The sequence below is a fragment of the Carettochelys insculpta genome, chromosome 1 (assembly GCF_033958435.1).
Source record: "Carettochelys insculpta isolate YL-2023 chromosome 1, ASM3395843v1, whole genome shotgun sequence".
NCBI lineage: Eukaryota > Metazoa > Chordata > Testudines > Carettochelyidae > Carettochelys > Carettochelys insculpta.
This window is the reverse complement of record NC_134137.1, coordinates 165,910,332-165,982,420: the sequence shown is the minus strand read 5'-3', so window position 1 is coordinate 165,982,420 and position 72,089 is coordinate 165,910,332. Positions and strand designations below refer to the sequence as shown.

The following is a 72,089-nucleotide window of genomic DNA, read 5'->3' as shown; positions in this document are numbered from 1 at the left end:
TAGTGATTCAAAAGGAATCATGTTAGTCCAAATCTGCCCTCACAGCTGGTGGAACCACTTTTCTATTCTGCACAGGTATCGTCTCACTATGCACAGCATTAGGTTGTAGCCCAAGATTGCTCTATTGCCCAAAGTCTCATGCTTGTAACACGCTGGCCGTGTCTACACTAGCCCCAAACTTCGAAATGGCCATGCAAATGGCCATTTCAAAGTTTACTAATGAAGCGCTGAAATGCATATTCAGCGCTTCATTAGCATGCGGGCGGCCGCGGCGCTTCAAAATTGATGCGCCTCGCTGCTGTGCGGCTCGTCCCGACAGGGCTCCTTTTCGGAAGGACCCTGCCTACTTCGAAGTCCCCTTATTCCTATGAGCTGATGGGAATAAGGGGACTTCGAAGTAGGTGGGGTCCTTTCGAAAAGGAGCCCCATCGGGACGAGCCGCGCAGCGGTGAGGCGCATCAATTTCAAAGCGCTGCGGCCGCCCGCATGCTAATGAAGCGCTGAATATGCATTTCAGCGCTTCATTAGTAAACTTTGAGATGGCCATTTGTGTGGCCATTTCGAAGTTTGGGGCTAGTGTAGACGTAACCTCTGTCAGCCATCAGTCCAAATGCCGCAGTCGACCCAGTGGGGATGACACTGTGGGGCAGCCAAGGAAGAAAATACAAGGGAGTAACATGCTTGCAGTGGACTTGTGTATGGCTCTACATCCACTCTGAAGATCAGTGAGGAAAGAAGGGGCTGATGCAGCCAAACCTTTTCCCCTATAGCCGTTTTAAATCCCTCCAGGGCAGTGCTTATCCACTCTCTTGGAAGTTGGGGATAATATTCTTCTTAAGAGCCAGTGGTTTGAATGACACTCTACTTCCAGCACTATGAAGTAAGTTTTTGATTTTTTAATAACTTATGGCTAACAAGAACTGTTCTTCTCTGCCTCTTAGTTACATGAGGGTGACTACTGCCCCATGGGAGTTGTACCACAGCTTGCTAATACTACGGATACCTGGCAGAATCCAGCTGCTAAATCCAGCAGAATTTTCAATCTTTGGTCTCAACAGTTAGTTACCTATGCTCGGGCAACGTATTTTGGTACGTAAGGGTTTGGATCAGGATGTGAAAATTTGGTCTAAATCCGTAATTTCCCTCTTCAAAAAAACAATAACAAAAACAAAACAAAAAAACCCCAACAACCCTACTAATAATACTGAAAAGTATCAATATCTCTTAAAAATGTTGTTCTAAATATTAACAAGGAAGTGTTCTGTGGCTTGCTGGGACAAGAGAATCTGAAGCAGCATCTTACTATATTTGGCACTGACAACCATTCCTAGAAATAACATATTTCTTCTCCATCCTTAACAAAGTCATTAGAATTGTTATGTTTCAGAAACAAATATTTTTCAAAAGCCATATAATCAGATATGGCATCTGTTTAAAAGTAGGGTGACCATATTCCCCTAGGCTAAATACAGGCACCCTGGAGACAGGAACTGTCCTAGCTAAAATGGGATAGATGGCCACCAATGGCTGCACCCTTCTTCCCACCCAGACCTCTCACCTCCAGCAGCATTGCAGTGGTGCAGCAAGTGGGAAGCTACATTTTAAAAATGGCGGTGGCTGGAAAATAAGCCTTGCAAGTCTCCAGCCAGCACAGGGAAAGGTCAGCGGGGAGGGCCAAATACGGGACAATTGGTCCCATTTAAAAATTAAGTTGGGATGCCTTTTTGGCTCCCTAAATACGGGACCATCCCGCCTAAATCGGGAAGGATGGTCACCCTATTTATAAGAGAGTTACCGTCACTATTACCACCTTCTTTAACAAAGTGTTTTTCAAAGGAAGCTGCTACTACAGCACAAAACCTACCCATTCCCTAGGGCAAGGGAGTTAAGACATGGTCATGTCAAAATAAACAGTAATGGAATGTTATTTTAACTCTGCTGGTGCCCATCTAAGAAAGAAGATCAAGGACTGAGGATTAGAGGCTGTGTCATGGGTCTTCCTGTAAATAGTTCCTGAAGCTTGGTTTGAGATCCCAAAGCACTTTATGTATTTGGTTACTATTGTATGAGTGAGGAAGGAACTGAGACAACAGACATTCCATGGCTTGCCCAAGGACAGATGGCAAGTCAGCAGCAGAGTGTAGCATGCAACGGAAGCCTCATGAGTGCTAACCTCCTGTTCTAACCACTAGACCATACTGCTCCCATCATGCTCCAAGTCACCATGGCACCTTTCACAAGCACGGCATTCAGCCAAACAATTTCTGCACAAATAAGCAACGAACAACTGGTTTAACTCTCAGTATAGGAATGTCCTTCTTGTGCTCGATCTAGGTCCACCTCAGTACTAACAGATTATGAGATGAGGCCCCCAGGGCAACATGCATTAATTCTTCAGCTAAACAAATGTCCTATAGCCAACTCTCAGCCTCCTGTTTCAATTGGTTTTAAGTCCAGTTTAGAAAAGGTAAAAAGAAATTTTAATAAGACCAAAACGCCTGAAGGAAAGTCTGTTACGATGCAAGCACAGGGCTTTCTTTCCAAGTCATCAGTTGCTCTCTCTCATTCAGTATTGTGCAATGACACTCATCCGCTCTAGCCTTCCTCAAAGCCAGGCATGAAGGGAGGGTGTGGCATGCACAGAAGTTACTGTCTTTGCCTAAGTGGAGGAATTTGCTTATGAATTTATGATATAGAACTCTGTGAAGTTTCTTGAACACTCACTTTCAGTGAATGTACTAATTGCCATTGCATCTGCTGTTATTCTCTGTCAATCCTAGGCTATGTCTACACAGCAGCATTATTCCTGAATAAGCTATTCTGGAAGAAGTGTTTGGAGTAACTTATTCCGAAATTTCCAGAATAGCTTATTCCGAAATAGTGCAGCTACACAAAAAATGTATTCAAAATAGTGCTCAGCTATTTCAAAACAGAGCATCTACACACAAGGGAGTCTATTTCGAAATACAGCCATTGGATGCATTATGGCTTATTTCAAAACAGGTGCTACTCCTAGTACAATGAGTTTGCCAATTTTGAAATAAGCCAACAACTATTTCAAAATTATATCGAAATAGCTGTTGCATTGTCTATATTCTCACATAGTTATTTCCAAATAGCAGATGTTATTTTGAAATAACTTTGCTGTGTTGACATACCCCTAGTGACCTGAGACAGTAACTTTCTTCTTGGTGACAGCTACTTGCAGCCAGCAGTACCAGAGGGAGGAAGGGGAATAAATGAGATGACCTTACTCAAGCAAATGCCATCTGCAGATCAGCACTTGCAGACCGAGAGCTAGTTATGTTGCTCAAGGCAAGATACTTCCATTCTGTTCTCATCCCCTGCCATGGTTCACCCTGCACATGGTTAATTCATCTTAGCTGTCAGGTACAATGAAGTAGCCAGAGCAATGCTTTGTCTTTCAATAATCCACAGCTATGTGCCTAAATAAGCACTTTAGGTGCCTTTAAAAAATAAAGCTGGCAGCTGGTTAAGCTGACATACTGTCACAGCATGCTAATTAATTCCTTGGTGCCAGCTGCTTCTGATGCATTCGTGTTGGTAATGGACACTGTGCTGTAAGAATCTAGGTCCAGCAGAAGTAGGCCCAGGACTTTTGCAGGGCCTGGAAAAGGAAACGTTCTTTTGGCTGCTTTAAAAGTACCATTGCCAATGGCTAATTGACTAGTTTTGAATAAGTAATTTGTTCAGTGATCTTAGTCCAGTCTCTTGTGACCAATTTACTGCATAGTAATACCAAAAAAAATTCAATGTGTACTCACAGGATGGGAGAGAAGGCTGCTGCCAGGGAAATACGTTGATAGATCTGTGTGGAACACCTGTACACTGCTTGCTTGCATGACACCTGGCCATAACTCGATTCATCAAACTTCACTCTTTCAATCTCTTTGCATGCTGAACTGTGCTTGTAACTAGGGGGCATCAGCTCTAAGGGCTCATCTACACTTAGCGCCGGGTCGAGATGCTGGCAGTCGATCTTCCAGGGTTCAATATAGCATACCTAGTAAGTGTCATCCTGCATTGTACACTCTGGGTGCTGCCATCAATCATGGTACATCTTGCAAGGAGTTTCTTCTGTTGACCTCCTGGTGCGGGGACAGCGAAGAACACTGAAGCAAGATATATTGAGTCCAGCTATGCAATCCACGCAGCTGGAGTGGCATATCTTACATCAATTTTGTCCCCTTGTATAGACTTGTCCCTAAATCAGGACTCTCATTTCTTAAAGATACAAATGTATGTGCACGTTGCTGCAGAAACACCTTTGCTGGACACATAGACCATAAGTTGTGATTTTAAAATAAAGCATCTTGGGTCAGCAGCATCAGTACACTTGCCATATGGGAGATGCTCTACAATCAGCTCCAAATATTTCTTTTGTGTGCAGAGTGATACAGGGAGCATACAGTGTGGTGGAGGAAGAGCCCACTACCTCCAGCATGAGCACTTCAGACCACATGGTTTGTATGCTTTTATGCAGCACAAGTGAGAAGTGTAGCAAAAAAGACAAAAGGTTAGTTGACAGTCAGTGGGGCACAATTATCTGCTTCTTTGACCATCAACTGAGACCTACATTTCATACTTACTGAGTAAGGGAGGTGACAGCTGCCACCATTATACTGTCCTCACTAGACAGCCACAATCCGCACTGGACACCTGCCTTCTGCCATAGTCACAGATAAAGTGCAATATTTTAAATAAGTTGTTACACAGGACCCTGCTCAAGGCTTCCCCAGCTGCAAAACCAAGCTAGGTCCATAGCCTGCCTCAGCTTCCCAGCCATCCAGTTATCTGGCAGGGAAAAGGTAGACACCTAAAGCTCACAGGTACAAATCTAAAGCTCACACAGATGCTATTCTCACCTGGTTAGCAGGGCTATCACTTGATTAAAAAATCAACAGTGATTAATTGCAGTTAATGATAAAATGCTATTTAAATATTTTGGGATTTTTCTAAATTTTCAGATGTACTGATTTCAATTATAACACAGAATCCAAAGTTACAGTGCTCACTTTATGTTTGAATACAAATATTTGCACTGTAAAAAATAAAAGACCCTATATACTTGTTCATTACCTGTTCATTTATAAGACGACCCCCCCACCCCTCTAGATGGATAAGTAAAAATGGCAAAAACTGCATGACCCTTTCCTAAGACGACCCTCTAATTCAGGTGTGGCAAACTTTGGCTCCTGACCTCCCAAGGTAAGCCGCTGGCAGGTCAGAATGTTCTGTTTACTCGGAGCGTCTGCAGGCAAGGAGCCTCAGAGGTTCTGGTGGCTGAGTAACACTGTTCCCAGCCAATGGGAATGGTGGGAAGCAACACAGGCTGAGGGACGTTCTGGCCACCGTTTCTGCAGGGCCCATTGGCGAGGAAAGGTGAACCACTTCCGCTGGGAGCTGCAAGGCTCCAGGCCTGCAAACATCCCAGGGAAACGAAATGTCCCAGCCTGACAGTGACTTACTCTGAAAGTTCAGAAGCCAAAGTTTGCTCACCCCAAACTACTATGATAATGTATTAAATATTCAATTCAAAAATTCTAAAGAGGTTAAAATCATCAACTTTTGGTCTAGAGCTGTTGATAACACAACCTCCACTCTTTGATGCTTTGCTTTTTTACAAAAAATATTCCATTTATGAATGTGCATATACAGTAGTATTTTTCAAATCCCCAATACAATTACAGTAATGCAATCTCTTCACCATGAAAGTTGGACTTACCAATGTAGAATTACGTACCAAAAATAAAAAAATGAAAAACTGAATAATCTACAAGTCCACTCAATACAATTTCTTGTTCAGGCAAATGCTAAGACAAACCAGGTTGTTTTATATTTGCAGGACATAATTCTGCCCACTTCTTGTTTCCAATGTCCTCTGAAAGAGAACAGGTGTTTGCATGGCACTGCTGTAGTCAACATTGCAAACAGTTTACATGCCAGATGCAGTAAAAATTCATATATCCCTTCATGCTTCAACTACCATCCCAGAGGACGTGTCCATGATGATGATGGGGTTCTGCTTGATAAAAATCCAAAAGCAGAACTGACTGATGCACGTTCATTCTCATCACCTAAGTCAGATGCAGCCAGAAGAAGACAGATTTTCTTTTTTTGGTGGATTGGATTCTGTAGTTTCTGCATTGGAGCGTTGCTCTTTTAATACTTCTGAAAGCATATTCCACTTCTTGTACCTCTCAGATTTTGGAAGACACTTCAGATTCTTAAACCTTGGGTCAAGTGCTGTGACTATCTTTAGAAATTTCACATGAGCACCTTGTGTTTTCTCAAAACTGCAGCAAAAATTTTCTCAAAATAAACAACATGTGCCACGTTACAATCCCAGGCTACAATAACAGGAAATATATGGCAGAATGTGGGCAAAACAGAGCCAGAGACATACAGTTCTCTCTCAAAGAGTTCAATCACAAGTTTAATTGATTCATTATTTTTTTAACCACCATCATCAACATGGAAGCATGTCCTCTGAAATGACGGCCACAGCGTGAAGGGGTACATGAATATTTTGCACAGGGCTGTTCTTAAGATTTTTGGTGCCCTAGACAGCTGAGGGCCTGCACTCTCCAGCCAGGGGGCAGGGGGCACTCCATGGAGCAGGGCTGTGCTCTGGGCTGTGAGGGCAGGAACTATGCGGGGGTGGGCTGAAGGAGGGCAGGGATGCTATTGGGGGGAGTAGGAAGACTGAGGGGCACCAGCCAGCTGGAGCTGCAGGCTGGCAGGAGGAGTGGGGGGGAGGGAGGGGTTTGAAGAAATGGGGCTGGGAGGTGAAGCAGGGGGCAGGGAGCCAAGGGATTGGGTTTGATGGGGAGGTGAAGCAGAGGGGCGGAGGTGGGGGGGCTGGGAGATTAAGTCCAATGGGGCTGGGAGACAGAGTACAGGTGGGGTCTAGGGGACTGGGGCCACTGGAGCCAGTGCTGTCCATAGCTGGTGGTGGCCCCAGGCACACACTGCACAGGATATTATTAAATTTGGAGCACTGTTGGTACACTGAAATTTCGTGGTGCCCTATGGAGCTGTGTATGCCTAAGGATGGCAATGGTTTAGTGTATTTGGCATCGAAATACTTTGCAAAGCTGCCTGGAAAAATGCCATGTGAATGTCTGTTCGTACTTTCTGGTGACATTGCAAAAAACAAAGTGGGCAGCATTATCTCTCGTAAACGTAAACACACTTGTTTATCGTAGTGACTGGCTGAACAAGAAGCATGACTGAGTGGACTTGTAGGCTCTGAAAGTTTTACATTATTTTGCTTTTTGAGTGCAGTCCTGTAAAACACTACACTGGTGAGTTGCAATTTCACAATAAGGGTGTGTCTGCACAGGAACAAAGCTTCGAAATAGACATGTTAATGGCCATTTGAAAGATTACTAATGAAGCGCTGAATTGACTATTCAATGCCTCATTAGCATTACGACGCTTCTGGCTGCAGCGCTTCGAAAGCACCGCTTTCGAAAGTGCATGGCTCGGTGCAGCTACGTGGGGGTCTTTTTCGAAAGGACCCCGCACCTTTAGAAATCCCCTTGTCCTGCTCACTGAGTGGAATAAGGAGATTTCGAAAGGTGCGGGTCCTTTTGAAAAGGACCTCCATGTAGCCACGTGCTTTCGAAAGCGGCGCTTTTGAAGCACCGCAGAGGGAAGCGTCCTAATGCTAATGAGGTGCTGAATATTCAACTCAGCGTCTCATTAGTAATCTTCGGAATGGCCATTAGCGTGGCTATTTCGAAGATTTGTGCGGTGTGGACACATCCTAATGGAACTGTTGCTTTGGGAGTTTCTGGTATCACATGTACATGTCTGAGGTGAACTGAAAAATACTATTTCTTTGATTTATCTTTTTAAAGTGCAAATATTTGTAAACAAATATAATATTAAGTAAGTACTGTACGCTTTGCATTCTGTATTGCAAATGAAATCAAAATACTTGAATATACAGAAAATCATCCAAAATATTTAATACATGCCATTTGTATTCTATTGTTTAACAGCAAGATTAGGATGGCGATTAATCTCGATTCATTTTTAACCTTTTTTAATTTAATCATGTAAGTTAACTGTGATTAATTGACAGCCCTACTAATTATTAACTGGGCCTTAAGAGAATATCAGCTGGCATGGCACAGACCATGTCATTCTAGTGCCATGGCTGAAGCAATAACCAAGGAAGAAATCCTGCAAGGTGTCTCTGTACATATTTTATTTCTTAAAGTAGTTATTTTTTGTCACCATGGGGAACTTTTGCTCTACCATGAACCATGCCAAGTATTTAAGGGGGAACAATGAGCAAATTTTTTTCTCATATATATAGATCAGTTCCTCTGTCTCCTTGATAAGCTATCTCCTGAACATATCATGAATGCGATCTCCAAGACCGCTTTTTATTACAGCACACCAAATATGCCACAAACAAGTGCTTTAATCCAAAATTTGAGTGGGTGGAGGAGAACTGGGTGCAGTACAAAGTAACAGCTGGCTGAACCCCTCTGGAATATAGCCAGCGAATGAGGTTGTTTCAAATCTGCTGCTCCAGGTGAGGCAAAAGTGAGCCACAGCAGAGAGCAACCTCTGACCTTCCAACTCTCCTTCCCACCAACGAGTAGATGGAACACACACTATACATACTTCTAGCTGCCGTGATCTCCTGTTGCAAGACACATATATACAGCTGAAGAGTCAACTGTGGTGCAGAACCGAGGAAAGCCTGGATCACAGATGCCCTGCTGAATGCAGATCTATGTGTAAACAGCTTGCCTTCAGCCTGGCCCACTTCCTTCTCAACTTCATCTGAATGTCCATCTTTAGGCATCTGCCTCTTCTTGGTGATGCTGACATAAGGTTCTTCAAACCTCCCAGCATGAAAGTAAATGTAAAAGACTTCCACACACCTGGAAGTAAATCAGCAGAGAAAGAGTGATAGAAAAAAAAAGTGACTTCCAACAGCCTTATAACATTCTAAGCCATTTCCACGATTGCTAATACTGACTGCCCTGCTCTCTGACAACTAATTCATCTCCCAACTTCTCTGTGTTATGACAACCACAATTGCGGCCCAGAGACAGCGAATCACACTGACTTTGAAAGTAAAGACACGTGACCAAGATTCATGAGCCCAATGCAGGTCCTGTGGATGAGGCCAGACCTAGTGGCACATGGGAAGAAAAAAAAAAGTCTGGTAGGTATATGTGGCACTAACAGGCAGGATTCATTTGCATGCAGCTGTATTACAGAGTTAGACATAGATCCTCACAGATATTACACCTCCCAGTGGAGTTCCCAAGGAGCTGGCCCTTGGCTGGCTCCTAGGAACTCTGTCTTCTTTTCCATTAAATTTTGAAGTAGCCACTTGCCAAAAGCCCAGCTCATGTTTGTAGCTACAGAGAGTTTTACATTTTTCTTGATGTTCTTGTGCTTGCTTAGCAGTGACATCCACCCAATATGCTGTAACCATGCCAAAGGGACAAAAGAAGGACATCAACATCTTTGCTCTGAAGTGAAATATCTCATTTTATTGCTTGAAACTTCCAGGTGAGGCTCTTACTCTTATTTGTACAGAACTTTGTACTTATTTGTCCAGAACTTTGCATGACATGGCCAAAATCTTAACCAGGGCCTTCAGGGGCTACTGTAGCACAACGTAAGAAATAAAGGCAACAATTCAAATAATTGCCATCTTCCTTCCAGTCTTAAGCCTGGTCTGTGACATCTTTTCAAATGGGAAACCAGAAACTCCCAGTGAAACAATCACTGGATCTTTTAAAATTATTTTTAAAGGTACCTAAATGTCTGAGCTCTATTTCTTTACAAAATGTTTGTTTACATTTATTTTTACAGCTGACAAATGTTAAAATAAAATGTTGGAAAAGTTCATGACTTAATAAATTTGTCAGTCTCTTAGGCTATGTCCACACAGCAGCCTAAACTTGAAACAGGCTATTTTGGAATTTGGCACTGTGCCCCCACATATAAACGAATTGTCCACCCCTGATTTACACAGTAGCTCTACCCTGGCAAATAGCCTAAAGGAGTCTGTTCCCCGCTCTACTGGACAAAACTAGGATTTGAACAAGTGTGGCTGGGGGAAACAAAGCAGAAAAATAGTTTGAACTTATTACTACACTTACCATACTGCTTCCTGATTTTAACAGGTCTCCTCTCACACATATTTTCTCTGTTGAATTAATTATCCAATAGAGAAAGTATCTTTCTTTGAACAAAAAGAGAATGTTGTTTTACTAAGCTTTTATTTTTATTAAGTAGTACAGCATTAATGCTGTTGTTACAAAGGGAATTTCATAAATTAAATGAATATTGTTGTTTCTGTTAATAATAATGAATGAAAATACCGTGGCTCTAGAGAACGTAGAAGTTATCAATCAGCTCGATTTAAATGATAAAACATATCATAAAAGCATGCTGCAAAATTTCTAGGTTGTCTTTAAACTGGTGATCTAGTTCCAAGTGCAACAGTGATGACGTACATGATAAAGAGCAAGCGCCATGGAAATGAAAACATTTCTGTAGGTCCACGCTAATTTCCTGCAGTTTGGTGTTGGCTGACACATCACTGAATACATACCACAAAATATAATACAAGGTCTATGTACTGTAAACAATAATTTCTTAATATGCTATTAAAACATTTAATAATTATTAATAAGAGGTGGAAGAATGATGAATCCTGACCCTTTGAAGTGGATAGCAAAACTGCCACTGACTTCAAAAGGATCAAGATTCCACCTACAGAATTTCTGAAATTTTGATTTACATGTCACTTTTTAAGCTTTTTAAAACAAAAAAGCGGTCAAGTAGCACTTTAAAGACTAACAAAATAATTTGTTAGGTGAGCTTCCGTGGGACAGACCTGCTTCTTCAGACCATAGCCATACCAGAACAGACTCAATATTTAAGGCACACAGAACCAAAAACAGGAATCAAGGTGGAAAAACCAGAAAAAAAAATGATCAAGGTGAGCAAATCAGAGAGTAGAGGGGCAGAAGGGCGGGGGTGGAAGTCAAGAATTACTACTCCTTGACTCTCCCCACCTCTGCCCCTCTACTCTCTGATTTGCTCACCTTGATAATTTTTTTTCTGATTTGTCCACCTTGATTCCTGTTTTTGGTTCTCTGTGCCTTAAATATTGAGTCTGTTCTGGTATGGCTATGGTCTGAAGAAGTGGGTCTGCCCCACGAAAGCTCACCTAATAAATTATTTTGTTAGTCTTTGAAGCTCTACTTGACTGCTTTTTTGTTTTGATAGTATATAGACTAGCACGGCTTTCTCCCTATTACTATTTAAGCTTTTTGTTTTCTTTGTGTATATGTCTTAGTTTCGGGGATGAAAATTGATGAAGTCAGGCTAGTTTTTGTTTATAGCCATTTTCACTTTGATTTCAATGTCAGTTTGTAAAATTGTAGAAATATTACTATCCGTCGTACATTTTTTAAAAAAAATCTACAATAACACAACTTAAATTTTGAGCCAAATTTAAACTGAAAGTATCTCATGAAAATACAAATCAAAATAATAAATAAAAACATCAATCCAATTTACAGAAAAACAAGTTGTTAAATATTTGAGGAAACTTCTACTTCCCATACAGAAATATTATTCCTTTTTCTTTTTTTCATTTTGTTGATTTTTGAAAAATTACGTGCACGTATATGCTTAGGCAGACAAATAACATTGCAAAAAGTCACATAAATAAAAGAAAAACAGCACATATTTTGTTATAGGCTCATATCAAATGACCTAAATATTCTTCTAGATATTAATATTGTTTCAAAGAGCGGTTTCAACTCAATACCTCAAGTGGAATGTTGGGCTCTCCTTTCAAACAAATCAAACACCTTGTGGAAGGAAGTGGAAGCCTGGGAATTATAAATACTACTATATGAATATGGAATCGTTACTATAAATCATTTTAAATTAAGGCACGCAAAGTGTTTTCTTTTGTTCCTGAGAAGTCACTCCAAACTATGTTACCATACAGACATTTTCACTAACATATAACTTACAGTCACCCTAACTACCATCTCCTTATCTCAGTCACAAAGAGTCATGTGACTTTAGAGAAATGGCCCCTGTGGCTGCATCTACACTAGGAGATAAAATCAAATTTAAAGGAGTTAGTGTGACATTAAAACGTCACTGTCTTCACTGTAAATGTCACTAGCTCGATTTAGTCTGCCCTAATATCGATAACAAAATGTCGATATTAATGGACAGGTATAACGTCAATCTCAAGTGTAAAATGTTGAATAAAGGCTAGTGTGGAAGCACCATGTCTTTCATTCGAATTTATTAGCCTCCCCTAGTGTCCCCGTATGTATCCCACAAAGCTACACACACTGCACCTGGCTCTGAGCTCCCCACTACTAGAGGAATCTGGAAAACTGACCAGGGCTCCTGCACTCCTGTGGTGCGGGGCCAGGCACCCTGCAGCTAGGTGGTTCCGGCCACATGGGGCCAGGTATCCCACAGCCAAGCAGCTTGAGCTGCGCCAGGCCAGGCACCCCGTGGCCAGGCAGTTCCAGCCAGTGGGTTCCAGTAGCTCTTCCACCAGAGCTGGTGAGTGTCATGGGTTTGGGTTTTTTGGGGGGGAGAGAGTGTTTTTGGGTGTTTTTTTGGGAGGCTGGTTTTGGGTGGACTTTGGGGTGGGGCTGGGGCTGGGGGAGCCTAAGGGCAGGGGGAGTAAACCCTCACATTTTAACAGACTATCAGAAAGAAGGGACAGCCCTTGCCCCCATTAGTTCATTAAATGGAGAGTTTACTGTACTAGCCAGAGCTGGCAAACTGACAGCGCTGCTGCACCTGGCTCCCGGCTCAGAATGTGGGACTGAGGGAACTGTGGGATAGGTTCCTACAATGCACTGCTGCAACAGTCCATGTTTGGTGATTTCAGTGTGGAAGCAATGTGTCCAATTTGTTGGGAGTCTGTGGGAAGTGAGGATAGTCAAAACTCAATTAAGAAAACAGCTCTATAAAATCGATTTTAATAAACACGAATATGTCTCGTAGTGCAGACGTAGCTGTACGTACCAAACAGAAAAGACCTTTTAGATTCCATCGAAATAAATAGTCTCAATAAGGGTCTCACTGTATAGGAGAGAAAACTGTTTGCTTCTCACCTGGAATTATTTTATTTCCAGCCTGTCTGTGGGGAACCTCACAACCTATTTTCTCCAAGGGCAAGTGTTAAGATTTGTGCCTTCTGAAGGCTGGCAAACACCACGCCCTTTCCCTGTGCTGCCTTCTGCCCAGCAACGCAACTCTTTCCGAGAGACTGACAAAATAACAGCGGCAGCATGTTCCACAGCGCTCGCGTTCCTTTGATCAAGGCACGTGCACAAACCCAATGCTGCCCGCAGACCAACAGGGGGAGTTGATGCCATGGGGCGGTGGGGGGGATCTCTACAAGGAAACACACAACGCGCGCCGCTCTCGCTCGCATGGGCAAACGCGGCTGCATCCCCCAACGCGCACGCCCGCGGGCGGCCAAAACCCCTTATCTACACACCCGCAACGCAACAGGGAGGGAGGGGCAGGGGCTGGCGGGCTTTAGGCCAGGCGGCAGAGCTCTGCGGCTCGCGCCCAGAAAGACGCCGCCGTGCCGCCACCCGTGCGGGTTGCGCGCTCCAGCCCGGCACGTGCGGGTGGTGCACAAAGGCAGGGGAGGGGGGAGCTGCGGCAAGCGAGCCCCGCTCTGCAGAGCCACGGCCGCCGCTCCGCGCTGCGGCTGGCAGGGGGATGCTTGTAACCAAGTAACTAGGCCTAGGGCGGGACTCATTTGTGCCCCCTCCCCGCCGGCCCGCAGCCCGCCCCGCACCTGACGACGGGTCCGAGCTGCAGGATGTGCAGCAGCAGCACCAGCGGTCTGTCCCGGCTCAGGTCGCGGTGGATGAAGACCAGGTTGAGCTGCACCAGCACGCAGGGCAGCAGGGCGAAGAGCAGGGTGAGCGCCTGCCAGATGCGGTCCCCGGCCGAGCGGTAGGTGCTGCCCAGGTACAGGGCGGCGCCCGTCTCGGCCAGGAAGAGGAGCAGGGAGACGAGGACGGAGCCCGGGAATTTCATCGCCGCCCCTGCAGGCAGCCCGCGCGCCGGGCGCGTTATCGGCGCGCCGCATTCGGCTGGGCAGGGCGCCCGCTCCGCCCATCGCCCTCGGCCCGGCCGGGGCTGGGCGGGGCGCGACTCCCGCTAGGGGGAGTCCCCCGGCGGCCGCCTGCCGCAGCTGACCCGCCGCGGGCGGCTGGGGGGCTTGGGGCGTGTCTGCGGCCCGGCCGGGGAGGCACCTGCTGCGCCCTCCGGGGGGAGGGGAGCAGCCGCAGCGGCCTGGCAAAGGGCCTTAGCTCGGCCCCGGCGGGGAGGAGCCCGGCCCGGCCTTTGGGGGGCGGGGAGTAAGGGCCGGCTTCCCGCGGGAAATCCAGGGCCCCTAGCGGGGTGCTGGCTGGAGTGGGGGTGTTGCGAGTCACCGAGCCTAGGACAGCCCCCCTCGGGGTCCTGACCGGTAATGTCAGGGCCACCTCTTCCCACAAGGATCACTGCTCCGCTGCCAGAAGGGGGACGGAAGCCAGAGCTCTGCCCCCCAGAGCTGGAAGGGGCCCAGAGCCTGTGCCCCTCCACCCTTGGGGGAGGGACGCGCTGAAGTCCAAGGGCTTCAGATCCAGGCCAGGAGCTGGTAACTTGTGCCCTTGCCACCCAGAGCTGAAGCCCTTGGGCTCAGGTAGTGGGGTTCAGGCTTCAGCTTAGGCTCTAGCAAGTCTAACATCCACCCTGGTGATCCCATTAAAATGGGATTGTGAGTAACGTTCTTGAGGGCCTGACCCACAGTTTGAGAAACACTGCTGTATGTAATGGAAGCCACTTCGAGCCCGGAGATGGGGGGCTGCGGGGCGATAATGGCAACATTCCCTTAGTTTGAGCTGCTGTACATCTACACAATTGGTGGTTAAAGGGGAGTTAATTTTGGTTGGACCTATTCTTTGATGTTTCATCCCATAACAAAATCTTTAATTCCTAGAGACTCCCGAAGAGGACCAGGCAAAATACAGCCCAGGGGCCAAATTTGGCCCACCAAGCCACCGACTCAGGTGAGGGTGAAGCTTCACCAGGTGCCCTGGCTCCCAGCACAATCTCATTGGCTGGCTTCTGGCCAATGGGAGCTTCCTGTTTGAAGCACTGGCCTTGCAGGAGGCACCCTTCCCCTCCCCTCAGGCTCTTAGCTTTTCAGAGAGACATGGCCCCTGCCTGGGAAACCTGCTGGTCTGCTGGCTGGGGGACATTTAAGTCAAGTCTCCTGCCCTAGACCTGCCTCTGGCACCCCAGGTCCCCACCCCTTGCTACTTACCCTATGTAACCCAGACCCTCTGTCTCCCCACCATCCATGTTCCATGTAATCCAAACTCTCTGTCCCCTCCTCCTGCACATACAGCCTCTCCCAAACCCTGCAACCCAATCCCCTGCCCCAGGTCACAGCTTGTGTTTCCTCTAATTTTTCCATCCAGGGGCAGGATAATTTTTGTAATGTGCACTTAAGCATGCACAGGCATGCACCTCCAGTAGACATACATGCTGCCACCTGTATCAGCTGGGCAGCACCTGAATCTCACCAGGGTGGTCACCCAAGCATTCAGCTCACAGAGAACACTGGTCAAAGCCCACTCTTGCCCCAGGTCCCAACTGCTTCCTGAAACCAAACTCCCTCCCAGCACTCCAGTCTCTTACCTCAGACTCCCTTCTTCACTCAACCTCTGACCCAGACTCCACACCTCCATTAATATAATAGAAGAGTGAAACCCTTGACCACTTTCAAAATTCTTGGAGGGACCTCCCTATCAAAAATTATTCTGCACCCCTGTTCCGGAGGAGTCCTGGAGAGCTGGCAAGGCTATATGAGAATTTCTGAAGTTCAAAGCTGATCTTCATTCTGCATTTTTCAGTGTGCCATTTCCCCGTGTAGTCTGTCAGACTACAAGTAGGTGGCGACATGGACAGGCTTCAGGTGGTGCTTTCTACAGTGCTGTGAGCTTACCATATTGTCTGCAGATTCCCCTGGGGGAAAAGGAAGGTTTTGTTAGCTTTGACCACCCACTTCAGTCCTCACTGACCTGCAGAAGGGCATTGGTCTGAGTTCCAAGAGACAACCCGCAAAGATTGCCTGGGTGAAGTAAAAGCATCAGAAATGTAGCACTTTAAAGAACAACAAAATGATTTATTCAGTGATGAGCTTCCATGGGACAGACCCACTTCATCAGATCAATTTCATTTCCAATACAGACTGACATTTATAAGTACTTTATTTATAAATGTCAGTCTGTATTGGAAATGAAATTGATCTGATGAAGTGGGTCTGTCCCATTTCTGCTGCTTTGTTTTGTTGGAGTACAGACTAACACAGCTACCTCTCTGTTACTATTCAACATGGGTGAAGTAAGTCAGAGATAGCAGGTTGACCCATGGAGACCTGGGCATATGGGTAGAGAAGTGTAGCTCCCCAGTATCAGAGCTTATGTCTCCCCAAATGACTTAACTGTGAAGACTGTGTCTTGTATGTTTGTACAGCACCTAGCACAATGAGTCTCTGATCCTGATTTGGAAATTAATATAATAGTCATCACTGAATGTGTTCTCAGCAGGAATTTGCAAACTGCTGTGGAAAAAACCTCCTCCATTTTCTCAAATCAGACACCAGCTTTCACACGTTATTAGATGAATGTCTCATCACAATCCTCCTCTGCAGAAGTCTCAGCAGGCCCAGCACTTTGTTTGCTTTCCACATGGATAAAAAACTCATCCTGAAAAGACACCACAGAAACATCTCCACCCATCAAAGTGGACTGTCATTAGTTCTCAGTAATTATCATGTGTTGTCTACGCTAGCAAAGACAATCATTAAAAAGGTTCATGCTGAGAAGGAGTTTTGTGACTTTCATTGTGCTCTCTGCCAAACTGATGCCACCCTAATAATGTAAGTTTAATGAACCCATCTAGTAATTACGACATTTCAAAGTCCAAAGTGAAATGCCGCTTTAAAAGTTCAGCCCATTAATCCTAAATTATCCTCCTGTTTGGTGCAAACACCCACTGCTACTGGCTGGTGACCAGTGCTCCCTGTAAGTTGTGTGCTTGTGTGGCCAACCAGTAGATTCAAATGCTGCCCCACTGCTTAGCAGAGCACCACCAGAGAGGATTTTTGTTTCTGCTGATGACACACATTTGCACATGCCTCAGTGCACATTAAATTTTTATTCTGCACATGAAAACAAAAACTCAGCGGGAACGTTGCTGGTGACATAGTTTTAAGTTTATAAAGGCAATGTGGACACATCCGTGTTGATATGATGGCTTTAAAAAGGCTGGCTAACAAACAGCAAGAGTAAGTGGCATTGTCTCAGCTACTGGGCAAACTGGTCCTTCCTAGTCTGTCCAAGCTCGTCACCTCTAGCTGTTGCACCTCCCAGCATCGCCAGCCTTTCAGAGTGGAATCACGGGAGAGTCAGTCACTCTGTCAGACTGGGCCCTAGATTGCAGTCCCCTGTGTGACAACCAGGATTTACCTCAGCAGGTCTGACCTACGGCCACGTCCCACAATTCTTTCCTCTTGAGGGTGACGATGGTGGTAGTAGGTGACCAAAAGGCCTCCTAAAAGCAAAGTATGGCTGATTTAGAGTCCAAGCATTTCAGAGGCCACATATCTAAGAAACAAAATACACTGCACATGTCTGTCTTACTAGGTCTTGCATACCAGGATCCTGGAAGACTAGTTCCCTGTAGACTCTTCCATAGAGCCTTCCTCTCAAAACTCAGGACATGGTCTGGACAGCTCCGGAGACACATTGCCCTTCACGAGGATCAAGACACTTCAGTTGTTCAATGTCCTTTGATCTCTCATCTCCTGCACCAAAACAGTGCCTATAATCTCAAAGGATATCTCTGTCTTTCAACTGGGAGCTTGGGTGCTCTTAAGGGAGAAGCTACTGTATCACCTGCTTGTAAAGAGACACTGAAGTTGAGACTTCTTGGCGATGTCCACACTTACGAAAAACTTCGAAATGGCTATGCTAATGGCCAAATCGGAGAATACTAATGAGGCACTGAAATGAATATTCAGCACCTCATTATCATGCTGCCAGCTGTGGCACATCAAAAGTGCCGTGTTTCGCTTGCTCGTGGCTCGTCTACACGGTGGTCCTTTTCAAAAGGACACTGCAAACATCAGCTGATAGGAATAAGGGGATTTTGATGGTTGCAGGGTCCTTTGGAAAAGGACCCCCATATAGACAAGCCATGGGTGAGCAAGGTGCCGCAGCTGGCAGCAAGCCAATGAGGCGCTGAATGTTCATTTCAGCACCTCATTAGTATTCTTCAATTTGGCCATTAGAGTGGCCATTTTGAAGTTTTTTGTAAGAGTAGACATGGCCTTTAATGTATAAACACTCCAGTAATGCCAGTGGCTTCCACTTAGTGACTGGATCACAGCATTCTTAGAATTATTATAGAGCAGTAGTCATAACATTATGAGGTACTACCAGATTCATCATAAGTTTTTGGAGACAAAGCATTAACTGCCTTTTGTCTGGGAATTTCCACACCTGCATTTGCACTGGCAACTCTGGAGCCCACAATTCACCACTGCTCCATAATTTGTGACTCTACAGCTAGTAGCACAGCAGGAAAGTGTGGTGAAGAGAGGACTCATATTTTTCTTTTGATTTTAACTACTGTGCCATCTAATATTCTTTAGAAGGGAACTGAAGGTGCTCCAGTGATTTGGCTTTTTAAATAAAGGAGTGAAGACATGCATATATATGAAATTTAGGTAGGCTGAAAATATTTGTCTGAATTGGAAACTGACAAACGCACCAAGGCTAGATGTCTCTATTTTTATGAAACTGTCAAGGAATCTCTAATGGCTACATGTAGTCCGGAACTCAGTTATACTTCTCATTTGAAAGACCTCAAATCCAGCACCACAATGCCAACAAGAACAGTAATACTGACATTTTGTCAGTATTGATTTGAAAGGAAAAATGGTACCTACAGCAAGTGTTCTGAAGAATAATTAATCAAGCAATACAAATATCCATTAACATTTAAGATTAGGGTTTTATTGTAAGGCAAAGAATAATCACAGCTTTTATATTAACCACGAGTATACACAGATTTTTCTCTATCACTGCTAAGCCAAAATTATTAACATGTCTTTAAAATGCTATAACTTTAGCTTCTATTACTGTGTGTATAACCTACACTGCAAAACTAATACAATAAACATCTTGAAAGATCACAGTGTTTCCAACATTATAACAGCAGGGCATTTAAAACCAGTAAGCTGCATATCTACAAGGATGAAATCACATCTTCGTTCTAAAGGAACTACCCCATGCTATGGATGTGGGCAGGTGTCAGAGTTAAAAATATTAAAAAAAAAAAAGAAAAAAAGTGATTCTAAGATATAGCACTTGCTCATTACACAAGAAACATACCATATATCATATGCTGGAATATAGCAAATGAACAGTGTACAGCAAATGATCAATAGCTATGAAATAATATCTATGTTGACAGTGCTATCTACCTTCCTTTGTAACTTGCTGGTACTCACATACGTATATTTTTTGATAACTAAGGTCAAAGCACATGTAAAATGCTATCAAACAGGGCCTGATCACTCCAACATGCATGCGCTTAGCTTCTCACGTGAACAGTCTTCTTGACTTCAACAAGACTATGTGAATAAACTCTCATACACACATAAGGGTTTTGCAGGCTTGGGGCCCAGAATGATAGTTTCACATCTACTTCACTCAGATACATTGACATTATCTTTCACCATTGACATCAACAAGAAATGCAGCATGATTTCAATGAGTTGGAGCAGGCCCTAAATAACTACTCAAATTTGAACAAAGAAGAAAATCAGGCCCATTATTAGCGCAAACTCTTTCCCCAACAGACATTTTTAAATGATCAAGATTTGAAGCGCAACGTAATTTTCGTTAATATAGTATTCTTGCCTGATATGAAACATACTTAAGACGACTTCCCTTTCCCCATATATAGTATATAACTGACCCCAGAATTTCTATATAAAATGTATTTTTGGTATGTGTTATGTAACATTGCTTAAGAATACCACTGTATTATAAAATATCTTTTATTGAACTATCACACTGCTATGCAAAATATGTTTTAATTAAAAGTAATTTTCTGTCATTTTCTTTGTATTGCTGTATTTGAACCTAATTGCTTTCTTTTTCTCTTTGAGTTATCAGATGAAAAATGTAAGTGGGTTCTATATGTTATTAAGACACTAGAATATTCATCTTTTATGATAAAGCAGTCTCTTACTGTGTACTCATTTCTCTAAACATGACTGGAAATATTACAAACATGGAATATAGAACTAGTAATGACAACTACTGTCATTGTATTAGATCCAAAAGTTGGTGTACTCTAACCCCTTTTCTGGAATGCTCACATATAATGAACATGTTTTCATAAATCCATTTTTTAAATTGCTCTAAATGAATTGATAGCAGTAGGTACAATTACAGGCAATTCTTATATGGACAGATTTTTTTTCAGTGAATATACCTGTGATGATTTTGCTATAACTGGCATTATTCAAGGCAGCAGAAATCTCCTAAGTACAGTGCATACTTTATAATGTTTTGCAATGAAGCAAACTGTGCTATTCTCTTGAAAAATGCCTATTCAGATCCCTAAACTGCAGTACTGTTTTGTGGGCCCTGAGTTTTTCCGGCTTATGGCTTTGCAGTATGTCATTTCTATAGTAATGTGGTTTTGGACACTCTCTCACTTCTTTTCAATTTAGCCTTAATGCTACTTATTGCTAAGTCCAAAACCAACATTTACATGAAAACTCAAATTTCTTCTCACAGCAGTAATGCAGTTAGACACTGGTTGCTCATCAATGTGGTTCTTTACAGCAAGATTAATCTCTGAAATCTGTACAGCAATTCTCATTTCTGACACTGTGATCTTTGTATAGGAGAGGAACACCCAATGGTATTACGTTAACAGATGCTCAGGACATGTAGGTGGAGTAGGCCATCAGAACTGAAATCTGTTCTATGGATCTGAAAAGCACATTTTGTCCATAAATATTACTGGTGAAACTTTTAAAAATGGGCACCTCAGATGTTCTCTCAATAATACAAGTATTTGTCAAAAAAGAGATAATTGCATGCTTTATGCATGTAGTTATGTTTGCAAATCCTGGAACTACATGTGTAAATAGATCTCTGCTTGAAGAATTATCCTGTTTACATCTGCATTTATAATTTGCACATACCTACAGTGGTCACACTTAAAACTTAACCATGTGACCTTTGAAAATTATCAGTGTTCTCATATTATCCATATATTTTGCATCAGGAATACAAAAAGGACATTATTTATAAAGTTAACTGAAAGGTCTTTAAGGGTAACCAGTGTCTTTGTGGTCATTTGTGCATATTTCCAAGGACAATTTAGGTGTATATTTTGGAACATTAGACCATTTTACCCCACCTCTTATGATTGTCTTAGTAGAAGTGAGTTACAGCTGAACTGGAAATAGTCTCTGCAAATTCATTTATATTATATTCACGGATTTGAAAAGTCAGTGACAAATCAATGTGTAGTCCCATGATTATATCTAGCATTGCAGAAGCGACAGAGCCAACAAGCAGAGGCCAGCTGGGAGTGAGAAAGTAACATAATATAAATATGTAGACCACTGCTTTCTACACTAAAAAAAGACAGTTCTACAATAGCATCCTTTGCTTTCAAAAATAAAGAATTGGGCAGCTAATCCAGCCTTCTGAAGTGACTCAGACTATGGGTGGAAAGGGAAAAAAATACCCATGTAGACAAAGCTGCAACTTAAAACACGGGCATAAAATAAATGTATTCCTGATACTGACAGGATGAGTGCTAGAAAACAACAATAAATATGTTAGAACTCACTTTTCTATTGTTGAAAATTACACATTATACCTGGCTCTATGAATCCTAAAATCACTAAACCACAATATTTCAGATCTAGTATTATATCGCCAACTAAAATAAATTATTCAACAGTAACAATTTACAGATGACTTGCCAACAGTGATAAGTAGTGTAGATGTCAAACTATGGAGCTATATTCTACCACTTTACACAACAACATGTACACACACACACACCCACCATAAATAAGTAACAACATAAACAATGAATGACAAAGTATAACTCCTTTGTTTAAAAAAAATTAGAAATACTATTATATCATGTAAATTCCCATGGCCCATAATTCACCAGACACATTAAAAGACTTTTATGTATAAAAGAGATTCTGCCATTTGAGGCTCTACTTTTAATAAGTGAGTGAGTTTCTCCTAACATATATCACAGCATGGAGGCAGAATCTGCACAGGGTCATTATGTTTCCAGTTGTGAAATTCAGGTTCTGGAGCAGGAAGAAGTAACTGCTCTTGGACATTTTGACTCAGCCTGGAGATGGCACAATTAGCCTCTGAAGGCAAGAAGGAGGGAACATCACTTTGTGGTATCTCATTCACAGAAGGTCTGACATCTGAAGGCAAGTTGTTCAGCTGCTTACCACTTAAAAGCTATAATAAAGATTGCAACAGGATGAGAGGAATTTGCAAGTGGATATGAATTAGGAAGAAGAAAGAGCTAAAAATCCAGTTTTATATTATGGTTGGCATTTTCAGAACTGCCTAACCCTAACAGTGCATCTACAATAGGAACTAACTTCAAAGTTAACTTCAAAGTTAAGCACTACATGGTAGTAGCCAGCAGAGAGTCTACACACGTTTTCCTTTCCTTCCAAGTTAACTAGCAGGGAGCCCAACTTCGAAGTCCTTACTCCATTCCTGGGAATGGAGTAGTGCCCTACTTTGAAGTTTAACTTCGAAGTAGGGTGTGTGTAGACGCTCTACTTTGAAGTAAGCAACTTCAAAGTTACTTTTGTAGTGTAGACGCAGCCTAAGTGAGTTAAGCCCTAAGCACAAGTCCCAGAGGAAATGAGATGTTTAACTCCTTTATACATTTTTGACAATTCCACTCTACATATCTAAGTGTACATTACTGTCATTATATGGATTGTTTGCTGCCAAAACTACAGGCTGAGCTTTTTCAGTCCTTGAGTCAAAGTCAAGTCTAAATTGATACAACTATGCCACAAGCATTTTATTAAGAACAAAATTGAACTATTTTCCAACTCTTTTGACAAAGCACAGGGACTTCACTCTTAAGGCAGCGTACAGCAGTTTTCTTAAAATGTATTGCTGGACTACAAAGATAAATAATTACATTCCAAGAGACCGCAATACATATTTAGTTTTTTATTTACATGTTGTAACAAATCAGAATTCTCATTCTCACCATACTCATACTGAAGTTAACAGAGAAACTTTTGACATCAAGAGAACAGATTTGGCCTGAGGCTGCTGAAACCAAGCATGGCTATATCTGTTCTCTCATAGCACAATGGATATTTAACACAGGGCCCTGTCCTGCAACTCTTACACAAGTAGTTGCTACTCACATTTAGTCCCAGATGATCTTACCCAGATGGCTAAGGATAAAGGAATTAAGAGCAAGTTACAAGAAAGCACAGGAACCATTTTCTCCCCTTTGCTTTTAGAATATACAGCAAATTAGAAGGGATTCCATAGTGAATGAATAATCAGAAAGAATGAACTCTGAAAAAGAACAGAAATGGAAAGCCATCAGAGAGTAGATGATGAATACTTAACAGTTTTAATTTCTGCCATTTATATGGAAAAAGTTGAAAAGATCAATTAGGATCATACTTATTGGAAATTAAACATAATAAAATAGCAAAGTAAGAGTTATTCAATCCATTGCCTTTACAGATTACTTTTACTTTTTCCCCAAGTATTTAAAACATTATGTCACTGTGTTCCTGTTTGAAAACATACAGTCTTGTATGTAACAATATCAACATTTTTTGTCTAGGATCTGAATTTTTGTATTTATTCACATAAGAGAGATTTGTTTGGGGTCTTGATATAGATTTTCATCTGCACTAAAAACTCCTGAGACATGATGAACTGATAATTAAATTTTGTGGCACCAGAGATAATAAAGAAAAAATGAAAGTGTAATGGTTACCGTGCTGCTCTATATGGCTGTGTCTACACTAGCTCCCGACTTCGAAGGGAGCATGATAAGTAGGGTGTCGGGAGATTATTAATGAAGTGATGTGGTGCATATGCAGCATTTTATTAAGCTAAATCTCCCCCTCAGCATCTTAAAAGTGTTAAACTTTGAAGTGCTGGATTGAGAAGTAAAGGGACTTCGAAGTAGCCTGGGCACTTTGGAGTACCCGCGGGTTAGCTGGGGCTACACACAAGGCGGCACTTCAAAGTTTAACACTGTGAAGATGCCACGGGGGAGAATTAGCTAAATAAAATGCTGCATATGCACCACAGCACTTCATTAATAATCTCCTGACACCCTACTTACCATGCTCCCTTCGAAGTTGGGAGCTAGTGTAGACACAGCCTATATGTTATAGTCTATTAAGGCTTAAATTCTAGGTCTTTCGCTTTTGACTGAATTGGACGCATTGTGAGTCCTAGGGTACATATGTTAACACTATTTTTTAAGTCAGCATCTATAAATAAGGCTTCAGATAATAAATGCAGGATTAAAACAGGCCTGAGTCCAGATGATGGCAGAATCCAGTTCTCTGTTTTAATTTAAGAAAAAAATATTTCCAAGATTGTTTTTTACAGAAGAATAAAAAGCAGTTAGAGCAGCTCTCTCAATACTACAAAATGGGTATTGTTACTTTTAACTGTGAGAATGCTACATAAAATGTAAGTTTAGAATTAAATAATATCAGATTACAAGGTCAAAACTTGACTGGTCAAAAATTTTCACCTCTCCTATATACATATTCAAAAAAACCAAATTCTGAAAAATCTATTAGCCATCCAAAACAGGGGGCACAATCTACAAAAAGACCCCACATTTCTCAGATGGGTGATTGACCAGCTATAGATGTGACTTCTGATCTTGAGCACACATCTGACTACATTGGGACAAATCCCATTTTTCTCTGGACTTATGGTTTCAGCAAAATAGGCACATAAACATGTGAGATGTATTGCCTCTCCGCAAGCAAGAATGAAGCATGTAAGATACACTTTACATTTTTGACAGTGCTGTGCAGTTAAAAATCCCTTTCCTCCAAGGATCCCAAATTGTTTGACAAACTGATACAAAAATAAATTGCTTTATCCACTACCCTAAAATGCAGTTACTTCTGGGGTGAAACAACTACTTAAAAGTGCACCACAACACCGTATAAAAGGTATCTGATTCTTCAGCCCTCAGTCATGCAAGTCACCCCATTAAATTAATGAATGTGAAAGGAGTTATGGGCTGTGTCCCCTGTACGATGAGCTCTTGGGTGGCCAGCGAGGAGAAATTAAAGTGTCACTCAGCTGATTAACAGAGTGCCCACAGCTGGCAGCCTGTGTTTCTTCTGGTGGTGCACATCTGCACATGCCTTGGTGCACATAACAAAGTTTATTCTGCCCATGAATGATAAAAATAGAGGGAACATTGGTTATGGGAGTGAGCATAGATTACCAACACGTATATGGGCTGGAGAATCTGACTCCATTCTACAGCCTGATCCAAAGCCCAAGGACACCAATGGTAATCCTTACAGGATCAGGCCCTAAGAAAGTCAGTCTTTTCCCGCTTAAAATGGAAGGAGAATGGTAGGTCAGCAGAGTACTGGATACAATAATACGTGGCTACATCTACATGAGCATTCCTCTTTCAAAAGAGACATGCAACTGAGGGAAATCGAAAATGAAAATGAGGTACAGATTTACATACCTGGCACTTCATTTGCATATTCTTCTTTCAAAAGAGCTTATTTCAAAAGAAGAAAAGCAGTGTAGACGTGGCTCTTTTGAAAGTAAATCCCATCTTTGAAAGAACCCTTCTTCCTTAAAAAAATAGGAAGAAGGGTTCTTTCAAAGATAGGGTTTACTTTCGAAAAAGCTGCATCTACACAGCTTTTCTTCTTTTGAAAGAATATGCAAATGAGGTACCAGATATGTAAATCTGTGCCTCGTTTGCATTTTTGATTTCCCTCATTTGCATGCCTCTTTCAAAAGAGAAATGTTAGTATAGACGTAACCCATGGGTGTCAGCTTGAACACATGAAGCCATTGGGTGTAATTTTTGATTTATCAGCCTTCTCACTCTCGCCTTAAATTTAACTATATTACTTTATTCTAGTAAAAGAAAGAAATATATTAGTCTGATATTTTGTAACCTCAGGCATTTGCTGCTACAACGTTTTAACAAATCTAAATTTGCATTTGCTTTAAGTTTCGAATAGCCTTTTTCCTCTCTCAATACGGGGAATTCAATTTCAACTTATCCATGCTTGTGCAGTGTTAACTGGACTGACCATAGATCTCAGTAATCGCAAATCACTTGGGCATGTACAATATCTTGTGTGGTACATTTGCAACAATACATTGTTAACCAGAGAAATAAATGGATTTAGTTTTAATTTTTTTTTAAAATCAAACTTCTCCTAAGCCTAACCCTCAGGTTACCTTCCAAGCTCTGCATGCAATAGGTACTTTTAAAGTGTATCACCATATTTCATCAGGAATTATTTTGTCAGTTACTTTTTCAATCACCATATGTTACAGTTCAAATTATGCATTAATGGCAGGTTTTTATGACTGGTAATAAGCAATATTACCTAGTATCTGATACTCTGGGAATAGCACTTGACTGCTGTACCCTCCCAATTTGCATGAGTACGGTAGCCATGTTGGCCCCAGGATATCAGAGAGACAAGGTGGATCAGATAACATCTTTTATTAGACCAGCTTCTACTGGTGATAGACAGAAACTTGTGAGCTCACGCAGAGCTCTTCTTCAGCTCTGTTATACAGTAGGTCAAATAAAAAACAGTGGCTCATCCAGCTTGTCTCTCTAGGAATTCTGTTAAGGAATCTAGTGATCCAAGTCTTCTATGTGGTTTCTGATGATGTTCTTCATGAAAGAGAATATATTGATAAAAAGGAGGAGTACTACTACAGCTGTAAGCTAGTAATGGGGATTAACTTTTCTTCTCCCACACACAATTTTGAAACCCAGTCAAATTCCACTGTCATTTACGTATATGAAACCCCACTGACTGCAACAGGAATGCGGTACATGTGCAATTAAACACAGATGTAGCTATATAACTGTTGTTATATATATATAGGACTACCACAGGTGTCCAAGATATAGGTACTTCTGGAAATGTGGTACTAATACTAGGAAATGTTTAAGAAAACCCAGATTTTGCCTTTTCACACTTTAGTGACCTGTCTGTGTCACCTACATGACTAAAGCTGTGCAATGTCCTACTTTATGGGTATCTTTAAATCCCCTGGATTAATAATTTTATTTCTCTTGCATGACATTAATGTTCTCATTTCCATTCTGTTTTTCTATATAACCATCATATTAAAGATTGCTAATTCATCTTTTGCTCTTGTTTGAATAATTAGAAGATTTCACTTCCCTTAGTGTAGCTGAATTCTATCCCTTCAGTTTTGAAAAACTACTTAATTCTCCCCTTTTACATTTATACTGCTAATTATGAAACCACCTACTTCCCTCCCCGAGCCCCAGTATATTTAGTCTTCTTCCTAACCACAAAGCATAATTAAGGCTAGCATTAGTATTACCACTAAATGTGGTTTATTTTGTAAATAGCCTTCCTTTACAGATATGTGAAAATGCAGGTGCCCTGTGCATGGCTGTTCCAATGTGGCACTCGAGAACATCCTTCTCTAGACAAAGACACTGAAGAGAGGGAACTCAGCCTGGTTGGGTTGCAGCAAATCAATCAGGAAACACACAGTCCCTGAGAAGCCTTCATACAGACTGTATATGTTTTCTAATGTCCGGGAACCAGCTTTAAATTCTTCTGTAAATAAGAACTCCGCAAACCTAAGAAACAGTAAACAAAACAATTATCACTCCCTTTATGTAGCTGGATTTGGTGCCACCCCCACGTATCAATTCGTCATTAGAAGGCTTCATGTCAACATATGCACCAGGAAGAATATTAATAATTTCACATCTGCTAATTACCTGATATCATTGCAAATTTGTTTACCTTTTTCCTCTCACAAAACTGGGTAAAAAGAGCTGAAATGTTCCAATCTGTATTTATATATTTGACAAGCTTGGTGTCCTTCAGAGATCTCCAAGATTTTTCATGCCTCTGTGTAGTATTTGTAAGTGTATAAATGCATGGGTTTTTTTAAGTGTTTTTATACTGGTCTTTGTTTTATCAGGAACCAGTGGGGCACTGAACAGAAATATTTTCTAGAGGCATGTGAGAAGACCCATATTGAAGAAGTGTTCAAGCAGGTGAAATACTCTCAAATTATTATACAATGAGCAGCACTGAAAATAAGATATTGTGATGACCGCTTACTGAGAAAAATGAAAACAAACGAGTCCTTTAAAAGAGCTGTAATATGTCAGAACAAAATTGAATTAAAAAAAACTGGTCCTTCCACAATGGCCCCATCCTCACGCCATTTAAATCAGCGTTAACAGAAGTCAGTGGAGTTACACTGATGTAACACCGGCGTGAGAATGGAATGAGGCCTGTATTTGTGTAAAATAGGCAGAGAAGCAAGATCCTGGCTTTGTCATATTTTTATGTTCTGAGAGACAGCGTCAAATGTTGTGAAAATCAAAGACAATCAATGTGATGGAACCAAAGGCTCATTTCACTCAGCTGCGCAGCAAAAGCAAGAATTTCAGGTATTCTCAGGAGTTCACTGCTGTGTTTGGGGACAGGCCCAACCCATACTGGTAATGCTAAAAGTAACTAACATGATAGCTCTGCAATAGCCTATGTTAGAGGAGTTATGGTTTTAGTCCCATACTTAGCTCATATCTATCCAAACCATTTTTGGGCCATCTGAGTATCCAGAACTTCAGTGTTATCCAGAGCCATTCCTCTAGCCCTCACTCCCCAGGGCAACCATAGCAGAAGGCACAAAAGTCAATAAAGTAGCATGGACCATTTTTAGTTTAATCTCAGTAAAGGCTTGCAAAGTCCCACTATAAGTGCCTCATCAGCCAATGTAAGCAGCTGCTTATGATCCTATTTGGATGCAGACCCTGAAAAGAGGCTGATTTAGTTTTGAGGAAGAAATAGACAGAATATAAAATCTTTTGGCATGTTATGCTCTAAAGACAAAGTCCCTGTTCAAAATTGTTTTGTGTTCAGCTGGCCCTGGGCATTTTTAGTTCTGTTTTGGATCTTTAAAGATTTAAGCAACTTGACTGGGCCACAGACCGTGCAAGGCAACTGTGGCCACAGACTACGCAAGGCTCTGAAAGTACTCTTTCTATTTCACAAAACTCTGTAATATAAGCTCCCAAGCCAAGTGCAGTGTTGGCGAATGGTGAGAACACTAACCTTTGTGCTCTATAGATGTATTTAGAGTTTCCAGTAAGCCTATATAGCAGTAGAAACACATAGGCACTACCGGCCACTCCATGGCAAATTCCAGGTCCTTTTTTCAGCAAGCCCTTCTGCCATGTCAGTTCCCCACAGCGGATACAAGTATCTAAATACTGGGGCTTCTTGGAAACCAGGTAAGCTTTAGCGAACAGGTATGCAATGCCTAGGGAAACAGCAGATACATCAGTTTTGCTTTTATAACCACAGGCAAGCTGGTAAAATGTTATGTGATCAATACATCAGAATATGGAAATTCTCACCTATGATATAAATTCACCTGAGTGTACATGCCACATATGTGAGGGTGGTATCCCTCTGATAAATACAGAGCCATGTGATAAGTTGCATTTATCACTCACGTATAAAAGCCTCACATACAGTCATCCTGCTAGCTCATCTCATTCCAGAAACCAGCATTCTAAAACCCGTGAGCAGTTTAAAATAGCAGCCACATTTTAGTGTTTAAATAAGCCAGCCACAAGACAAGACATATCCTTCTCTCCCAAAAATGTGGAGTCACACCACCAAATCAAATTAACCCAAGGCCAATGATGGGAAAGAGTTAGTCTTGCAAAAGAACTGAGACCCAGTAGTTCTCATTTCTATAGAGGTAGAAACAAGGAACTAACATCCTTTCCACTAGAGCAACGAAGGGTCCTGTGGCACCTTATAGACTAACAGAAAAGTTTAGAGCATGAGCTTTCGTGAGTTAACTCACTTCTTCAGATGCTGGTCCAGCATCTGAAGAAGTGAGTTAACTCACGAAAGCTCATGCTCTAAACTTTTCTGTTAGTCTATAAGGTGCCACAGGACCCTTCGTTGCTCTACAGATCCAGACTAACACGGCTACCCCTCTGATCCTTTCCACTGTATTTTATTCTATCCCTGACAAATCCTGAAATGCTGGACATCAGTCACGTCCTTTTTTATGTATGAGGGAAAAAAAATTTAAGTCATTTTTGGAGGCTATTCAATTTTACCAGTGAATCTCTGTGATCACTGTACAGTTGGATTCATGATAACTGAAAGGCAAATGTTACACAAGGAGAGATACAAAATAGAACTTAAAGTTTTTAAAAATGCAAGTTCTCAAAAATGTTTAGAATAGCTTTAGTGACATACATAATCAGGGCTTTTTATTCTGGTGGCACATGCTGGTACTGTGTACCGACAGCTCCTTGCTAGGGTTCCTGTGGTTGGGGCTGCTGGCAGGGCTCAGTGCCCCAGCCACAGGGCTGCCGGAGCCCCCACTGCCCTGCAGCAGTGTGGGGTCTAGAGCCCCATTGCTGGCCCCACAGCAGTGCAGCAGCAGGGGCAGGGAGCTGGAGCCCCCACCACCTCTGTGGCACCCCAGCCATGGGAACCCAGTGAGGGGTGGGAGGCAAGGTGCCATACTGGCTTCTCTTTTTTAAGAACAATAACAACAACGAAAAAAGCACTGTACATAATGTATAGTGGTGTGGCACTGAGATGGCTGCATTATTTATAACTGATGAAGGGCACAATATAAATGATTCCCAGGAAAAGGAAAATCAGAACATTTAGAAAGCTCTAAAATTACCTCAAATAATTTTCCCCTAAACAGCCCAACTTTAACCACTTGGTGCTAGGAAGGTTAAAAGGAAGTGCTGTTGTATCCCACTGGAAAGCACCTATTTTCTAACATTATAAATCATTCAGCTCTAGCCCAGATGTGTTGTGAGGGAGGCTATACATTGGCCACTGGGACAGGACTAATACTGCCTCCCTGCACCACAAATTTGTATAACGTTGTGAGGAAATACTCGTCTTTGAGGAGGAAGCAAGAAACTTTCAGCCAGTAGCCTGTTCTGTAATGAGGCAGTATGGTAGTGTCTTCATGGTTTGTAATGTTAGATGTACTAGCTGGTAGATGGATTACTGTGCAGATTTTCATCACCAGCACACACACAGTGCGCCAAACTCCCACTGGAGTCTACATTTTTTTTCCTAAGAGAAAAATTAACTCATCAAAGCTGGTTTCACTTCTCTTCACCTGAAGGGAAGGACCAGGAAAGGACCTTCACTCCCTACACATCAGGAAAAGGATAAAACATCAGTAGAATGCACATTTAAGGGACCCTAATTACGCTGCACAGTTTGTAATTTTAAAAGAACACATTTAGAATACCTGGGTCCAGAGGAGTGGGAATACTTTGAATAGTGGGGGTGTCAAAAGACAGCCTCCCTACCACTCATCACCCCTCCCCCGCAGGCACTTTAGGGCTGGCAACCAGGACCCCAGTGGGAGGTCTATCACCATGGAACTTTGACATAAGACTCCCACTGTCCTTAGGACTCTTAAACCTTTGGGAAATTTTCACAATTTACATTTTGCTACTGAATACTCCTAGGCCACAGACTTTAAGGTCAGAAGGGCCCCTTGTCATCATCATCTACACTGACTTCCTGAATATTGCATGCCACAGAACCTCACCCACCCACTCCTGTAACACACCCACCACTTCTGGCTGAGTCACTGAAGTGTTCAAATCATGGCTGAACTTCAGGTAATGAGAATTCACCATTTATATTAATTTAAATCTGCCTGTGAATCATGGCCCGTGCTGCAGAGGAAGACAGCCTCTTCCCCCCAGCCCCCTATGGTCTCTGCCAATTTGACCCAAGGGAAATTTCTTTCCCAACCCCAGTATGTCAGTCAGTCATGCCCTGAGCATGTGGGTAAGATCCACTGGCCAGACTCCTGGCAAAGAATTCTCTGTAGTGAGTCATAGTCCTCCCCATCCAGATGCCCCTGTCTCTAGCTACTGGACATATTTGCTTGTCCTTTCCCCATAAACAAGTCCTTAGATCATATCTGTTCATGAGTGTACAATAACAGTAGAGCAGAAATTTGCCCTGTTGAGGGGGGAGAGGCAAAATTTTATTTTCCAGGCCCACTTACAATTCTAAGTCTGGCACTTACTGTGCCCCTTTCAGTACACTAAGGCCACCTTTACCCTCCAGTCAACCAGGACTTGCCAAGCTACTCAGCTATATCATGCACGGAAGCCCCTGCTACTCATGGGAGCAAGGAATTGGAATATAGGGATCATACTTGGGCTTCTTAGATCAGAATACGGGAGAATAGAGCTAGATCACCAGGTGATATACTAGACTAATGTATTTTAACGGCTTTTGTAACAACATATTTGAAAGTACCTAAAAAAGTTTTGGGAACTTCCTTCATTGCCCAATCTTCCACCTACTTCAGTAACAACCAACTAACCAAACCAAAACAAAACTTAACCAAAAAACCCATGAACATAACCAAAAAGCTTAACCAAAAAACATAATCATTTTCCTGCTTGACATAAAAGCTAATAAATCAGTAAAATGTCATAAAGATAACTTGGTGTTATTTTCTCAATATAATCATTTAGCACGAAAAAAAAAACCACTCTAACTGGTAACATCTGGCTGTTTCATAGCATCAATTTGAAAAGGACCTGGAGCTCCATGACACCAGTGAACAAGCTCATTCTCCCGCTCTATCGTCTCTCCCAGTTCAGGAGGCCAGTTGCAGTTCTGTTCCTGGTCCATAAGAAAGTCAATGCTCTGCCATACAAGCTCCTGATCTGCAGGCTGGAGGTACTCGTAATAGGACAGCAGCATCTGAAGAATGGATGAAAGGCCATGTGCTGCACCTGTAAAGAACAGAAACGGTTACAGTAACAATTTTCTTTGCTCACAGATCTATTGCACTGCATCTTTTTACTAGAAATGAAATCTGCGGTGCAGATGGGTATCTTGTTTTGACAGTTATAATGCTGTGCTGAATTAAGGTCTTATACATGCAACTCAAAGAATTTTTTACCACTTAAATCTTTCAGACTCTTAAATTAAGGAAAAAATGCAGTACTAAGTCACCCATTCTCACTGCAGAGTGCCAACATCTGAGAATAATGAAAATTAAGGTGTGAACAAACATGTAACAGCTGCAAACTCCTTGCTTAAGAGAAGCAAAGGCCCCAGCTCTTGCTAAGTTTATGGATTTTCTCCTTCTATCACAAGTCTTTCTGCTGAATGGAAATATTGAAGTCTGATGAGAACATGCAGTGTACACCCAGAAGCATTAATAACAGCGCTCATTTCAGATGGCCCACATAAAATATCTGTCTGTTACCCATAGGACCATTTGTTAATTAGAAAAAGCAATGACATATTGTTTGCCTGTCAATGTCTTAATTTCTGAATGGTCTGTAATCTTGGTGCCAAAACAATACCGTGTTTTCTAAGTCTTCTACTCACCAAGGTATTCTGTTCCATAATAAGAGTACATGAGTGGGCATGGTTTTCTCTTCTTCATTGCATACTGCTTCCCAGATTCTAATATAGCCTGGCAAATTGATCTGATCTGCACTGGGGTCAACACCTAAATAAACAATACCAAAAGAAACAGTCCATCACAACCATTTTCCCCTTTAAATATTAGATAATTCCCTCTTTCTCATCCTGGCACAAATATAAGAGCAGGGGTCAGCAACCCCCAGCATGAGTGCCAAGAGTAGCACCCGAGGCAATTTTCATCAGCTCACAAGGTGGGAGCTCAGCCCCATCCCTCCTCTCCCATGCAGCCAGGAGCTTGCTCAAAGCCATGCCGCCTGTGGATTAAGAAAAAGATCGGCTAATGCTAGCAACCACCACCTAAACAGTAAAGCTCTGCATCTTTATTTATTTATTAATGAAGCTGCTGTAAGCAGGACTATTAGCGACTTTACAAAGTATCACTGGCTCTTACACCAGACATAGAGGTCAAAAGGTCAAATTTCAGCCCTCTGCCTCCCGGAGGTTGCTGACCCCGTGCTAGAACATTGCTTTTGTGACATGCGATGTGTGCTGTAAAGCTATTAATAAGAACAATCATTTGTGTACAGTAAACCTTCGATTTAACAGACTCTGATATAACGAACTTCAAAAATAATGGATGCTGTCTGCCAGCCCCCTGTCCCCCCGCCCCAAAATAAATGCCAGAGACTCACCACAGCCACCACTGGGGCTGCCGGTTGCTGGGCCACCAGGGCTGGAGGGGCCACTGCAGCAGCTGGGGCCACCAGAGCCAGAGGATCTGGGGGGAGGGGACTGTGGTGGGGCGCAGGAGCTCTCCTCCTCCAGCTCCGTGTGCATGAAGCATGGCGGCACCCAGCTGCCACTGCCTGCAATGATGCTGTGCAGCAGCTGGGGCAGCCGCACTCTACCTTTGTGCGGGCGGCTCAGAGCTGGGGCTGGAGGAGGTGCAGCGCTGAGAGCTGCAGGAGGTGGAAAGAGCCAGGCCAGCATTCCGCTCCTCTCCTGGTAACTGGGAGAGGGAGATGGAGGTGTGAGGGGAAGAATGGGGCAGGAGGGGGGAGGGGAACGGGCGGGCAGAGGACAGGAGTGAGTGATGGGCTGGGAAGGTCAGTGCATCATCATACAGTGCAACCATTTTGGCTATAATGGGCTTTCAGCATTAACGGACACCCCTTCCCCTCGTTAGTCCATTAAATGGAGGCTTTACTGTAGTGTGGTAGGTTTACACAACATTTCACACATACAGATCTCAATCCTGCTTCAGCTACATCAATGACAAAACTCCCATCGATTCCAATGGGAAGAGTAAGGCCCAACGACCAAGACAGGTTCCAGCTTCCAAAGATTTTACAGTCTAAGTAAGATGTGATAAACAAGCAGAAGATCAGACAGAAAACAACAGTTCAGGAAACAGTGTGTGCAGTTACTAATGACAAAAAGAGATTCTTAGAAGCACTGCACTGTCATGCATACTGATGGGCTGGTTGAGGCATAAGGAGCAACCTGTATGCAAGGAGCTTTTGAAACAAAGTAACACGAGAGGAAGGGCACAGGGAATTAAATTGGAGAAAGGAGCATTCAATTTTCTTGTATGTTTCATTCACAGCAGAAGTTAAGGATAAAGTACAGTAGACACGTGTGTTAAGGAACATCCTATATCACACCATGCCTGCACGCATACGTCTTATCTCCAAGAAACATTAGTGAAAATAAAGTTGCAGAGGAGTAGCCATGTTAATCTGTAGCACCGCAAAAATAAGCAGCCCTGTAGCACCTTAAAGACTAACTATATTATTTATCAGGTAATGAGTTTTTGCCTTTCATGTCTTACCTCCTCAGATTTTTGGTAAAATGTCTTACCCATGAAAGCTCATTACCTAATAAATAAAATTGTTAGTCTTTATGGTGTTACAGGGCTGCTTATTTTTTTCTGAAAATAAAGTGAAAGTCTTGTACGCCTGCTTAGAGAGTAGCTATGTTTGCAATGCTTTATCACAACAAACTGGTCGAAGCTGCCTTTGTGATTATTGACCTTACAGCATTAGGAGGAAAAGGTGTCTACCTATTAATTTGTTTCATATGAGATGAACCTTTTCAAGTTACAGACTTTGTATCTCAGTAGCCAATTTTACGTTTTCTTAGTTAGGGCTCTAGCGATATGTGCTCTCCTGTGTTCATCAGCAACTTTTCCCATGCCACTCACATCTGTCACTGGCTGAGAATCACAAAGGGAGCTGAGAGAGGTTCATTTTTAGGCATTTTAATTGCCTGGATCATTAATTCAGGTGTAATTTGAAGGGGAAAAAAAGCATTTAACAAATAGGCCTTTTTCCCCTCTTGTGGAGAAATAGAAAAGTGATCTGAGGAAGCAGAGAAATAAAAGAAGAATATAATGAATCCTGACAGCACTAGCAATAGAAATAAAAACTAATAACCTTACCATTGCCCCCTTCAAACAGACTCAAAGTACTTGTGCTATTGGGTTTATAATGAGCTCGTCACTTTTAAAGAACACTTTTAGAACTGTCAGGAATGCAGGTAATATTCTTGAAAAGCCATACACCATTGTCAGATGAGCAAAATGAGGCTAAAGTAGTTGATATTTAGCCCTGGATAGGAAGAAAATAGTTGGAAAATCTCTCCTTGTTTACCTTGCTCATTTCCAAATAAAGTATTCTCTCAAACTGCTCAAAGTGACTGTGATATTTGTATAACCCTTGCACAGCAGAACTCTGACTGGGATTTTTGAGTGTTACTGCAATCACAAGTGAATAAGTTTATTAATAATCATCGATTTCACTCCTTTTCGGATAAAACTAGCCACCTTAGGTTCAGTTGCAGCAATGGCTCTGAATTCTTTCCTGGGCTGTGATTATCCTGCAATCACAGAAATGTCAGATGGGAAGCAGGGTGACCAGGTGTCCATTTTTTGACTAGCACATCTGTTCCAAAAGGGATCCTACTAGCTCCAGTCAGACCTGCTGACAGGGCCATCGACTATCTGCCTGCCAGTGCCTCACAGTGGGACTGGCAGGCTCACTGCTAGCTTCCATGCTGCGGGGCTTTCAGGAACCAGCCAGCATTATCCTCACTCCAGCTCCAGCACCTAGGGACAGACCCGGGATTCCACACGCTGCCCTCATCACTCCCATTGGCTGGGAACCATGGCCCATGGTTGTGGCGGGGGTGGCACCTGTGGGTGGGGCAGCGCCCAGAGCCATGTGTCCATGCCTCGGTGTAGGAGTTGGTGAGGGAGTATGCCATCTGCTTCCAGGAACCGCTTGAGGTAGGCAACACCCAGAGCCCCCTCCGCCCATATGCCTCAATTCTGTGACCCAGCACTGATCCCCCTACCAACCTAAGCGCATTCTGATCCCCGCCTGATCCCCAACTTAAGCGCACTCTGAGCCCCGCCTGAGCACTTCATCCACCACCCCACCCAAGAGTCTGCACCCCAGCTACAGCTCCCACACCACACCCCTGCAACTCCACCCTCTACCTCAACCCACAGCTCCCTCTCATCTTCCAAACTCCTCAGTCCTACTCCAGAACCTCCTCCTGCACCACAAACCCCTCATTCCCAGCTCCACTCCAGAACCCATACCCCCCAGTTGGACTCTCACCCCGTTCCATAACCCAGCCCCTCGGCCAGGCTGTTGAAAATGAGCAGGTGAGTGTGAGTGGGGAGAATGTGTAACAGAGGAAGCGGGGCAGGGGTGGAGAAAGTGGAGGTGAGGCACTGGATAGGGAGAAGGGCATGAGCAGGGCACAGAAGGAGGACAGGGTGTGGCAAGAGTGTTTCGTTTTGTGCAGGTAGAAAGTTGTCAACCCTAGATGGAAGAGACAAAGTCATCTAGTCTAGCAGTACCAGGTACTCACGGACCACAGACTTATTCCTAAAAACTTCCAGTCATAGAGATTCCACAAAATGCCTTGGAAGGCCCATTCTGGAGCTCAGCTACGCTGATAGTTACAATGATTTTCCTACAACCTCTAACCTAAATCTCCTTTGCTATACATTAAGCGCACGTGTTCCTGTCTAACCTTCCATAAAACAGAGTCCTCTTTGTAACAAGTATTAACATATTTGAGATTACCAGGTTGCTCTCCCAGTCTTTTCTCAGGACTAAATATGCCCAGTTTTTTAACTTTTTTTCAGAAAGAAGGTTTTCTAAACCTCTTGTTTTTGTTGCTCTTCTTGGTACTCTATCCAATTTGTCCACATCTTTCTTATACATATGGGACCTCGAGAGCTTGTCAAGTCCAGTCCCCTGCACTCAGAGCAGGACCTATCACTACCCCAACAGATTTTTTTTTTAAAGCTAACCTGCCCCAGAATCTTGTAATGCCCCCTCAAGAACTGAACAATGCTCTAACCACTTAGCTATCCCTCTCCTTACACAGTACTCCAGCAGAGGCCTCACTAGTGACCTCCCCTGGCCAACATGACACCCCCGTTGAAATGCACCAAAATTACATTAGTCTTTTTCACAATGCATCACACTGTTGATTCATATTCCATTTGTGAGCATATTCCCCACTGCGTTTTCCAATTATTGATGAAAATATTGAACAGCACTGGGTCCCTGCAGAACCTACTGGATATATCCTCCTAGTTAAAAAGTGAACCACTGATGACTATTCTTAGTTTCATTTTTTGTTTTTTAAAGAAAACAGTTCGGGGCTTGTCCCCAGATCCTCCATCACAATGTCTTTTTTAAAAAAATGTAATTTAATCCCAGACCTCAAACACTAAAATTCATTAATCATAACCATATAATAATTGCATGATGCTATTACAGGACACAATTGAACATGCTGGGTTTCTTAATGTGCATCTCCATGTCTCAACACATTTGGATTTCTTTTAAATTCAATCTCAGCTCAGAGTTGCCTGGACAAAATTACAACATCCCTGCTACGTTTTTATCCTAAATGAATTATATATGCTCTCAACCTTAACTCCATCTAATTTTTTTCCTGAGAATTACTATAGCATTTCATTTTATTTATGATTTTCCATTTGAACCAGCAAAAAATAGCCAGCATAAACTGTGTACCAACTCCAAACCACCTATGAAACCTGTGAGATACTTCGATGGTGAAAAATATGAAGCAAGCAGGGAAATGCTCTCACAAGCCATAAAAATCCTTGTGCTTGAGGTAATTGTTTTTCTGGTCACCTGTTTTACCCCAGACCACTTCAAAGGGTGTCACATTTAATATGACTAGGTAATATTAAATATGAGCTGGTAATTCAGTAAGTGGCAACATTCCCTTTAAGTCAATAGCTGAATGGCAGTAAGCGGCACTGCACTTTTTCTCTTCTGAAACATTGAGTAAACTTGCAGCGTACTGTTAAACATTGACTGCATTTGGTGAAGTGATACGGTATAGCTCTTACTTTCTCCACTACCCTTAAATACACCATTACAGAAGTACGGTGAGACTTAACTACGCTCTGTATATTGGGCCACCATTTTGGAAGGAGACTCTATTTCCCCAATTTTGTACCAGGCACCTACTCATCATAGTCCCAAACAAAGCACTTAACTGGAATGCAGCCGGAGCGTAGTATGTAATGAATTCAGAAGCCAGGAGCAGCAAAGTCTTTCCTCACAGAGTTTGTTTACAAACAGATGCAGGGTGATTAAAATAACAAAAGGGCTGTCATAAAAGTAAACTAAAGATCATTAAATGATCCTGAAAGCACCAGGCTCTCCAGTTAAAAGATAGGAAACAAAGGCTGAGAATAAATGGTGAGAATGGAGAGAAATAAATAGTGGCGTTCCCTACCAGTCTGTACAGGGAGCAGTGCTGTTCAACTCAGTCATAAACGATTTGGGAAAAAAGGTAAGCAGTAAGTTGGCAAAATTTGCAGATGATACAAAATATATTCATGAGGGTGAAGTTCAACACAGACTGCAAAGAATTACAGTAATCCCCTGGTATGCACAATTTCGATTTGCGCTTAACGCAAGTTAAGTGCAAATCGATAGCGCTCCAGCCCCCGGCTCCCCCAGCTGGGGGAAGCAGGGGAGAAGCCCCACGGCAGCGGTTCTCTGCCTGCTGAGCTCCCCCAGCTGGTAAGTCGGGGCTCTACTGTACAAAGTATCGGAGGGGTAGCCGTGTTAGTCTGGATCTGTAACAGCAACGAAGGGTCCTGTGACACCTTATAGACTAACAGAAAAGTTTTGAGCATGAGCTTTCGTGAGCACAGACTCACTTCATCAGATGCTGGTCTTGGAAATCTGCAGGGCCAGGTATAAATAAGCCAGAGCAAGGGTGGGGATAACAAGGTTAGCTCAGTCAGCAAGGGTAAGCCTCATACAAACATAACTAATGCCATAGCTGTGAGGCAGAGAGTGACAGAGCAATGAGCTGGACCTGTAGGGGTGGCCGCCATCCATTCACTCTGCCTCAGTTCAACACCTGGGCAAGTAAAGTACAAACTGCAACCATCTTGCTCCCGTCTCCCCTTATCCTAGGTCATCCTAAAGGACAGGGAACCAACATCTGTGGCTCCTTCCCTCTTTTAGGCCATTTCCTGTTTTGTTTCTCATACAGTCCTATACTTAGATGAAGGACAGACCCAAAGTACTCTTGTTCTAGTGCCCCACAACTTCCTCCTGCGGTTGCCTGTAGTCACCTAGCTCTAACAATGCACTCCCTAGGCCTAAGGAAGGGAACAGAAGGCCCCAGCTTTCCTTTCTAGCCAAGGAAAGTGGCAAAGCATAGCACCCAGTTCTTCTACTGGGACTGTGAATTGATGCTGCAAATGGAGCAGCCAGGGGGAGGTGTGAGATTGGCTTCTCGCTCTCTCTCTCTCTCTCTCTGTCACCCCTCATGAGACGGGTTTCAATTGATGGAGCAGTGTGGTCTCAGACTAACCATCTCCAACCCATTTTCCACCAATATTCTTCCTGCAGAAAATGCTACCACAGAGCACTGATGAGCAATATAGTTCAGAGATTAATTTTAACTACATGTGGTTGAGAATGCTCCCAAATTAAAATATTATGGGATGAAAGAAGGAGTATGTGCTAAAACAACAAGCATGTAAGAACTGCAAATTAACAAAGACACAGCTATAGTCTTGCTTTGCCTGATTAATCATCTTGCAAAATTCTGCCCATTCACATGGCAAAGCCAATTTTGCCTGGTGAGTCAAATATCTTTATTTCTTTCATTATCACCCAGAAACCTAAAAAAGGGTGCGTGTGGGGAGGAGAGGTAGGTGATATGGAGACAGATCTTGGGATCTGGTCAAAATGCACATAGCAACAATCAGCTTTGTGCTCTCCCACTCTTGTGATTGCTTTGTGCAACACCAGCCCTCTCATGTACATTGGAGCAACTCATGACACCTCAATTGTAAGTGGTATCACAATTCTTGCTTTGCCTGAATTTATATCCCCTCCCCTACACAGAGAGCAAGGAGGGAATGGGTGCCAGAGCCTCTTCAATACTGGAGGATCTCTCTGTACTGGGGTGATCCTGCTGGTACCTCTGTGGTGCGGGTCTGCAGCACAAAGTGGCCATTTCATGACAGAGGATCTGGCCTTCTGGGTTGGGCTTGTAAATTTTCCATTACAGTTTGGCAAGGCTGGATTACAAAGGGCTGCACCTTGCAATGTGCTTTGAATAATAGGCTGTAACAGTTGTTCCAGTGGCACAGCTTTATCCTTGCTTCCCCCATTACACCAGAAAGGTGACAGTGAATGTAGGTTAGACATATGTTTTCCACCACAACTTATTTGGTCCTCACAAGCAGTTCACGTGCACTTGCTGGTACATTGGGTGCATGCAGCGAAGTCTCCAACCACTCCTCTAGCCCCTGATTGTGAGGTATAAGCCAGGGGGAGCAGTTTGGGGATGAGTGTCTTTCTACCACCACAACTCTGATTGACTATTGTAAAGGTAGTGTCATTTTATGAATATATTTCCCCTTGTCTATGAAATAACTATTACGAATATATAAACATGAGAGGGCACAATTTTATATTCTCCCCTCAGGCGTAAAATTAGCTAGTTACAGCTCTGCCTTCCCTCCCTCCCTGTTTTTGAATTGCCTTGGGTCACTAAGTCTTCCTGAATTGTCAAAATGGGTCCCTGTCTGGAAGAGGTTGGGAACTACTGGCTAAAGGTTTTGTTATTACTTGCTTGGGAATATCGGTTTAATACACTCCTGCCTGGCTCAACCAACAGCATCCTTTGGGGGAAGACATTTTACCTCACTCAGTTTATTGATAGGTCAATTTAGACTGATGATACTGACCAAAACTGGAGACTTGGAGCAAACATCTGGTTTCATTAGCATCAATGTCAAAACTCTTCCTGACTTTCATGGGATCAGGATTTTGCTCCTTAATACAGGCAAACACTATGTGACCTTGAAAAAGCTACCCAACTACTTCAGAATTTGTCTGTGAGAACATTCATATTGCGACTCCTCAGAGAAAAAAACACAACTGCCACAAAAAATATTTCAGCTCCATGGGACAGATTCTGATTTCACAAACACTGATGTAAAGCTGGAGTAACTTGCTGGCTCCTATGATTTTTTTAAATAATTTGACTGGCAATCTTCAAAGTGAAACCTCTTTCACAAGATTAACTACCTAGAGTTACTATTCAATTCAGTCATTGCTTCTAAATTTTTGCAGTTCTTTACATTACCATTAAAATCAGTGTTATTGTTACGATTCAGTGAATCAATACATATTAAGGTCATTTCTACAGTTATTAATCCATGGAAAGTTCCCATGGAGAGCCATAGGAATTTTGTGATAGTAAAACCTACAGGGTTGGGCCCATAGAAAAACAGTTCACTTTATTTAAGGCAAAATCTTGATGTTACTCTTGAGAACTGATGGGACAGAGTATTAGGTCTGACACAAAAGCTATCCTGTAGCTGTCAGGGAGCAGAGCAGGCTGCCACAGAATGCTGCTGGATGCTAATAGCTATATTCTGCCTGGCATGGAGACTAGATATGTTCACTAACAACCAGATCCTACACACCTCAAAAAGTGATGTGCAAGCCAGTACATTCAACTGCTAGTTCTCCAAGGCTTTGACCCTGCTTTCATTCAGATCAATGGAAAAATTCTCAATGATTTTTAGAGAGCAAAATCAAGTTGAAATGCTCACCCGAGCACCGTGGAAGGACCCCGCTTTAGTGCATGCATAAGAGAAGTGAGTACTTTATGCATCCTGTTCATTTCCACTCTTGCACATCAAGACAGAGGGCAGAACCTCACCTGTAATGATTTAAACCAGGCCAGCAGGATGCAAATTTTTTGTACTGCTTGGATTTCAATTCAGGTTGTGTACACTCTAGCAATGGGGTTCAGGATGAACCTTTCCCTCGGGGCAATGCATTCCACAACAGTCATCTGCAGAGTTTCTTGTATTTTCCTCTGAAGCATCTGGCCACACTGGATAATGGATCAACCAATGGTCTAATCTATTATGGTAATGCCAGTATTCCTGAGTCATATCTAATGTCATCAGCATGGCATATCTGTATGTTAGTCCTGGAGGAAAGCTGCAACTTTACTATGGCTCCAAATGGAACAATTACATAATTCCCCAGGACTAGTACATGTAGTACAAAGCAGCATTGATCTTCTTGATGCCACATTACACTGCACTGCAAACTCAAATCTACTGGCCTGATTCTTCATAACACTGCACCTACTGTAATGATTCATTCCCACACAGCCAGAATGCAAAGCAGTTGTGAATCGTCAGCACCTGTATAAGGGAGCATAGATTTCGACAGAAGCATTTTTACACCTATCTGGCACAGGAGTGACTATACAAAGTACAAGGCACTGGTAAATCAGATTCTGATATGCATTCAGAAAGGCTTTTTCAGCATTACTGGACTTTGGTTTTGCCCTTAATCTACAACATGGGTATTCAGTGTATTTTCCCCATACAGAATCAGCATGCACTTTTCAAAACTGAATCCTATTTTATCTCTATTTTTGATCTCTTCAGATCTCATACTTTTTCCTTTGTCCTTTTGGGTATTTGTTGCTTGCCTCAGATTAGAAGCCAATGCAAGTCGCATCCTGCTAGCGCCACTTCTGCGACAACAGATAAGACCAGACCAAACATCAAGCTACACTATTCCATTAGATATCATGCCTCAACTTTCGGTATTATATTTATCATTACTTTTGCATGTGGTCTTTCAGCCAGTTTCCAATCCACATGACAATGCTCATGTCCAAGTCAGCTGGGATGAAGATTCCAAGTAAGATGACATCTGACAAAGCATCAAAAGCTTTATTAAAACCTAAATGATTGTAACTACTTTTCTATCAGTCACTAATTCTGCACTTTTGTTATGAAAAAGTAAAAATTTGTCTTGCAATATTTATGTATATATGTAAGGTGTGCTGCTTTATATTCACTTTTCTTTCCACAAATATCCAAAGAATAGAATGGCATTTAGCAGTACATATAAGTAGCCACAGGGAATAGGATCCATCCCCCTCCCACCACCCCAAAAAAAAAACAACTGGCTAAATGAGGTAAGCCACAAAATAAGTTATTACTTTTGAATGAGCTTAAGTGAATCATTTTCAAGCAGTGTCAGCTTCTCTGCCAAGCAAAAGCAATAAAAGAAAAGTCCATATTGGCACTATAGCATTCTTATTTTGCTTGTTGATCTGCAATATGCACCATGCAAATAAGCAAATGAGTAGAAATACTAGCATAAACTATGAAAAGAATGCTGATTGTGTAACAGAGTAAGATTATATGAAGGTTATATAGTCCTCTAAATCATATGAATTTTAGGCTACACCACTTTCAACAATGGTAGTAATTTTGACCTGATGCCAAATTAAACTCTTTCTGTGCATAAGTAATACTGATATCAAGACAATTCTGAAACAGAGCAACATGAGAATTTTCTGTGGCAAGAAGAGGTAGCTGTCATTGCCTACAACTATGCCCAATAATCTAAATATAATTCAAGTGAGCTTCAAATAAAGACAATTCAGACATCATTTGTGGTTTGAAACCACAAGGTTTCAAGGACAAAATTTGGACCAGCGGATTCAACTGAGGAAGAAGCATGGGTGAAACCTTTTAAACGTTAATTAGTTAACATGGATGGGTGGTTTCTCCTTGTTAAAATGTTTGAATGTTACAAACAGACAAGGTGAATGCTGTGTAATTATTTTCTTTTTTGCAAATGACCCTCAGCTGTTACAGCACAGAAGCTAGTACACCTTGGGAAAATGAGACTGCTGTGTCAGAAGATGAGACTCTGGTTTCTGTAAACAAACCTCTCATACTTCATCAGGAAAGGACAAAAAGTAGCCATCCCAGGACAAGTCACAGCACTGCCACATCTAACAAACAACAACCCACTGCATTTCTATATAATCTGTGATAATTGCCTGGCACTAATTGTCCTGGTAACAGTACATTCTCTGCTCTTCCTCCAGTGTGTTTGTAGTTGGACAAAAGAGCACTTTTCCAGTCACTTACGGAGATGACAGTAGCATTTGTGTTTTTGAGTCAAGGTGAGCCAAACTACACCTCTTCACGTCAGACCATTTCTATGATGATGTTTCTAAACATTCCAATGCCTATATATTAATGCCCTCAGACGTCTGTGCTATAAGAAAATCACAATTTCAGACAGCACTGCATGACAGCACAGACCTGAATGTCTGCTCTGTGGACTCAGTCCTAAAGAGCGCCAAGTAAATACGTTTAAAAGTTTTCTATCCACATTTCTTGTTCATTAAAAATGGTCCTTTTTCACAAGGAAAATTACCTTCTAATTCTAAATTATCTGTTTTTGGTAAAGTTATTCTGAAGTACACAAAACAAGAAACTTTGCTACTTGATTTTATTTATTTAGTTAGTTAGTTATCTATTTTTGTTAAAAGCACTGAAAAAATTGTACACCACCTCCCCAGAATATTTTCCACGAAGTTGGAAACCCCATGAAATTGTTTGTTTCTTTCAGAAATACTTACGATTGTCTTATGGTTTGCTATGCTCAGCAACATGGCGCCAGTCCAACAAAGCACTTGAACAGAGCTGAATTTGCAAGTAGCCTCACTTTCTGTACCCTTTGCCCGCCATGCAAAATGTATTAAGCTCTTGGGCTTCCACTTCACAGCTCATGGTGCACATACAGCACAAAGAGAAAGAGGCAAACTACTGCAACCACATGCATGGCTGCTCAGCAATATTGTTTTTTTTTTGTTTTTTGGGGGGTTTTTTTGCACACTGCCCTTTGCCAACTGAAACTTATCAAAAAGTCTAGTCAGTTTCAATTTGCAGGTCTGCAGGACAGTCAACACAGTGGACTGGAGCAACATAAGGAAAATCTTGACCAAGGAATGAGAAAGATGATCACAAATGGGAAGGAAGCAGAGGCTAGAGATTGATAGAGGTGAAAAATAAACATTCAGGGAAAAAAAGAATAATGCACGAGTCAACAGGCCAGCACAGTGAGGATGTGCAGACAAGAGGAAAATGGATCAATCAGAACTAGGAAGGAAGTGCTGCTCCATCCAGACCAAACAGGAAAAGGAAAAGGAAAGGAAAGGGGGACCAATAAATCACATGCAGACAAAAGCAAAATGTGATTGTTTCCCCCAGGACAACAAAGGAGGGTGAAAGCAAACATTTTATGAACAAAATAGAAAGAAGAGAATGTGTAAATACATGTTAGTGTGTCTTGGCATCACTCTATTAGTCTCCTTTTATCAATTAAATGCGAGACTTAATGTGTGTGTGTGTGTGTGTCTCTCTCTCTCTCACATACACACACACACACACACACACAGACAGGGTGAGGAGACCCCTTTATTTACTACACAACTTACATTCCAACCCAAACAAAAATTGTGCAGCCATTCCCAAGTTTCCATAGTTCTAATCTCTTTGGCTCTTCCCACTGCATTGAATGGAAAGCCCTGGGATCTTCCTCTCTTCTGATATGAAGCCATAGACCTAAAGCATAGCCTGGGCCTGGTGTCCTTGTAATCTTCTCTTCCTGCCTGTTTTTCAGATAAAGCCCGTCACAGACTCCATTCCCATCAGGCTGCTACCTAAGCTAATGTATTGTGCTACCACTCAGGTACATCTCTCCTAAAGCAAGCAACAGCCTGATGCTGCCTCTTCAATAGCCTGCATTGCACCCTGCTTCAAGGTGGTTCACATCAGCTATCGCATGGTTCTTCCCAGTCAAATCTCAAGACATAAAACTCATCACAGATCAGATCCTGCACCTGCACTCTTCTTCAAGTCCCATCTCATCCCATGACAATGCCCCTTTTACTGAAAATAATTCATGTGCTAATTTCTTGTGTGTACTATAAATAATAATCACAGAGGAGAAAATTAGTGGGGGTGGGGATGAACAGACTAAGAGATCTGGAGAAAGGAGTATAGGATTGTGTTTACTCTTAAAATGCTACAGTAGCTGTGTCATTACTGTACTCCCCCAAGACATGCGCATTTGAAAGGCACATATCTGATGTTTATATGAGAGAGGGTTATGGGGGGACAGTGCTGTGCAGGGGCAGGGAGATCCTACAGCACCACAGCTGGAGCTGGCTTGGCAGTGCCTGGCCGGTAAAGCCAACCGTAGGGTCCCCCGCTGGGACAGCTGGGAAACCCCACAGCCCCACGTCTGGGAAGTGGCTGGGCTCCCAGCCCAGCCCCCAGTGGCAGCCCCAGAGAAGGCTGCTGCTTGGTTCCCCTCTCCCTGCTGCTTGCAGGACCCGGGAAACTGACCAGCCATGACTGGTCAGCTTCCTGGGTCCTGCAAGTGGCAGGAACACAGGAACCAAGTGGCATTCATAAGCTGGTCAGTTTCCCAAGTCCTGCAAGTCTGGAGAGACTGGGACCAGGCTGCCCCCTGGTTCCTGGCTCCCCACCACTCTAGGAGCCAGGAAACTGACCAGCTGTAGTGGGCTGGTCAGTTTCTGGGTTCCTGCAAGCCCAGGGGAGCTGGGAACCTGGCTGCAGCCTGGCTCCCATCTCCCCTCGATTTGCGCATAAATTTGAGTTACATACTATGTAACTCTAGGGTTTGCTGTATACTATTTTAGTGTAGACACTATGTCAACAGAAGGGGTTCTCCCAATGGGACAGGTAATCCAGTTTCTTGAAAGACAACAGCTAGGTTAATCAAAGAATTCTTCCATTGGCCTAGCACTGTCTACACTGACAGTTAGATCAATACAGCTACATCTCTCAGGTGTGATTTTTTCACACCCCGAGAGACACGGCTATACAGATATAAGTTCCGAGTGTACACCAGGCTTAAAAGAAAGACATGTGTTTGGAAAGCTGGAGGAGGGGAATTCTGAAGCAAGAGAGTGTGAACATTAGAGACAGGGAAGGATTCTTAAATGAGATATGGAGAGACGGTATTTGGGAAAAGGGAGTAAAAAGTAGAGTAAATCTGCAAAAGGAGGAGAGATTAGAGGAATTTAGGAAGGGGCACTAGAGAAACTGAGGACAGAATGAAGAGCTTGGAGGTGAGAGTGAGAAGGAGAGAGATGGGTTTGGAGAAAGGATTTGTAGACTTAGTGAAAGGTGTGAATGGGGCCTAAAGAGTCTAATTTAGTGTAACCTACCCCTTCTTTTAGCACTTCTTAGAGTTCACGTTACACTAATTTAGAGTCCCTTAGATAATGGGGAAGAAATGCAGAGGTCCCATGCAATGAGTATATGTCATGAGTCTAAACTGATTAGCCAAAAGGTATACATTTCAGTATTGTAGATTCTCTGGGACTTAACTCTGAATTTGATCCTAACTATTTGTCTGTGTGGTTTTGTTTTTTTAACCAAACCTTCAAACAAATTTAAAAAAATAAGTAACCACCTTTGTAGCACTTAAGATTAAAAGTACCACAAATTCATCACTAGTATAACTCCATCTAGGTTTTGTCTCCTTGTTCTGTAGTGGTTAAATATTATTCACAGAGATCTTTGGAGATACACATCTCATAGAACTGGAAGGGACCTTGGGAGGTCATCGAGTCCAGTCCCTGCCCCTCTTGGCAGGACCAAGCACCAGCCCCCCCCGCCTTTTTTTTAAAACCTATTTTGCGCCTCCCCGCCCCAAGGACTGAGCTCTCAACTCTGGGTTTAGCAGGCCAATGCTCAAACCACTGTCTGTCATGACCTCATCGCTGCTGAAGAAACAGTGATGGGCCACTCTGAGAGAGTCTAACTTAAAATGGCTATTAATTTAGCTATCTATGAACAGGAAGAAACAAAATCAATACCTATTTCAAGAGACAGCGAACTCTTGCTGTTTTGTCAGTTAAGAATTTTTCAGATACTTTTGTACTTGAATACTGTATCTTCAATCTGGTTTGGATTTCAAAAATACTTAATTTGTCATATGTATATTAAGCCCCATCAACACTACAAATGCAATTATCCCACTGATTAGCTCCTGAGAGAAGAAAGCAGTACAATCCCCATTTTATAGATAGGAAACCTAAGCACACAAAGATTAAGGACTATCTTTTTAAAGGGTCTCAGCACTCGTGCTGGCCAGAGAGTGCCAGTTTTAGGAGGTACAAGCTGTACAACTCAGATGCCCCCTAATTGCACTGGACCTGCGCAGTTAGCACTGTAATATAGACGGACTCAATCAATCAATCAATCAGCTATGCTCAGTCAAGAAATAATAAAGTTTAAATGAGCATCCAGGAAACAAAAGGAAGGAGTCTGATTTATTTAGACTATCTGAAATGAAGCTTCTTAAGTGGTAGAAGTTTGTAATTGTGATTTTGCAAATCAGGCCACAGGTCTTGTTGTTACAATTCCCTTGTTTTCCTCCATATATTTTCCCAGCATCACTTACTTGCAAGTGAGGTACTACAAGGCACAATTCTAAGGACTACCATTAGGTAAATAAACTGCAGAATGCTGCCATTACAGCACTCTGGTCACCTACCATTTGCACTAAATGATGCACAGACTAAGTAATGGAAAGCTACTCAAATAACCTCCCTATGTTTCTTCTGTCCTCAGGTTCAAATATTCGTAACAATAGCTTCTATTTCTTGTGCATCAGAATCTATGCATGGCCATGCCTACACTTCTTGACTGCAGTGCACCAGGGACTGAGTCACTGCCCTCAACTGGACTAGTTGCAATTAAACCCCTGGCATGTAAAGCCACAGAGTTAGTGATGAAAGAGAAATCAGCCATATCAAATACCTAAATGCCTTGAACAGCTAGAGGGCGTATTTAAAATTCACTGGCTTCATTAAAAAACTTTTTATATTTGTTGATCTGCAATGCTGTATGCCAGTTAGTTAATCTTGTTTGCAATGCATTTGCTCTTCAGCAAGAGCTACTAAACCATTAATATCAGGTTTGCTGATCAACTGCAAGAATGAATTTATAATTCTCTCATACAGTAACGTATTCAGCATTGAGAAACAATAAATGACTCAGCAACAGCTTGGATTACTACTATGATTCTTTATATCTGTCCACCGTGAAATAGCTATTTCAATTCTTTTGCCACTGCTACTCACAGACAAAAAAAAAAAATCAGTTCAGTAATTACTACTGGAAAATAATCTTACACTATAGGTATGACATAATTGCCTTTGGGAGAACATTTTAATTGTATTCCATCATGCTGGACTGGACACCACACAATGTTGCGCCCCATTTCCACCAACAAAGTATCCTCAGAGAGGCAGATGAAAAGGTAATTTGAAGCACAGTCTCAGAATCATCAGAAATTGTCACCTGACTGAGTACAGAGCAATTCTGATACAGAAAGTTATATTCAAACTAGATAGAAAATAAGATCTGTTTGTGATGAATGCCTTCATGTGCTTACTTACCTCATATATTGCAATAGCCCCACAATGGCAATATCGGCCCATGCAACCATGAAACTTCATTATTTCAATTCCCTCCTTGTTCCTTCCAGCACACCTCCTGCACCACTTGCAAAAAGTGCTAAATGCAGCTGCATTCCTATAGACTGGACTGAGGAGCCATGCGCACATTGGACCTGCTTTTACCTTGCGGGGGGGGTGGATTCTGGCCAAAAATTTAAAATTCTGCACACAATATTTTAAATCTGTGCAAAGTCTGGCATACTTTGTCACGATAACACAACATAATCAGGCCACTTTCAATTATCTTGGTAATTTATTTCAGAATACCTCTCACTAAGTTTGTAACACAAAAAGGATGCAGTTGTTTGGTTTTTTGTTTTTGTTTTTTTTAACAGATTCCTTACTAGGCATATTAACAAAGAAGTGTAAACTACAATACACAAACATGTTTTCTGCAAACACTTGGAAGAGTTGGGATAATCACAGAAATCAAAAGGTCATTTAGTTCCATTCCTTGCACCCATGACAGGACTTAAGTAACATCTATTCTAGACCATCTCTGATGGGCGTTTCTCTAAATGCTCTCATAAATCTCCAGTGACGGAGTTTCCACAAGCAGTTTAGGCAACTTATTCCAGTGCTTCACCACCCTGGTACTTAGAAAGCTTTTCCTTATGTCCAATCTAAACCTCTCTTGCTACAATATAAGTCCATTGCTTCTTGTCCTACTCTCAGCCATTCAGAAGAACTATTTTTCTCCTTACTCCTTATAATCTTTTATGTACTTGAAAATGTATCATCAGAGGTGACCAGAGTGGGGATTCCAGAGGGAGCACCAGCCACATGCCCCTGCCCCTCCCTTTCCCCACCTATGCCACCCCCTTCCCATCCATACCCCACCCTTCCCCTCCCCCCCCACCCCTGTGCCCACCCCCCTGCTTCCAGTGCGTGCAGGACAGTCCACCCCCCATCCTCTGGGGCAGCGTGATGTAGGAGTAGGGCGAGCTCAAGTCATGCTGCTGTCAGCTGTGCCACCCTTGAGGAGGCCCCTGAATTTATTGGAAGCAGCACAGTGCTGAGTGTGAGCGTAGGGACTGGGGGGGTGGGGTTTGATGCTGGGGGCTGTGTGTGTGTGTGGTCCCCTGTACATCCCATGCGTTGCCTACAGTTATCTTCCTCACTTCTCTTTTCCAGACTAAATAAAGAAAAGTTACTCACCGTAGTAACGGTGGTTCTTCGAGATGTGTCCCCGTGGGTGCTCCACAATAGGTGTCGGGCTTGCCCGGCGCCGCAGATCGGATCTTCCAAGCAGTTTCTGCCGGACCGCGCATGCGCCGGCGCGCGCCGCTCCCTTGCACGCTCCTGGCCATGTGCGCGATCCGGTCCCCGCCAGTTCCTCGACCAACCGCCTCGGGTGCCCCTGCAAAACACTAACAGAGATCCGAAGCGGGGAGGATGGGCGGGAAGTGGAGCACCCACGGGGACACATCTCGAAGAACCACCGTTACTACGGTGAGTAACTTTTCTTTCTTCTTCGAGTGTCCCCGTGGGTGCTCCACAATAGGTGACTACCCAGCAGTAACCCAAGATAGGAGGTGGGTAATCGGATTATGTGCAGCTTGTCCCCAAGAGGACCGCTGCAGAGAGACAGGTATCCTCTTGGAATACCCTGTGAAGGGCGTAATGTTTGGCGAAGGTGTCGTAGGATGACCAGGTCGCCGCTCTGCAAGTGTCTTTTAACGCAACGCCCTTGAAAAAGGTTGTTGATGCCGCCACCGCCCTAGTGGAATGAGCCCCGGGAGTGGCCGATAAAGGAGCCTTTTTGAGCTCGTAGCACATTTTTTATGCAGGATACAATGTGCTGTGAGATGCTCTGCGAGGAGAGACCTTCTCCTTTCGATTTGGGAGCGAGGGAGACTAGGAGTCTATCCGTTTTCCGGAAGGACTTGGTCCTGTCTACGTAGAAGGCTAGCGCCCTCCTCACGTCCAGGAGGTGTAGGCGCGCCTCTTCGTTGGAGTTATGAGGCTTTGGATAAAACGAGGGTAGAACAATAGGTTCGTTAATGTGAAACTCGGAAGAAACTTTGGGAACAAAGGCTGGATGCAGCCGTATGGTTACCGCCTCCTTGGAAAAAGCAGTGCAGGGTGGCGTTGCCATGACTGCCGCGAGCTCGCTCACCCTACGAGCTGACGTAATTGCAAGAAGAAAGGTCGTCTGTACTGTAAGGAGGCGGAGGGGAACCGTGGCCAAGGGCTCCAACGGTGGTCCCATTAGCGTGGTAAGCACCAGGTCCAAGTTCCACGAAGGTGGAATCGGTTTCCGAGGGGGGTATAGATTTACCAACCCTTTGAGGAACCTGGTAACCATAGGGTGGGCGAACACCGTGTGCCCTTCCTCCTCATGTCTGAATGCCTAGATGGCGGCAAGGTGGACCTTCAACGAGGATAGCGAGAGTTCTCCTCTCTTGAGGTCCAGTAAATACTCTAGTATTGTAGGTATAGGCACCGAAAGGGGGGCCAGCTGTTTGGTAGAACACCAAGCCGTGAAGTGAGTCCATTTTTGCTTGTAGTTCTGCCTGGTGGAAGTCCTCCTGCTACTTTCTAGGACTTGCTGTACTTCCACTGTGCATGTGCTCTCTAGGGAGCTGAGCCATGGATTAACCACGCTTGCAGTCGCAGGCCTTGGGGGTGCGGGTGCACTACGGACCCCATGGCTAGCGTGAGCAGATCCGGCGCCACCGGAAGAGGCATCGGTGGACGGTCCGACATGCGCAGGAGTAGGGGGAACCAGTGTTGTCGATCCCACGTTGGGACTATCAGGATCATCCGGGCCCTTTCCCTCCTGGCTTTCTGCAAGACTTTGTGGATCAGCACTGTGGGAGGAAACGCATAAAGCAGGGGGCCCCTCCACGGGATCGCGAACGCGTCCCCCAGGGACCCCCATCCCAGTCCTGCCCTGGAGCGGAATCGTGGGCACTTCTTGTTGTGCTGAGTGGCAAACAGATCTATTTGGGGAAAACCCCATGCGTGGAAAAATCGGCCGTAGCAGATCGGGACGGATCTGCCACTCGTGTGTGAGTGCAAAACGCCTGCTCAGCTGGTCTGCCTTCACATTGTGCGCACCCGGCAAGTATGAGGCTTTCAAGATTATATTGTTGGCGATGCACCAGTTCCATAAGCGGATTGCTTCTACGCATAAGGCACGGGATCGAGCTCCTCCTTGCCTGTTTATATAAAACATGGTGGAGGTATTGTCTGTACTGATCCCGACGACTTTGCCTTGTATGTGGTCTCGAAAGTGTCTGCAGGCGTTGAACACTGCTCTGAGCTCCAGTATATTTATGTGTAGTGACTGGTACGCAGGTGACCACAGTCCTTGAGTCACCTCTTCGCCCATGTGCGCTCCCCACCCTATGAGGGAGGCATCTGTAGTGACAAAAACCGATATTTGCGGCTGGTGGAAGGGTACCCCTGTTAGCAGGTTCCTGGGGTTTACCCACCATTGTAGGGATTTGCGCACCCCGGCTGTGGGCGACACCACCCTGTGAACGGTGTGTACTGCCGGTTTTGTATACACTCGCCAGCCAGTGCTGCATGCTGCACATGTGTAACCTGGCATTCTGTACTACGAACGTCGCTGCTGCCATGTGGCCCAGCAGCTGCAAGCACGTCAAGACCGGCACCGTAGGGCTGAAGGTGATGACCTGCACGAGGGAACCGATGGCCCGAAAGCGAGCCTCTGGTAGATATACTCTCGCTGTAACCGAGTTTATGCGAGCCCCTATGAACTCTATGTCCTGTGTGGGGTCTATTTTTGATTTTGCCAGATTGATAACCAGGCCGAGTGAAGAGAACGTGTTTGCTGTGACGCGTATCATGCGCAGAACCTCCCCCTTCGAGGCCCCTTTGAGCAGGCAGTCGTCCAGATACGGGAAAATAAATACCCCCTGTCTGTGCAGGTAGGCTGACACCACTGCCAAGGTCTCGGTGAAGACTCTGGGGGCCAAGGAGAGGCCAAACGGTAGGGCCTTGTATTGGAAGTGTTCATTGCCTACCATGAACCGGAGGAATCGCCGGTGAGCCGGATGGATAGTTATGTGGAAGTACGCGTCTTGTAAATCGAGGGCTGCGAACCAGTCTCCATCGTCCAGTGCTGTAAGGATGGAGGCGATTGTGGTCAAACTTGTGGCCTTTGGCCCCGCCCCGAGGACGCACGGCTCTGTTGTGAACGTCGCCTGGGAGTTCTGTACTGCTGGTGCTGTTGATGTCACCCTTGCTCGTAACCCCTGTGGTACTGGGGGCGCTGTTGCTGGTACTGGTACCGTCTTTGTTGAGGGTAGTACCTTTTCTTTGTGTATGGAGGGGTGTAAATCCCCAGGGTCCTGAGTGTGGCTCTTGAATTTTTACTGGAATGAAGGACCGAGTTAGTTGATTCAGCAAACAGCTTCTGCGAGTCGAAGGGAAGGTCAACTATCTTCGCCTGCAGATCCCTCGGTATACCCAAAGTCTAGAGCCAGGACTCCCTTCGCATCACCACTGCCATTGCTGTGGAACGTGCTGCTGTGTCCGCAACGTCCAGGGCGATCTGAACTCCCGTCCTCGAGGCAGCGTAGCCTTCTTGCACTATGGCCTTGAGCACCGGCTTTTTGTCCTCTGGAAGCGAGTCCATGAGGGAGGTTAACCTGGAATAGTTGTCGAAATTATGGTTCGCTAAGTGCGCTGCGTAATTTGCCATTCGCAACGTTAAAGTGGAGGAGGAGTAGACCTTTCTGCCGAACAGCTCTAGCTTCCTGGCATCTTTGTCTGTTCCCCCTGTCCTGAATTGAGATGTCTTTGGTCTTTGTTGCGACGACTCCACCACCAAGGAATTTGGCTGTGGGTGGCTGAACAGGAACTCCATGCCCTTCGCCGGCACGAAGTATTTCTTATCTGCTCTGTTTTGGACAGGCGGAATAGTCGCAGGGGTCTGCCATATTGTAGTGGCGGACTCTAAGATTGCTTCATTAAGCGGTATTGCTACTCTGGAAGGAGGCCGGAGGTCTCAAATTTTTGAGGAGCTTATGGTGTTTCTCTTGCACCTATGCTGTCTGGATGCCTTGCGTGAAGGCCACCCTCTTAAACAGCTCTTGAAACTGTTTGAGATCGTCCGAGGATGGACGTCCCCCGGGGCCGTAGCCTCGTCCGGGGAGGAGAGCGAGGAACCGCTGGGGTACGTCTCTCTGGACCCTTCCGGTTCCTGTTGGCGATGGTACACCCTCTCGCTAGAGGTTTGCGAGGGAACATCTCGGGGTTCCATAACCAGTCCCCCCTGAGATGATTGAGTCTCTGTCCCCGGTCGCAATTGCCCTCGGGGGTACGAGATCGTCTGTGGGGATCTTCCCCTAGTAGATTGCCGATGGTGTCTATGCCCCGCGTGGTAGGGGCGACCATGGCAGTATAGGCACTGTTCTTGGGAAGGTGACCTAGACCACTCCCTTGGTGCATACCCTCTGCGTCTGGGGGAGGGAGATCGTCGAGACACTGGAGAGAGCGATTTTGCATAATAGTCCAGCGGTTCAAACCCCAGGAAGGGTGAAGGTGGTCCCAGCCAGGGTGAGGCTGGTTGCAAAAATGGAGAAGGGGGCTCCGGGTAGGCTAGGGGGGACCCCTGCCTTCTGGTTGGAGTCTGCAACATAAGCAGAGGGCTGTGAGAAAGCAACTCCACAGCCCTGTCCGGAGAGGGGCTGCAATGCCTCCTCTTGTGTGCAGCCTTCCCCCTCCCTTGAGGAGGTAACTCCGCCCCGTGACGCACAGGGGATCCCGGCCCCGTCCGCACCGTGCTCGGCACGCTCGAGGGCAGTGCCGCACGTGCGGTGTCCTCCGGTGCCTGCAGGCTGCGTGCCTGCGCGCTCTGCACCGCCGGTTCCCCGGGGGTCGGTGCCGCTGCCTGCGGTGCCGCCGGTACCGGCGCTTGTTTAGCCGCCGCCCTGCCTGCGGTGCGGGGCGGCTGGCTGATTATCGGAGGCTGAGCCGCTTCCACGTGGCTCTCCGTGCCGCCGCCGATCAGCTGTTGCTGTGGCTGGGGGCTGCGCGCTCCTCCCGTCCCGCTCGCTGTTGCTGCCGGCAGGGATCGGGCTGGGGAGGCTTTCCTCCGTTTTTGCACTGATGGGGTGAGGGAGGCAGCTTTCCTTTTATGGGCCCCGGAGGGTCCCTCCTGCTGCGGCCGCTCCGGCACGTCTGGCTGGAGGGCCTTATGAAAAGCAGTTTTAAGCCGCCGCCCTGCCTGCGGTGCGGGGCGGCTGGCTGATTATCGGAGGCTGAGCCGTTTCCACGTGGCTCTCCGTGCCGCCGCCAATCAGCTGTTGCTGCGGCTGGGGGCTGCTCGCTCCTCCCGTCCCGCTCGCTGTTGCTGCCGGCAGGGATCGGGTTGGGGAGACTTTCCTCCGTTTTTGCGCTGATGGGGTGAGGGAGGCAGCTTTCCTTTTATGGGCCCCGGAGGGTCCCTCCTGCTGCGGCCGCTCCGGCATGTCTGGCTGGAGGGCCTTATCAAAAAGCAGCATTTTAAGCCGCATCTCCCTGTCTCTCCTTAATCGCCTCTCGGCAGGACTCACATTTTTTAAATCCTGAAGAGGACATTGTTGGTGAGTCTTTCAGTTGTTAAGCGGGTACTTAGCACCTTCTCTGTGCTGTTTTCCCCGTCCGATGACCTGCCTCAGCAGGAGGGCTGATGGCCCGATGCTCCTGGCCTCCGGCGCTTGTTACTGGGACTGGATTGAAGCTGTCCCGCTTGTAGTTTGTTTGTTGTTTTGTTTTTTTTTTGAAAAATAACAACCGGCTAACTTGCAGTAGCCTAAGTACTTGAAAAACTTTAAAGAAAAACAGTTAAAGTCATTGAATACGCTACTTGGCCTTAGCCTAGTTCAGATTCTGTCTGCAGCCGACGGCGGTTAAGAGGAACTGTCGGGGACCGGATCGCGCACATGGCCAGGAGCGCGCAAGGGAGCGGCGCGCGCCGGCGCATGCGCGGTCCGGCAGAAACTGCTTGGAAGATCCGATCTGCGGCGCCGGGCAAGCCCGACACCTATTGTGGAGCACCCACGGGGACACTCGAAGAAGAAATGCTGCTTTTCCAAACTCCCCTTGCTCACAGGCAGGGGCAGGCAAACTGTGGCCCTCAGGCCAAATCTGGCTCAACAAACATTTGGATCCAGCCCACTGTGGCCTAGCAGTACCCTCAGGGAGCCTCCCTGGCTGCTGCAGCCCCATACACTGATCAAAGCATCCGGCTGCTGGAGGCAAGCATGTGTGGCTCTGGGTGGGGAGTGCTCCAGGGGGTAGCGGGGGGTCTGCACATCTGTCCCCCACCTGGCCAATGGGAACTTCAAAGGCAGTGCTTGTGGGCACGCACAGCACTCAGAGACCCCCTGCTCTCCTCTGCCCCAAAGGCATGCACCGCAGACACACACAAGTTGGCCCCAGCAGCTACCCATTTTGAATGCCACGTGGGGCCGTAACAGAGGATCTCACTGAGCTGCCAGCCAGAAGCCGCCTGTGGTATGTGCCTCCCGGCCAGAGCCTGCAGCTGACACCCATTTACGTACTCCACCCCAGGTCACAACTCACCTTCTGCATCCCAACTCTCTCCTTGACCCTATACACCCCGCTCGGGTCAGAACCCCCTCCTACACCCAAACTCTCTCCCAGAGCTCACACACCCTTCCTGCTTGCCAATCCCCTACTCAGCGCTTCCTCCTGTACCCAAGCTCCATCTCAGACCATGCGTCTCCTCCATTAATATTGAAGAGAAGTGCAGACCCTGACCACGTATCAAATTCTTGGAGTGCCCCCCCACCCCATTGAGAATTATTGCCCACCCTGCTCCAAGACCATGTTTTCTGGACCATCAATTTTGTTCCTCTTCTCTGGATGTGTTCCAATTTGTGGACATCTTTCTTGAAATATGATTCCCAGAACTGGACCCAATACTCCAACTGAAGTTAATGAGCCTGGCGTAGAAAGGAAGAATTACTTCTCATGTCGTATTTGCTACACTCCTGCTAATGCAGGTCAGAATGACGTTCACTCTTTTGGCAAGTGTTACATCGTTGAGTTGTACTTAGCTGGTGGCACATTATGACTCTCAAATCCTCCTTGGCAGTACTCCTTCCTAGACAGTCACTTCCCATTTCGCACGTGCGCACCTTAGTGTTCCTTCCTAGGTGGAGTGTTTCACATCCGGCCTTGTTGAATTTCACTGGTTTCATTAATGGAGGCGCTGAGGGAAAGGGAAGCAATTGCTAGCGAGGAACCTGGAGGGTTATTGGCTGGTGGGGGGTAGCTCTGTGGCTAGAGCATTAGCCTGCTAAATGCAGGGTTGTCAGTGCAATCCTTCGGGGGGCCATTTAGGGATCTGGGGCAAATGGATTAAAAAAGGGATGGTGGTTGGTCCTACCACCAGGGCAGGGGACTGGACTTGACCTCCAGAAGTCCCTTCCAGCTCTATGAGAAGTGTAAGTGCAGAACATGTTTTTGGGGCAGGACGGGCTAGGGAGCGGTCAAGCCTCTCCCATGCATACCCCATCCACATATGACCTTTCACCCTTTATCCCCACCCATGCATCCCTGTACCCCCTCAGATACCTTCCCTGCCCCCCTTCCTATGTGGCCCTGCCCCCAAATTCCCAATCAGCCCATCCAGTCTGCCCCCGAGCCTATGTGACTCTCCAGCAGGCCCACATGCCCATCTCTATCTGTCCTGCCCAAAATCCAGAGCTCCTCATCTGGCCCTGAGGGGAGAGCGTTTGGGGAATATAGTCTCTACTCCGTAGCAGCAGCTGGCTGCTCCAGCCTGTGAGATAGTTGCCCTGTATTTTGGCATCACAGAGTTGCTTGCAACCAAAAGGGATAATGACAGCATCTCTCTGGCAGAAAGTATTTCCTGAAGAGAAAATAAAATCTATAGGGGACATGACTTCTGTGCATGCATAGTGGCACCGCATTCCTCCAGAAGTGAATCTCCATTCTTTATCTTGGCTGCCTATAAAGCGGTGAAAACAAGAAATCCTGTGGCACCTTATAGACTAACAAATTTATTAGAGCATCCACTTTCATTGGCAGAGACCCATTTCATCAGACGCACGTATATATGCCTGCAAAAGCTTATTCTCCAATAAATTTGTTAGTCTATAAGGTGTTACAGGACTTCTCATTGTTTTTGCAGATAGACTAACATGTCTACTCCTCACACATAAAGCAGTGATTGATTTTACCTTAGCTCTGTTGAATTAACAGAAATAAAGCTGGCCCTGTTGGCTTAACAGGGAGAATCTCTATACCTTAGATCCCCTAGTAATGGTGCATACCTATGCTCAAATCCATCCCACAGTTCAAGGGTTCTGCTACTACATCTTAGATTCCTGTAACGACTCTTAGGCTAAGGCTAGACTATTGTTTCTATTTTGGAATATATCTGTATCCCAAAATAGAGCCATTTTGAGCATGGTGTTTCATTCCCAATAACTCTCATCATACAAAGGTTACCAGGAAGCTTACAATAAGGGCTTATCTCGAACTCCAGTGCAGCGTAGCCATTAGCAGTGTAGCCTTATGCCTCCGAATAGATTTATTTTGAGTGTATAATACTCAGTCCACTCGCATACCTGCCTCAATTCATCTCTTCTCCCTTTTAAAACATCTGAAAAGGCTACTTTTTCCAAAATGTTTTCATTTTTATTCACTGTTGGCCCCTCTGATAGACACCACTCCCTGCTGGCCCTGTTTCGTTAGCAGAACATCCTTTGGCTTTTTTCATACTCTTTTACATGGTTTGTTGTGAGCTGGTTTTTAAAATTGTACTTTAAATTATTCATGCAACATCTAGAGTGCCCAAAGTATGAAAATGAAAAACATCATCGTTAAGAGGAATATAGTAATCACCATTAAAAAGTCGTCATTTGCCAACTGATGCCGCACAGTTATCAGTTATTTCCTAGAAGCAGAATCTTTGGCTGCTCACACTGTTTCCTGTAAGCTGAGTGCTTGGGCAGCCACCTAGGAGGGAGTCAGATGCCGCCCAGCTGATTAGCAAAGCACCCACACCACCCATCTCTGGCACTGTGTCTTTTTATTGGGGGTGCACATAAAATTTATTCTGCCCATGGTGGAAAAAATTAGGGGAAACACTCATTGCTCAGATACCACTATGTGTAAATACTGACAACAACAGCAACTGCATGTGTATCTGGGTACTTGTGTGAAAGAGAAATGGTAATAAGAGGGCAAACAAGGAAGGAATGAAAAACCAAGAGAGACAACTGATGAGATAGTAAAACACAGAACGTAAATTGCCATGAGGGTCCACAACAGAACTGTGTGTAGGGAAACTGCTGAGGTTTTGGACCTGTAAGCTGTAATTTAACCAAAGGATGCAGCTCAGCAACAATGACTTTGGGTGATCATATTTGCAAAGTGAGAAAACAGTACATGGACCACTGTAGAGGAGAAAAAGAAGGAGAGTCATGGTGGAGGTGAGGTCAATTGAAGGGCAGAGAGAGATACTTACTCCTCCTCCTGTCCTTCAAACAAGCAACTCTCCCAACCAACCTCGCTTTCACAATCAAGTCCTGGAAAAAATGAGAAGTCCTGTGGCACCTTATAGGCTAACAGATTTTTTTTAGAGCATAAGCTTTTGTGCATGCATCTGACAAAGTGGGTCTTTGTCCCAGTTTTTCAGTCAGGTCTAGCAAACATTTTCTCCAACTCTACCCTTTATTTTAACTTTATCGGTCCATGATTTTATTAGACTCACAGGAGTAGCTGTGTTAGTCTGGATCCACAAAAATGAGAAGTCCTGTGGCATCTGATAGACTAACAGATTTTTTTGCACATAAGCTTTCATGGGCATTCTTCATTAACATTTTCATTTAAAATCCGAACCATTTTTGTCAAAAAAATAAAAGTTGAAATTGAAATATTTTTTCAAGCAGCCCTAGGATTTACCTCTCTAACTCTAGCTTTCACAGGGGAGGTAGCTATTCCTCTAAATGTCAGCCCTTATACCAGGGGAAAGCAAAATATGACCCACAGGATGAATCCAGCCTGCCAAAATGCCAGATCCAGCCCACAGGTATCCTGGTAGAGGTGCTCTGCCTGCCTCCTCCCCCTGCCACGCCACTCAAAGTAGCTTGCTACAGCAGCCACCTGCTTCTCTCTTCACATTGCCTCCCCCCACAGCACAATACTGCAGCTTCTATTAACCAGAAACTGGCCAACACAAGCTATCTGAGCTACATTTGTGACACAGCTAGTGTGCAAAATGCCCCCTCCCACCTCTGGGGCTCGCAGAGCTCAGAGAAACACATGGCCCCCGCAGCCAGCCACTTTGAACACTGTGAAACGGTATGGAAGGCAGGGAGCTCACCTGAGACACTTCTTGGGGTTCTGGCTTGGAGCTGCCTAGGTAACCACCTCCTGCCAGAGCCTGGCCACTCCCTCCCCCAAACCTCTACTGCCCCTCTTGTACCCTGAGCCAGGCCACAAACCCTCTGCACCCCCACTCTTGTACCCATACTCCTTCCCAGTGTCTGCACCAGGTCACAAACTCCTCCTTCACCCAAACTCCTTCCCAGACCTCACCCCTCCTTCTACACCCCAGTCCGCTACCCCAGCTCCTTTCTTCACCCAACCTCCATACCAGCCCCTGTACCTCCTCCATTAATATTAAGGAAGAGTGCAGCCCTTGACCACTTACCAAATTCTTGGATGGTTCCCCATCAAAAATTATTGCCCATCCCTGTATCTTCTAGTCTCTGGCCTAGATTCTAAACTGCTGTGAGTTAGCATAGCCTCTCCCCCACTGATGGGCCCATACCAGGGCTTGGCAATCAAAATAGCAAGAAGAGACTTTTTTTCTTTTTCCAATTCAGTTTAAAAAATATATCAGTAATTCAAGAGCTGCAATGCACGTGAATACGAGATGGTCCTTAATAAATAATGTCAAACCAGACTTTTTGTAACCCGTTTTAAAAACAAACGCACACACACTGATTTGTAATTCAATACATGTTTATTGCAGGACGTTCACAAACTTTTACATATTTTCTTTCCTCATGCTTTACACACGTATTTGTGTACCACCGTCTTCCTGACTTTCGCTCCTGAACCCGCTTTAATTATGCCAATTTTACTTAATGCTCAATTCCAGTTTTCTTTCTTAAAACGTGCCTTGCCCTTCACAACAGGAATGCTACAGCCTTCATTTTCCTTTTCAAAATCTAGACTTTATTAGCAACACAATCAAAACACAAATGCAGTCTCGTACCCCACAATGCACTGCACATATTAAATGGGGGGTTAACCAACGTTTCAAGATCACATATCATTTGCTATTTGGACACGAGTTGTTCATTGTTGGGCTTTTAGACATTCAGCAGTTATTCAAAATAATCAGGAGGTTTTATTTATTTATTTATTTTTGTTTTAAATCTTTGCAGTTATAGTGTTGGGAGCCCCAAAGAAGTCCTTAAAGAGCCACAGGGTGCGTAACCCTGACCCATACTATCACATACCAGCTCCAAATCTTGCAAGAGGACCTGCTTTCATTTTAAACTATATCCTGCTCTAGGTTCTAATTTATTTCTTGCTCTTTTTCTGTCTAAATGTATTGGGGAATGTTGATTTTTATGTTTTTAATGTTGTTTTACTTTCTCTCACTTTTCTTTTCTTCTTCCACCAACTCTTCTTTCTTCTCACCTATCAGTTCTTCCTCCCAGCTCTCTAGCACATTCGCTCGCCACCCTATCACACGCCTTCACACTGTTTAATTTCCTATCCTTGGGCCCAACTCTGTCCCCCGCATGAGAGGATGAAACTTCTTGCAGAGAAGAAAATCAAGCCAAAACACTGAACTTACATTAGCGTTTCACACGAAGAGGTACAGATAAGGGTAACAAATGCAGCTATAGAAAGAATATTACCTTCTTGTAAAATCTGACACAAGAATTTGGGAAATTCTTATGATGCCTACTGCTCCCGGTAAAACTGTTTAAATTCCAACATTCAACTGATCATAAATCTCTGATAATCTGAACAACTGCTGTATGTACACCCCAGGCTACCTCCAAAGCTCCCTGGATTAAAATGTTTCGTTTTGTTTTTGGTGGTTTTGGAAGTGTCTGCGGACCAATTTATCACTCTGGCATATCTGGGTGGTGGGTAATGTAGGCAAGGGAAGGCATTGCCTTTCCAAAACTGCCTATGCTCTGGCCAACTGGGAGGGCTGGGGCCACAGTGGAGCCTTCCAGCCTCTCAGCAGGGCTGGTGCCATGGCACAGCTGCCTGGCTTTCCAGCTGCCAGGAGCTCCAGCCAGCTGGGAAGGACAGGACTGTACCACCCCCTGAAAGTGGGGAAAACTAAGGGGCTGGAGAAATTCAGGGAGTGAAGGGCAGTAACTTGCACCAGGGCCTGGGCCTGGCTCCATGGGGCCAAGGGATGGTGCACAAGGGGCAGGGCCTGCCTTCCTCAACTGAGTGCTTACCCATCACCTATACTGGCATACGTGTAACAGTCTCCAGAGAATGCATTTAGACCAGTGTTCCCTACAAGCTGTGCGCTTGGATGGCCAGTCAGAAGATATTCAGATGTCACCCAGCTATTTAGCAGAGAGCCCATAGCTAGGTTTTTTGTTTCTATTTGTGATGTATATTTGCACATGCCTTGGTACATATTAATTTTTTATTCCGCACATGGATGGAAAAGATTAGAGGGAACATTGGTTCCAACCCATGTCCACAAATATATGCAGAACCTGACCTAACACGCCTGCAATGTCTCGAAGTGTTTGTACAGTAGCTTACATGTCATTTTTGATGCCAACATTATCGGTAAATCTCATTTTAAAAGGACTTTTTAGCCTTCCCCAGTGCTTATAAGAGGAGTAAGGTTTGCCTTTGTATCACCTTTAACCATACATCACATCTTCCTCCAGTCTTTTCTGATGCATTTTGTCAGTTGCATTTCTGATCCCGCTGCATTGTTTCCCCATGGGAAAGAGGCAAGCTCACAGTCATTGTTGTTCCACTCCACCCCTGAGGCTGGGAACATAACACTCAACTATGCGAAGCAGAAGAATGCTTTGCATGCAACAGTAGCCCCTCTAGCAGCTTAAGAAGTAACACTAATTAATTTTAAAGGGAGACATAACAGTTCTCCATGATGATGTATTTTAAGTGTGACAGTGGGCTAGACTCGGAGGAACAGCAGCCATAGCACAGGCCCTCCAAAATATTGAATTTGAAGAACCATGATGGAAAGGTAGAGCTCCACTGTGGATAGAGGAGACTTTTTGGGGGCCAGGAGGAGAGTAAAATCTCTTAAATATGACTTTGTAATTAGTATTATTCATAAACTCAGCTGCTTCTTCAGCTAAAAGCGAAGTACAGGTTGAACCTCTTTAATCAACTCTCTTCCAAGTTTCCTGTGGTTCCATAACATTTATTTACAGCCACCTGTCCTGGCGCTCAGGGTTCTGTGCTGCTAGTTAGCTGTAACTGACTCTTAAATGTCTTCCAAGAGCCCAGTAAGCAAGGGGAGTGTTGGTAATGTGCTAGACAACATTGAACTCCTGTGGGCCGGCAAATTCTCCTGTCCAACACTGGTCAGGTCCCAAGGGTGCCGAATGAGAGAGGTTCAACCTGTACAGACAAATATTTTTTCAACAGCATAAAGAAATGCACAGGCAACCAACAATCACTTGTATGTATGGTTCTCCTATTACAGTACAAGAATGGATCCCCCAGAACATCAGATAGTCACAGTGGGTGACGTAATATAGGACTAACAAAACATACTATCCCTGCAATAAACAACTGTCAGAATGTCATATCATTCTTCAGATATCAGCTATCAAAATCCATTCCCACTGGATGTGAGACTGTCCGCATGCCTTACAACCTTCTAGTATCAGAGGGGTAGCCGTGTTAGTCTGGATCTGTAGCAGCAATGAAGGGTCCTGTGGCACCTTATAGACTAACAGAAAAGTTTAGAGCATGAGCTTTCGTGAGCACAGACTCACTTCATCAGATTCCCTGATGAATGCATATGGTGAAGTGAGTCTGTGCTCACGAAAGCTCATGCTCTAAACTTTTCTGTTAGTCTATAAGGTGCCACAGGACCCTTCGTTGCTGTTACAACCTTCTGTGTCAATCAAACAGCTATTCAGGATTGGCCATGCTCCGAGATCTGCATATGACAAATACATTTCACTGGGAGCAATAGATTTAAAGAGCAACATGTTCAAAACAAAATTACGTCTTTTATATTTAAAGCAGAAAATGAAGTTTTCACATATGCTGAGCTGTACCTCTGATGCCACTGAGATTTTTGAAGTTTATCTAGCATTAGGCATGTATCCCAACCTCAGAGTTTTGATCCATATTTTTGAAGACATGTGACTGTTTTTTGGCCCATTACAGAGGCAGAGATCAGTTCTGAAATTCAGATCTTAACTGCATTGAGTGTGAACATGCACAATATTCAGGAGACTTCAGATACAAGGGATTTGTTCACCCTCATTTGTATGCAAACCCTCCCATTTTAAACTCACAATTTCACTAATAAAACAGTTACACGTAAGAAAAAAAAACACTAGTCTAAACAGGTGCACTGAAAGATCAGGCACGGGGGAACGTTGTTTCACGGGACTGGTGTGCTACGGAAAATCCTTCCCCTCTGCAGGCACCTGCTTTAAAACCAGCCCTAGTCCATGTGACCACAAATCAACATCAAAAGTGTGTGGATGGCTTTGTGAAATGAGAGATGATTACAGTATTGTTCTAACTGGTGTCTAGAAAACCACCAGAACATTTACACAACCTGGTAGTCTACCCAAGAGTTAAGTATTGAATGGACATGGAAACCGAATCAATCTGTGGCCTCAAAATTAGTCAGTCTCTCCAGATCAAAACTGAGTTACATTAGAAGAGCAACACGGGGAAGTCTGCACTCCAGGGACTCGTTCTCTCCCGCATGCAGAGCCATGGACATTGACAGACTACAGAGCAACCCACCTGAGACCTTCCCAAATCATTGTATTCACTATAAACACATTTGTGTTTGGGTTTTTTTTTCCCTCTCTTCAAATGCCATAGACTTATGCGTGCCAGGAAGGTTTAAGAACTGAGAGAGGTTGGAAAAAATAAATGAAAGATTTGAACAGAAGGATGCAAACACAAGTTTCCAAATGCAACACAGTGACTGAGAAGAAGTAATGAAAGATAAACCATTACCAACTAAACATGCTAAGGGGCAATAAATGTAACCCCCAGATACGCAAACAAGGGGGAAACTGCATATCCTTTTTTTCGCCAGTTTCAAAAGGCCCAACGAACTTAGAAAGAACACTAGCACAAAATGGGCTGCCTACTACAGAGACAGTGTCCCCTTCACTCTAAGGATGTATTCATTGAACTATGTGACCAAGAAGGGCTCACCCTATAAAAAGGGTCTGAATGACTTTGAAACCTACCAGAATTTTCATGTGGAAGATGAGTGACACCTGGCAAAGCACTTACATATAAGCTGTTTATTGTTTTCATGATGCTTTCTCTGTAGTACTTTACATTCAAAACAAATATTTTGCTTTATGAAAGCTGGCTGGTCACTGGTTAACCCTGGCATAGCCCCTGGGAAACAAGAGCACAGGAGGCCAATATCCTATCTGGACTGCTAATTCCATTACAGAAAAAGTTCTCAGGCCTTAAGCCATTACTCAATTGGAGCAAGCCTTGAAGGGGCAGTGCTTAATTTGTGCCAGGGGTTGTCAGGGCTGAGCTTCATAACACCACTTGGCAGTTCATAGCCTGGTTCCTCTAGCCTCACTGCATCAGTTACGGATGTAAAAAAAACTGCTTGAGCCCTAGCAACTTTCATTACAAATTAACACTGTGAAGGGGTCAGAGGTGCAATTACCTTAGGAACTGAGACAGAAAACATTACAAGAAAATGTATTCAGAAGACAAAACAATTAAAAACTCTAAGTACAGTGAAAATACAAAGGATAAAGGACCCTGTACATTATAAAAATAAAGTGAACATAAATGACACATTCACTATCAGGACAATACTTCATATTCCTCTACATGTGGGGCTTCAGTTGCAATTTAATAGAAGCTAACAAATATCCAAGAGAATATGTATCTTACTGTTCCTGATGAACCAAGCGTTAAGAGCCACACAGATCCTGCTGAACCTCATCAATGCATAAGGGACTGCCTACAAGTAGTTCCACAGAGATCAGTGGGACAACTTGTGTACCACCTCAAACCGCCTCCTAAACAGTAGCAAGAGCCTCTGGTTTTCATGAATTCAAATGTATTCAATTGATTACACCTCGTCAAACAAGGAGGACACTCTGCGGGCCAAGTGGAATTTTAAGACATCAGGACTGTAAGTGAGGCTGAGCAAAATCAGAGCCCTATAGCTGAGCTAAATTTGTACTCACTGAAATGAAGGAAAATAATTCTCTACAATGAAAAATGTAAGCAAAAACCTCTTCTTCACAGGTGAAGAGTTTCTCAGAACCTAGCTGGTAGTTCAGTTTAGTCAGGCAAAGGGCAACAAAACAGCATCAACAGCAATGGCCCTGAATCAACGTAAGCAGAGGTAAAAGTAACTTTTTTCTTAGAGGTACTGTTGTATCGAACACCCACGCACACACCATGGAGAGGGGCTCAGGGCAGGTGCATGGGAAGTAGAATACAACAGCACCTGTAAAAAATTTAAGTGTGGAGAGAGGTGTGGAGGGTTTGGGACAGGGGATGAGCATGTGGAAGGTGCAGAAGTCAGGAAGGAGCTTGGAGGCATAGAGGACTTGGGACTGGGGGCCAGGAGGCGTGGGTGCATACCAGAGACAAGGATGGAAGTGTCAGGAGGGGCCCAGGATAGAGGGTTGGGACTACAAGGCAGGGTATGGGGGACACAGGTCAGGAGTATGAGATTATGCGGGGGGCTTCAAGCCTAGGGGATGGGGCTGGGATGTGCGTAGGAGTGAAGAAGTGAGCCATTTCGGGAGGAGAGGCTGCAGCCACACGTACCAAAATGCCGCTGCTATTCTCCCGCTTCCCCTATCAGGGAGTGAGGGGAAAGTGCACAGCTTGTGTGAATTACTTCTCTGCTCTCTCCCCTCAGCAACTGGGAGAGGACTCCATGCAAGCTGTGCACTCTTCTCTTGCTCTCTGATAATCAAAAGAGTAGAGGCATCCTGGTATATGAGGCTGCAGACTCCCATATGCTCCCTGGGGAAGGGGATCAGGGCTAGGGCAGCCTTGGATGGGAGGAGGGGTGCCCACAGCCAGTCCCTTCTACCTGCCTGGCTGCCAGCTGCTTAGTAGGAGAGCTCCTGGAACATATCTGGGAGCTGCTGTGCCTTTCAGCCAATTCCCCAGCGGGCCGGCTTCTCCTTGCCAGAGCAGTGCACTGGCTTACTTTCACCTCTGACTTTAAGGGACAAATTTCACTTCATACGATCAATGTTCACTTGGCAGCCTCAAGAAAATAAACTTAGGGAAAAGAAAAAAATATGCTGCAGCAAATCAACAGCAAGACTGAGAACAATCCGACTACCGGAGGCAGGACTTCTGAATGCCACCAAGATAGTCACATGTATGAGCAAGGTGCATGTTCACCTTGTGCATGCTGAAGGGCCAGTAAGGCTTGTACCTTTCTGACACACCATCTTGCTTTAGATTTTCCAAAGAACTCATCTCCCATTTTGACACCAAAATAAGTGGCCAGGATTTTCAAAAGAGTTCTGCAAACTGGATTCTGCGCTCTTTGGAAAATTCTCACAACTGGACCTACTGAACACTTCAAAATAAGTGCTTTTGGAAATTTAGCCCAACCAATGCAAAGCGTATAATTCCTAACTATTATTCCATATGAATCAACATTTTGCCTTAACATCCACTTCAAATTATGAATACCTTCCCTCAATAGCCCCCAAAGGAATTCCTGGAGTTCATTTAACATTCAAGAATTAGCCTGCCCCCACCACTCAAAAATGGCCTGGACCTGCACTGTGAATGCAATGAGCTTTATTTAATACCAGACCTGTCTCATAAAGAGAAAAGGTCACATTCTATCTGCCTGTGACTCTCAGCTGTGTCTCTTTGCATTTAGTTTTCCAGAAAGCATTGCTGCTGAACTTAAGACAGCTTGCATTTAAACCAGGAACAGAAAGGGAAATAGCCCCAGAGGTACAGCCCCTCCCCCGCAAACCTCCCCTTTGGAAAGGACTGGGATTTGAGGTGAGACACCAACAGCCATTCAGTAAAAACCTTTGTTTTGTTTCAGGAAAAGCCAATTGACTTTGACATCCTTGACTAAGAAACCCGGGACTCCAGCCACCACCCCATGGCAGTACCTGTTGCTAGGGGCACTGAAGTAGAGTAACCATCTACCCATTTTCACCTGGCCAGTCAGTTATTTGAGCTGTCTCACAGGCATCCCGACCTTCTCAGGAAAATGGGCAAACTGCCTTATATTCTGCAGCTCCTGTTCTCCGGAATCCTGCACGTTGTGGTGGCAGCAGCAGACGATGCCCTGCCTGCCCTGTTCCCTGGCACCCCACGCCTTAAAGTGAAGCTCCTCTACAGGGCAGCTATTCTATTACCAATGCAGCAGCCCCAAGGGCAGGGGGGCAGCTGCCATGTCTCCAGGGCCTCAGGGCAGCAGCTCCCACTGCCCGGAAGCCGTGCCATGGGGCAGCTGCTGCATCCCCCGGTGCCCCCTGCTGGCAGCCCCCACCACCCAAGAGCCCTGCTGCGGAACATCTGCCCCGTTCCCTGGTGTCCCCTGCCAAGAGGCTGCAAACCCCCACCCCTACCCCCCATGAGGCAGCAGTGCCCGTGGCTGGGGAGCCCGACAGGGGCAGCAGCTGCCCATCCCGAGGGCAGGTGTCCCGGATCTGGCGTGGGAAAATGCGGTCGCCCCATCCTGCGGTGCCCGGGGGAGGAGGAGCCCAGCTTTCCCTGCGGGCCCCCCCTGCCCACGACCCGGCCCCGAGGAGCTCCCAGCGCCCACCGCCCGCCCTTTACCTCCATGCCCAGCTTCTGCTTGAGCACCAGGGCGGCGCACAGGTAGCCGGCCCGGCCCACGAAGAGCTCGTCGGAGCCGCACTCCTGGAAGGTGAGCGGGGCGCAGACCTGGCTCAGCTCGCGGAAGCGGCCCAGTAGGCGGCCGAAGTCGGGCAGCCCCAGGGCCTGGTAGACCAGCGCGGCCACCGCGTAGACCCCGGCCCCGCCGAGCAGGAAGGCGGCGCGGGTGTCGGCCTCGGGCTCGCCCCGCTCCTCCTCGCAGCGCACGCAGGCGTCCACCAGGCGCCGGGCCGCCCGCAGGTAGGTGTCGCGCGCCGCGGCCAGGGGCGGGCAGCGCGCCGCGTGGTGCAGCATGTAGGCCACGCCGGCCGCCCCGCCGTACAGGCCGCCCCCCGCCGCGCCGCCCTCCAGCGCGGGCAGCTCCCGCAGGATGCGCTCGATGGTGGATGCCAGCCAGGGCACCACCGCCGCCTCCTGCCGCGGCCCGCCCGCCACGCTGCCCGCGTAGTCCTCGAAGCGGTTGGCGAAGCAGCGCCGGCTCTCCATGCCCCCGGCCGGCCGCGCCGCTGCACCCAACGCGACTGGCGGCGGGGGGTCGCTGCGTCGCCTGGCTGCGAAGGGCGGAGAGGACCCCGCTGCCGCCGCCGCGGGGAGAAGCTGCGCCAGCCGCCCGGCCCCGGGCCCGCCAACCCGCTGCTGTGCTCGGCGGCTGTCAGGCGGGAGGGCGCGGCACCTGCTGCAGCTCCAGCCGCCGCCGCTAGTCTCCCCCGCGCAAGCTGCGCTCAGGAGCTGCGAGTGCAGCCGGCGGGAGGGAGGGGAGAGCGAGGGGGCGGGCCCGCAGCTGCCCCCTCCCCCTCGCCCTTCCTCTCCACAGGCCCCGCGCGCTGGCTGGCCTGAAGCCCGCCCTGGCCTGGGTTAGCATGTGGAAAGCGGGGAGCCCGGCGGCGGCGGGGGCCTGGGCCTGACTCAGCATGGGAATGTGCTCTCTACGCTAGAACACGTGGGTACCGGGGGAGTGGGTCGGTGCTGAATGTTGGCAGCTGCTAGGCCAGTTGCATCCCTAGACTCGATTCTGCAGCCCTCCGCATTGGGCCCTGTCCTCACTGCAGAATGGCGGTGGGAATTCTTCTCCCGCCAGCGGTCCTTAATCCTCACGGCTCCCGAGGAGTTCCGGGGTCGATACTGAACCTAAGCGTTCAGTCTTCCCTGGGGAGTGTGGACCTAGCCCCTCTCTCGGGGTGTC

General features: G+C 44.8%; 2 protein-coding genes across 2 annotated transcripts in view; both read right to left on the bottom strand.

Annotated features, from left to right (window-relative positions):
* XK (X-linked Kx blood group antigen, Kell and VPS13A binding protein) overlaps positions 1 to 14,112 on the bottom strand; it is an 18,781-nt gene extending 4,669 nt beyond the window's left edge. Inside the window, exons 1-2 of the mRNA XM_074983392.1 lie at positions 13,868 to 14,112; positions 8,665 to 8,927 (exon numbers count right to left, since the gene is read on the bottom strand). Coding sequence (XP_074839493.1) covers positions 8,665 to 8,927; positions 13,868 to 14,112 — 508 coding nt within the window. The remainder of the gene's footprint in view (positions 1 to 8,664; positions 8,928 to 13,867) is intronic.
* Positions 14,113 to 27,902: 13,790 nt separating this feature from the next.
* Positions 27,903 to 71,466, bottom strand: LANCL3 (LanC like family member 3). The gene is made up of 5 exons (XM_074983391.1): positions 70,847 to 71,466; positions 33,869 to 33,992; positions 33,067 to 33,264; positions 29,555 to 29,762; positions 27,903 to 28,062 (listed from the first exon to the last, which is right to left on the bottom strand). The coding sequence occupies exons 1-5, from the start codon at positions 71,390 to 71,392 to the stop codon at positions 27,903 to 27,905; spliced, it is 1,236 nt and encodes a 411-aa protein (XP_074839492.1). The 5' UTR covers positions 71,393 to 71,466.
* Positions 71,467 to 72,089: the final 623 nt, after the last annotated feature.

Excerpts from the sequence above, each read along its gene's own strand:
- LANCL3 (XM_074983391.1), bottom strand. The coding sequence starts at position 71,392 with ATGGAGAGCCGGCGCTGCTTCGCCAACCGCTTCGAGGACTACGCGGGC. Across the intron at positions 29,763-33,066 it reads CTGGTGTCATGGAGCTCCAG|GCATTGCATACCTGTTCGCT; the intron begins GTCCTTTTCAAA and ends CTGTTTCCCTAG. Across the intron at positions 28,063-29,554 it reads TACATCTATAGAGCACAAAG|GTTTGCGGAGTTCTTATTTA; the intron begins GTTAGTGTTCTC and ends ACTGTTTCTTAG.